Source organism: Eptatretus burgeri, chromosome 6 (assembly GCF_056783735.1).
Source record: "Eptatretus burgeri isolate ZD-2024b chromosome 6, Ebu_testis_v1, whole genome shotgun sequence".
Taxonomy (NCBI): Eukaryota; Metazoa; Chordata; class Myxini; order Myxiniformes; family Myxinidae; genus Eptatretus; species Eptatretus burgeri.
In genome coordinates, this window is record NC_140966.1 from 53,777,294 (window position 1) to 53,849,382 (window position 72,089).

The following is a 72,089-nucleotide window of genomic DNA, read 5'->3' on the forward strand; positions in this document are numbered from 1 at the left end:
TCTGTTTATCTTATGTTGTCTGCTTGCCTCAAACCCTGTCAATAAATATAACAAGGCTCGTTGATTTGGTCTTCATTGCAACTGAATTTATGTGGTGTCATAACGATTGATCGAACAAGATTATATACATGGGGTGCTTCTGTAAAAGGGACGGAATCCAACCTTAAAATAAAAGGTGTTGTTTGTACCCTTGAGAGGACCGTACGACAATGATCGTACTAAAGATTGTATTATTGAAGTGCAGTTCAGTACTTGGTTTGTAGATATAATTTTTCAAGTCTCTTATGCCTCCACTTGGTGTTGGCTTAATGGTTAAGGTAGTGGGCTTGGGATCCTTGGGTCCTGAGTTCAAATCCCACTTGGTTGTTGAATCAATACCAGGTGGGGTTGACTCTGCCTGTCATCCTTCCGAGGTCGGCAAAATCAGTGCCAGCTTGCAGGTATCCTGTGTCGGAGTGGCGACCCATCCAGGATTGTGTCCAATAGCCCAGGAGACTGCTTTGGCAGCACTAACGCTCTGCACAGAGTATGGTCCCAATGGATTGATGGATGCCTCCACTGTCAAAGGCGACGGAGGCATTTTTTTCGGGTTGTCCGTCCATCCGTGCGTGATAATTTTGTTACCGCTGAAGGGATTTTTTGCCAAACTTGGTGGAAAAGGTGTATTATGATTCAAAGATGATGAACCGATTATATTCGAAGGTCAAAGGTCATGTGACCATTTTAAAGTAGCAGAATTTTGTCACCACATAACTTGTGAACTGCTGGAGGGATTTTAATAAAACTTGGTATAACTATGAACTGATTAATTTTTCGTTTCAAAAGGTCAAAGGCCTCTGGTCAAGTGCCCTTAAATTGAAAATCTGTTTCTGCAATAACTTTTGAACCCCTCGAGAGATTTCAACCATACTTTACAAACGAATGGATTGATTCAATTTTGGGTTGAAAAGCTTGAAGGTCACGTGCCCTTTGAAAATCTGTTTGCAGGCTATAACTCATGCGAAGCATCTGATGTTCTCCATTCTCCTTGTCCTTGTCTCTCTATCTCTGTCTCTCTCTCGTGATCTTTGATTTTTAATGTGACCTTTGATTTTTAATGTGACCTTTAATTGAGATGAAACGTAAGTGTGTTGGCATCTAATGTGGTGGAGGTATATCCATTGACACATCACATTCGACTTTCTCATTACCTCTGCCACTGAAGGTGAAGGAGGTTATGTTTTCACCCCTATCTGTCTTTGTTTGTGTGCAGGATATCTCAAAATATTGTCAATGGATCCAGATGAAATTTGGTGGACAGGTTGGGTATGTGACAAGGACAAATTGATTAGATTTTGGTGCAAATCCGGATCCAGATCTTAAAAGTTTTTAAGTCATTCTTCACCATTGAGAGATTGGGTGAAGCCAATATATACACTACATGGCCAAAAGTATGTGGACACCTGCTCGTCCAACATCTCATTCCAAAATCATGGGCATTAATATGGAGTTTTGTCCCCTCTTTGCTGCTATAACAGCCTCTACTCTTCTGGGAAGGGTTTCCACTCGATCCTGGAAAATTGCTGCGGGGATTTGCTTCCATTCAGCCATGAGCATTCGTGAGGTCGAGCACTGATGTTGGGCGATTTGGTCTTACTCGCAGTCTGCATTCCAATTCATCCCAAAGGTGTTCAATGGGGTTGAGGTCAGGGATCTGTGAAGGCCAGTCAAGTTCTTCCACACCGTCCTCGACAAACCATTTCCATATGGACGTCGCTTTGTGCACGGGGGGGGGGGGGGGGGGGGTATTGTCATGCTGTAACAGGAAAGGGCCTTCCCCAAACTGTTGCCACAAAGCTGGAAGCACAGAATCATCTGGAATGCCATTGTATGCTGTAGCGTTAAGATTTCCCTTTACTGGAACTAAGGGGCCTAGTTCGAACCATGAAAAACAGCCCCAGACCATTATTCCTCCTCCACCAAACTTTACAGTTGGCACTATGTATTCTGGCAGGTGGCGTTCTCCTGGCATCCACCAAATCCAGATTCATCCGTCAGATTGCCAGATGGTGAAGCGTGATTTATCACTCCAGAGAACGTGTTTCCACTGTTCCAGAGTCCAATGGCGGTGAGATTTACACCACTCCTTTGTGTGGTGTGCCTGGCATTGGCATTGCGCATGGTGATATTGGCTTGTGTGCGGCTGCTCGGCCATGGAAACACATTTCATGAAGCTCTCGACAAACAGTGCTTGTGCTGACGTTGCTTGCAGAGTCAGTTTGGAACTCGGTCGTGAGTGTTGCAACCGACGACAGACGATTTTTCCTCGTTGCATGCTTCAGCACTCGGCGGTCCCATTCTGTGAGCTTATGTGGCCTACCATTTCGTGGCTGAGCTGTTGTTGCTCCTAGATGTTTCCACTTCACAATAACAGCACTTCCAGTTGACTGGAGCAGCTCCAACAGGGCAGAAATTTGATGAACTGACTTGTTGGAAAGGTGGCATCCTATGACGGTGCCACGTTGAAAGTCACAGCTCTTCAGCGTGGCCCATTTTACTGCCAATGTTTGTCTATGGAGATTGCATGTCTGTGTGCTTGATTTATACACCTGTCAGTAATGGGTGTGGCTGAAATAGCCGAATCCACTAATTATTAGAAGGGGTGTCCACATACTTTTGGCCATGTAGTGTATAACACGATATCTCAAAAAGTTGTGGACGGATTCGGACAAAACTTGGTGGACGCGGGTATATAGCAAGGACGAATTGATTCGATTTTGGTGAAGATCAGAATGCGGGTCTGGATGCGATAATTGTTTAATTTTTAAAGTGATTTCACTATTGAAAGATGGGGCCCAAAACAATACATAGCATGATGTTAAAAAAAAAAATGTATCGGGCCCGATATGTTCTTGTGGATCAGGCATTACGTGGCGGAGGTATGTGCTCGTCTGAGTGCCCTTCTAGTTTTTTCATGTTTCTTATTTGAGGGGAGGGAGAACACTAATGAGTAAATTCCTTGTCCAATTGCTGTAAAAAAAATTTTTTTAAATCAATCAGTGGTGATATAATTTGTTCGTATGGTAATATGATTGTCGTCACAGACATCATGGTTTGACATGCATGTTGGTTGAGACTTCAATGATGGTGCCTGATTTGTTCGCAAAAGTAAAATTGCTTCAGTGATCATATTTTGAATTGGAAGGTTTTTCTGTAAGAAGTGGAAGTGTATTCAGGAGTGATTTCTTGCTCAGTTTGGAAGCAGAAAAGAAGGATTTTGAACCAAAGTTAACAGCACTTTTGCATATTCCGAATTAAATCTTCCAATTACTGGTTTAGGTTCATCATATTGGGCTTTGTTTCTGTTTACAGACTTGGGGTGTGTTTTATTACCAATCAGCTTGAGATCGCTTGTCAAGCCAGCAGTTTTGTTGGAGTGCTTACTTGAGTGCTTAAGCTACTTGCCGATCGCTCGACAAGCTCATTACCTCCACCACCGAAGGTGAAGGAGGTTATGTTTTCACCCCTCTCTGTCTTTGTCTGTTTGCAGGATATCTCAAAAAGTTGTGGAACTTGGTGGACATGTTGGGTGTGTGACAAGGACGAACTGATTAGATTTTGGTGAAGATAAGAGAATTATTTCATTTTTAAAGTGATTCTTCACCATTGAGAGATAGGACCAAAAACGATATAGTACTGCACAGCATGGTATTTCAAAAATGTATTTGGCCTGATTTGGCGAGGAACGACCGCTAGACGGAGCAGTAGGGCCGTCTCCCACTGAACACCGGAATTGGAAGGTCGTCACCCCAGATAACTCCAGAGTCGACGGGTATCTTAAACTTTAAAGGACCGTGGTCACCAATATTTCGACGACGTGAGGTAGGGTCCACTTGTCTAATTCCAATTTACCTAAGTATCCACGCCGTCGAACTACCGGGGAAGCCACACCCTCGGCCGACTTTGTCCGAACCGAGTCGCTGTTACCGACTTGGATCCGGCGTGACCGAGCGGAAGTTACCAAAACCGCGCCGGACCAAATGAACAATTTACGGCACAAACGGCCTTCCAAATTCTCAAGCCCGAACCATACTGGGTCAATGGAAGAAAACACAGACAACAAACTGGAACATTTAACAGGGGGGTTTATTTTACAGTAATCGGGAAGGGAGAGACAGAGCAGACTAGATCACGAATATGCAGGAAATGTACAGCGGGCAAAAGTACTTAAACAATTTCTACTTGTCAGACGGCACCACCACAGACACACACACACACACACACACACACACCAAAAGAAATGGGGCCAGCCGGCCTTTATTCGGATCTCCAGCCCGAGAGGATAGGCGAACTGGAGGGTCAGAGTTCTGCTGGTACCTGGCCGCGTTCGCATGGCTTTCCGACCTGCCCTTGTGGAGCTCGGGATTCTTGTGGAAGGGCTTGGGAAGATCGGACGCTCCAACCACCACGGTGGGACTCGAACCCACACGGACAACCAAGCGCCAAGGAACCAAGACGAAGCGGCAGACGCCAGCCAACACCAAGACTGAATATGGCCAGCAGACCAGACGAGACGACCCAGACGGATCGCACCGACAATTATTCAACCCCTCCTGCGAGGTGGGAGGGATCCGTCCTGAGGTAACTCTGTCTCCCACTGGACGGGTGGCGTGTCGGTGGCCCGCCCCCCGAAGAGGTTCTGTAGTTGTTTCTGGCTTCGCATTGGCTGGAGCACCTCAGCTTTGCTCGCTCTTCGTCCATTGGCTGGAGGAAACACTCCCTGCCCTTCTTCGGAGCGGAGCCTCGATCTGAGGCGATGGAGGCTCCGTCCACGCCTTCAGCCAAAAACACGTGGATAATGGAGTCTGTGTGCGAAGGTTTGGTTGGGTGGTGGAACGAAGCAGGATGTTGTTGGGGAGTATAAAAAAAAACGAACTACAAAATAACTGGCAGCGCACACATGAAATTCCCGTTAGACACAGGGGATGGATTCTAACTATACACATATACTTAACGAAATAACTAAACTTTGGGACTGCTGACTGTGTGTGTGCAAGAGGCTTCCAAATCCATAACAATATGTTTTCATGGATCAGGCATTACGTGGTGCAGGTATGCGCTCTTCCGAGTGCCCTTCTCGTTGGAAATGGAACACAATGAGTACAAGTAGCCAGCCATACACTGAACAGGGAACATAGTAGCTACCATGCCATTAATTGGTTTCAAGGTTGAGTATTTGCTCTGTAACATCACATTCCTGTTGTTATCCTGAAACTCTTCTGGTGGTGTAACCTGGTAGGTATGAGACTACAGCTGAATTATTTTGTTTGTTTGTTTTTCGAATGTTTTGACACCATTGTTCAATGAGGCTTGAAAATAAACAATCCTTTTGTTTGTCCCCACTACCCATATGAAAATACAATTCCCAACACTTGGTTAAAACTGAGCATGCAAATGTGTTCACTTGAATTTATTTTTTTTAATGCAAATGTATTAGCATCCACCTGGGTCAAGGATAGTTAATACTGACCTTGACAGAGAAATAATTGTCTGTAGAAATCGAACTTGCTTGAAACACACTTGTGATTTACTTTGCTGCTGTTCTTCATCAATAATAATTATCGATGCTCATGATAGAACTTGATTAATGAATACTCAGGAGAATGTACCATTGAACTCTTGAGTGGGACGTATGGAAAACTGATGATTCGTGTACGTTCTGCTTTTCCATGAATCCTCAACACTTGTGATGAAACGCTGTCATGGTACGAGTGAGGTTGTGATGAAACGTGAAGTTCAAGGTACGAGAACTTTTGTGATAATTACTTTGTGAATGCTTTCTTATCAAGTCGACTTCCAAATACAAGGTGGGGTCAAAATGATTTCCCCATAAGTCTCATTTGACAAAATTGGACAGGTGTTGGTACTTTTTTATTTTATTTCTTTCTAACATAGTTTCCAACCACTCACATAGTTGTCGGAGGTGGTTGTTTGGTTGTTTCACAATGCTGTTGGAGTATGTCACATTTTTCTGAAACTTTTTCCTTTTCACTTCCCCTTTAATGGACACAGATTTTGTTACTGGTTCCCCACCCTTGTGAGTATTCACTGTTTGAACTGACGATGTGTACAGCACATTATTGGAAAATCATTTTTTTTATTTGATTTTCGATTCCAGCCGATGTTGGTGACTCGTAACGAGTTGCCGATCATTCCAAGCATTTCGATTTGCAAGTCTACATCAAATCAAAATTAATTACTTTTTGCTTCTTTACAGCGCGTGCGCTGTATACAATTGCACCGAGTTTGAAATGTCCCCGGTGTCTACCACGTCCCTGGTGTCCCCCCCCCCCACCACGTGCCTCAAGACAGCCAATGACGGCCGTCCGGTAGATGCAGTGCGTTACCTAGACGGAAATAGCGAGAATTGACGGAAATACCCGAGTATTTCAATGGAAATTTGTGAAACTAATGTGTTATATATGTGAAAACCATTTAATTTATTGCTTGACGGGAAAAAAACCAAGAAACGCTCCCCTCTCATGTACGAACGAACGAAAGACATCATTTCCGCCCACCATCGCATTTCACGCCGAAAGACGTCATTTCCGCCCACCATCGCATTTCGTGCCGATCGCCGAATGCTGAAAGCTGAGTTCTTCTTATGCAATCATTCTTTTGCGGCCCCCTGCCACGCTGTATCGAACGATTTCATTCGTTCTGTTTATATATATATATATATATATATATATATATATATATATATATATATATATATATATATATATATATATATATATATATATATATATTAGGTGCTTATCACAATAATAACAAGATTTTTACATTTCAAATATTAAGTGTGCTTTTTAATTGTTTTTCAACTGAAAAAGCATAAATTGCATATTTTAACATTAGTGTACTCATTTGCTTCACCACACGTGCTGTATTGAAGGATTTCACTTGTTTTTGTTGTTAATTACTGATATGTGATTATTTCATCAAGCTTTATTAACCTCGCCAGAGGACAGGCTACAGTATTGCTTTTGGATCCCTTTGTTTGATTGTATGTTTGTCTGTCTCAGCACACAATGTGCCAACGTTTCCCACAAAAACGCCTCTTGGTGCTAAGTATTACACGTTATCCTTTTTCTAAAAGTATCCATGTACAGGGTGGACACAATGTCTTGTTACCCTTTGTAAAATTGACATTACCTCTTATCATATGAGTTGACAACACTGTAAACGGTTCTACAAGTCTGAGCATGTACATTTGCAGTACTCTTCTACGACAGTACACATGTTGCAGCACATGACACGAGCCTTAAGTGTCTGGTGGATCCGTTTCTGCTCCATCATTGTAGAGAATCATTTCGAGGTGAACCCAGACGGTGACAATCCCTCGTTCGATGGTGTAACTGCTTGTATCACCATGGTTACGTTCACTCGATGTGAGGGGGGGGGGGGAAGGAAACGAATGAACACTGTGCCCACAAAGGCAATGTTAGTTTTTTTAGAGGGAGACTGAGGAGGAGGTTGAGGGGAAAGGGAGAGGGGGGAGGAAGGAAGAGAGAGGCAGAGGGGGAGAGAGAGACAGGGGGGAGAGAGACAGGGGGAGAGAGGGGAGGGGGAGAGGGAGAGAGGGGGAGGGGGGAGGGGGGAGGGGGAGAGGGAGAGAGGGGGGAGGGGGAGAGGGAGAGAGGGGAGGGGGGAGAGGGGGAGAGGGAGAGAGGGGGAGGGGGAGAGGGAGAGAGGGGGAGGGGGGAGAGGGAGAGAGGGGAGGGGGGAGAGGGGGGAGAGGGAGAGAGGGGGAGGAGAGAGAGGGAGAGAGGGGGGGAGGGAGAGGGGAGACCCTTGGAGTGTCCCGAGTTTTTTGGGCGGTGTATAACCACTTACATTTCATTTCCATTTATGGATATAAATGTGAGGAATGCGCAGTGATTTTTGTTTTTTCCCCCCACGATAAAAATCAACGCTACATTAATCAAGCAATCATCAAGACTCGCCGTGTTCGATGAACGTGTGTGGAGCAACATGCTCTTTTAAATGTGGCGAAGGATTCAGGTCATTCAGAAGGACTGATTCGAAGGACGTGTCGTTCTTTCCGCCTGATTGTTGTTCAGCCCCGAAAAGCTTATGGCGGCAGCTGTAGGAGAGGAAGCTAGATAAAGAAAGGAAGAAAAGATAAAAAAAAAAAAAATAGAAAATAACAGAGAAAGTAATCTTCAGAGGAAACATTAAGATTAGGCCCAGAGCTAGCGCCTCGGGCCTTATCTTTCCTTCTGCCCTGTCTGTGTTTTTTTTTTTTTGTTTTGTTTGTTTGTTTTCTTTTTCATGTGTAGATCGCGTTCTCCTCAGCATTGTGGTGTCGTTATTAAAAGGAGAAAAAGGGTGTGACCCAGTTTTATTTCCTTTGTTTGTTTATCCCTTCGTTTCCTGCCTGGTGTCGTCGTCGTGAGGACGAGTCTCCGGGCCGCCTGTGCAGGCCGCGATGTCTCAACACATCCCTGCGGACAAGGTGAGACTCGTGTGCTGTACGAACTTCGCCCACGGGCTCCTGTGCTTGTCGAGACGGGTTTCATGTCATCCTGCCGTTTCCCCCCTCACGCCTCGTGTTTGTACGTAACGTACTGGTTTACGAGTCGTTTTGGTGACGAGCGGCGTCGTCTCGCCTTGTAGTTAGTCCAACCACTACGTGTGGTGTGAAAATGTTGACCTCTTGACTCTGTGTCGATGTCGGTGTTGGTGTCGTTCTTTGAGTAAAAAAAATTCCACCATTCAGAAAGACCACTTGTGAGTTGTGACGAACGGAAACTTTGTCTGTGCGCGTTTTTATGCTCCAATTCGATGTGTGTTTGTGTGTTCTTATTTCCTCGAGCTTGACCACCTCGGTGCACTCACAAATCACACGATGTCCTGTTATTTTATACTCACTAGTGAGTCGGCCCTTGGTCCGTAGGACCAAATTTTCATTGTTCTTCACGGGCTTGGAGCATACCTGCCTGCCACGCTGCTTGAGCATGAGCTTACCTTTTCACAAAGTCCAGGTGTGCTTGGGCCAGGGTGGGGATGATATGTTGATTTTTTTTTTTTTGTCAAATCTTGCTACTGTTGTTATTGTTGTTAATAATATGGAATAGGCAAAGCCTAGAAGCGAACGTAGACTTCTTACATTCGCTTCTGACTTTACCTATAACCTGTTCACAACTATATACTTGCCAACTTTACCGTGGTACGTGTAAGCGCCGCACAGCTGATTATTTTGACGCAATTTCCGGTGACTTCGGCCTGGATTCGGGATCAGCGATCAAATAATGTAAATCACGATTAAAAATTATTTTTTGATGCGGGAGATATCTTTATTAAAATTAACTTTGGGCAAAAAAAAATAATTGAATAAATAAACTATCACTTCTGGTCAAGAATAAAATTAACTTTGGGAAAACAAATAATTGACTAAATAAACGATCACTTCTGGTCAAGAATAAAAGAAAATATAAGTTCTGTAAACAGTTTCAAAATCACTCCCGGTAATGTTAAATACAAAATAAACACTTCCTGTCATGAAAAGAAATCACTTTCGGAAGTATAAAAATTAACTTTGGGAAAAAAAAATAATTGAATAAATAAACAATCACTTCCGGTCATGATCTCCCGGCATGCATCATTCCCCAGGACAAAAACAGGAAAGAAGAAATAAAACCAGAAACAAAAACGGAAGCAAAAGGGTCATAGCCAATGACACGGATTCACAATTTTTTTTTTTTTTTTTTTTTTTTTTTGTATACCTTGGTCGAGGCTCGTATGAGAGCTAACACACAACTCACAGCAATGAGGCATGAGACAAGAGGGGCGGGAGTGGAAGGGACAAAACATTGGGGAACAGACACATTAGGTGAACTGTGGAAGGGAGAGGGATGGGGATGGGACGGGGAACATGGCGAGGGGAAGATGGACATTAAAGGGACTTTCAGGAAGGAAAGCAGGAGAATTGAAGGAAGTGGGCTTGGGTGGATTATCGGGGGTAGAAAAGATCGAGGATTTGGATGGGGGAAGATAAGAGGTGGTGGTGAACAGCTGTTTTGAAAGCCTGGAGGGAAGAATGGGAAAGAATAGAGTGAGGAAGTTTATTCCAAAGGCGGGAAAAAAGAGGAATGAAAGAGTGAAGATGAGCAGTGATTCGTGATTTTGGTAGTTTTACCAGAAGGGGTTGTTGGCGGACCTTGAGCGCCCTGTGGAAATGTGGTGGGGACAAATCGCAGAGAGAGCAGGGGGGGCAAGGCTGGAGAGGAGTCGGTAGAAGACAGAAAGACCACCGACCAACCTGCGGTGATTGAGTGAGAGGCCCAAAGACTCAGCTTCATTGCGGGAGATGCCAATGATCTTAAATGCCCTGGTTTCGACAGCGTGAAGCTGAGAAAGGTGGGAGGCAGGAGCACCAGCCCAGAGGGGAGAGCAGTACTCCATCAGGCTACGGACAAAAGCTTTGTAAGTGGTCAGGAGCTCAAGAGGGCCGAGGAAGGACTTTGCACGATGGAGGATTCCCAGTCGGCGACTGGCTTTTGAGGCAAGGTTGGAAATGTGACTTTCCCAGGAAAGGTCATGGCAGATAGTGAGACCCAGAAGCTTGAAAGAAAAGACTTCTTCCAGAGGATTGTTGAGAAAGTGGATGGGGGGGGTTTGTAAATGGTCCTTTCGAAGAGACATAGTGAGAGTGTGAGATTTGTCTGGATTGAAAGACATGTTCCACGTGTTGGACCAGTTTGTGATTTTATCCAGATCTGCAGTGAGTGAAGAAGCTGCTGCTTGCCGGTCTGAGGGATGACAGATGGTACGGCAGAGGGTGGAGTCATCGGCAAAGAGAAATAGAGGATTTTCCAGAGAGTCCGAGATTATCCGTCCGAGAAATTGGCAGGGTATTGTGTTGTTTTGTTGTTTCCTATTCTCTCATGTGCACGCGTGAAGTAATATTCACAAGATAGAAATAAAACCCAATCGTGTTTATACACCGCTCAGCGTTTTATAACAACCGGAAGCAAAAGGTCATAGCTAACTACACGGATTCCAAATAGCCAGGGGTATTGTGTTGTTGTTGTTTCCTATTCTCTCATGTGCACACGTTAAGTATGAAGCTCACTGCATTCGCTATGATTCGTATTATTTAATTTAATGCTTTATGTTTTTTTTTTTTTAATGAATGTTTTGCCGCAGAAGGTCCTATTGAGCTGCTCTGTGCATCTCAACATGGGAATTCTTCCGGGTTCTTTGTAGTCAATTAGTCTCATCAACTCGTGAGATCATGACATCATTTTGGTGGATCACACTGCACATCAGAACGTTCCAGTGGAACTCCACCAAAAAACGACACATATATATATATATATATATATATATATATATATATATATATATATATATATATATATATATATATATATATATATATATATATATATATATATATATATATATACACGCACACGCACACACACACACGCACACACACTGGCCATTCATAGTGGAAAGAAGGTTTGTTTGGCTTCAAAAGCCCCCACCCCAATGTAGAAGTCGTTTCTGGTTTGGAAAGCATATTAAAGTTTCAAAAAGCATCTCTACAATTGATTCGGCTCATCATGACTGTGCTATACCACCACGAGACCAAGCAGACTCCTCAGGCCACAGAATCGATCTCGATGAGGGAAATTTTGAGGTGCCATAAATGCAAATGTATACTAATAATAAAAGGAAGTGCGTGCGCACTCATGCGTGCTGTGGATTCCAAAAAGTGGAACGGAGCCCTCCCAGGTCTCAAAGTATCCACCTCTGTATTGCTGTATGTATTGTTGATTGGTATTTACATCTGTGGGTTTCAGAGTGTGGAATGGAGTCCTCCCAGGGTGGGCTCAAAGTATCCACCTTCATTTCGGTAAGGGGTCACGATTCATGGACCAAACTGTGAAGTTTTGTGCCGAGGATTCTCTTCAGGATCATCACTGAGCCCTGGATGGCTACCAACTCTCATTTGTTTGTGGTGATATTCCCAGGGATGCTTTTTTCATACCTCTGTGAGGTTCTTTGTCATCACTGGTACAACTTTGGCATTCTTCAGCTTCCAGGATCTTTTCACTTCATTCTTGAGGTCTTTGTATTTGGTCATTTTCTTGATTTCTGCATCGTTTAGTCCAAAATCACTGTTATTAACACCTCATTTAGCAATGCCTTCTTCTGGTTTTGTTTTTTTTTTTTTTTTTCTACCCAAGTATGATATGTGGTCACAATGCTTTGTTTTCGATGTTCATGCCCGATGGGATCATAAGGTCATACGTGAACGGTACTTCAATGTTTTCAGTGATTGCTTTTGGTTCATTTTCCCACATTTTCTGGAACAGGAATATCAAAGTTTTTGCAGATGTGCCAGTGGATTACTTTACAAACTCGTGTGTGTGTGTCTGTGTCTGTGTGTGGTTGCGTCAAAAGCACCGCCCATTGTGCAAGCCACGCTTTTCCCTCCAGCCACCCAGAAATCGTGTAATATTTTTCGCTTCACATTGCTTTGTATGTAGATGGAGGCCTCATGCAGCGTACATTTGAAGACTGAACAACCCGTCTTCTAGTATAAAATAAAGCTACCCTTTTGAGGGAGCAAATGTACAATTTGATTACACCTCAATCGAGGTAATGCATGTTATGTTCTCAACGATCGCGTTAGCAGAAGAAAATACACCACCCAATGAAGGTACGTGCTTGCTTGAGTGCTTACGCCACTTGGTGAGCTCTCTCCAAGAAACGTCAACTGAGGAAGGGGTTGGGTAGGTGTACAGGGGACTCTGGCAGGAGGAGGAAGTGGTGGGGTGACAGGAGGAAGGTGACGACGAATAATTGATGGGTCATTTAATTTGGTGGCTATTATCGGATTGTCGGGGGAAAAAAAATGTTTTCTCTGGGTAAAGAGGACTTTGTTGGTCAGGTGTCGAACCGGAGTGGGGGGGGGGAGTCGTAATGGTAATCACCTGCCATAACTGCTCGCAGTTGTAAAACCTAGCTCCTCTTTATTATACATATATATATATATATATATATATATATATATATATATATATATATATATATATATATATATATATGTGTGTTGGTGTTGCAATCAGATAAGGATCGTTTCCTAAAGTGGTTCACAAAGCTTCTAGAAGAAGCCAAAATACTTTGAAACGTACCTGCTAGAAAGGGATGTGCCTCTGCACAACAAAATAGTTGGAGAACTTTGTCAGTTTGCCCAAAAAGCTGAGATCTTGCAGCTTTCTGTCCTGCAAAGTGCCGACCTACGGGTCAGGTCAGATTTGCTTCAAGTACTATGTAAACCTGTACTATCTGTTCCATGGTTGGATTGTCGATGACTAATCTGACTCCCCCATGAGGTTTCCTGGTGAGGAGGGTGCATGGATATGGGGATACCCATCACGATTAAAAACAAAACCTGTCAAATGGCAGAGGAGCTCCTAGTGAGCCAACCGGCCACGCATATCAGGTGCCAAACTGTCTGTGGCCGTCGTCCTGCAGTTGGGTTATCCATTTCTCAGAGGTTGGTGGCAGGATTTGCACTCCGGCCACCGTAAAACCCTTCATTCCACAACATACACGAAAATCACAACTCTAACCCAAAAGAACCTGCTCCATGGGAGTACCCCCTGTGCAGTTTCTCTTTGCAGGGGAGCTCACCAGATGACTGGAAAGCAAAGCAAAGCCTTTGGGACCACCATTCTTTGACAGTGGGGAAACCCTGCGGAAATGTGGGTTGCGGTAGTGCTGAGGTGCGGTCCAGTTGGCGGTCTCCTTATGTTAACCTCAGGCAGTCTCTTCAAGTGAGTGCTTGGAATGTCCTCGCTGAGAGGATGATCATTCATCTCTGCTGTCATCTGAGCGTGTTCCTACATTTCCGTCAGCTCGGTTTGCATTTAGGAAGAGAGCAATTATGATTAACCATCTCGAAATTGCCTCCCTTTCGTCTAAATGCTGAAAACTATGTTTGAAAGACTATTTGAATCACCGATTTCGCATTAGCAATGACAGCTTAAAAGTGCCCGGCGTGCAGAACTGAGTCGCTCGCTGTAAACATGCAGACAACATGTGCGTAAAAGGCCTCGTTTAGCATTCCTATGTCATTTTGGAAGTCCCTTATTAGCAGAGGATGGTTGGTTAAGGTATTGTAACTCCCGTGGAAAGCAAAAAGTTGACGTTTCGAGCATTAACCCTTCATCAGAGCAAAGGTCTCTTTCGTAAGTTGGGTCAAATACGTGTTTGAATATTATCATGTGTCGAAGTGCTGGTCGCTCTGGTTGATGCTGTGACTACTCCATGAAATACTTGAGCCTGGGGTGGTGGTGGTGGTAGTAGTAGTGGTAGTGCTTTTGTTAGACTGGCTTTCGAGGTTTGCGTGCAGGAAAGCTCAGGCAGACATAGGTTTCCTGTTTAATGTCACTCAACTTCCTCGTCCCTTTAAGTCGATGGTTGGAACTGTAGTGGACAACAATGCAGAGCATTTAAAGAGGAAGCACTACCAAGACATATAACGAGGGAGAGAGATTGAAACAAAATAAAGCACAGTCCTGTATGTACAAAAGTAATAGTAATAGTCAGACAAGTGAAAGCAAAGTACCTCGTTGCGAAACACTGCAACGTGCATCATTTGTGGTCTAAATTTCTTTAAACTTCCCAATAGTTTGGGAATACCGTGCCACCTTGAACTCCTGAGTGATAAGTGAACGTAATAAAGTTTTCAGGCATGCAAGAACGCCATTATTCCCATCCTTCAAGAGTAGTTGTTGTCGTAGTAGTAGTGGTGGTGGTAGTATCAACCAGGTGATGCCACGTCAACAGATGATAGTTATTCCCACCATGTGGCAATGACCAGGGAACATTTTTTTTTTTTTTTTCCAAGTATTTCACAAACCAGCTGGCTTGACGCGACGTGCGACTGGAGCGAGTTTGAGGATAGATTTGTAATTCAGAGTGCTGGTGATAACATGCCTACTCCTTGGGAAATACACGGTGGGGGGACTTAAACATCCGCCAGCTAATGCTAGCAGAATGGACTGCCTCCGTGTGTTCATAGTTGGGCTGGGAATCAAACCGGAGCTCGACAGCTCGAAGGTAAATAGATGCGCTCCATCTGTGCCATCCTGTTCGACTGCATTGTTGTGTTTAATCGTTTAAACCACAGCTTTATCTTTGTGACGGATGACGTGTGTGCCACATTCCTGAGTCGCTTTGTCAAGGTTGAGGAAAAAGTCCTGGTAATTGTCCTGCTCGCTATGGAGGGAAAAACGCACGGAATGAACGAATGTACGCGTTTCATTCCCCTGCTACTGCGAGAAACGGGCACAACGTTTTGTGTCCATATTTCGTTTTCACGAGCACTTCTCTTCTTGATCGATGCTCTTTCACATTAACGTTTTGTATTTTGAGAACGACGGTTTGCTTTCATGTGACCATCATATCTGTGCACATCACATTAATTTTTCTCTTATAATGGCACATTGTTTTGGTAAGATGACGTTGCCAATTGGAATTCACCAAGGAAGCACATTCTCCTATTTTGATGTAGCGTTGACCAATACGTTCTGTCATACTGCAAAGTCATATTCGACGATTCCTGAAAATGTTTCCGACCAGCCAGGGTGATTATGGTGATTATCTACCTGCCCAAGAGCAAAAACACCTGCCTTGGCCACGTGGCTGGGTGTTGATTTACAGAACATGGATATGCTTTGGAAGATGCGGGGGTTTGTCTTCGAGGGCAGTTCAAAAATGTTGCGCCTTGGCTGTGTTCACTTCCAACAAGCGATTCTCACTCCCCTTCCTCTTTGTCACTGATGCTTCTTCATCTTAAACTGTCATCTCTCTTCTGTAATGTCTCCTTGCATTACAATTCTGACCTTTTCAAATATTATACTTGCTGATGTACCTACCACTCAAGAACCGCTAATGGCATTTGCTTGGATTGGAGGGCCATGGAGGAAGAAGAAAATAACACCACCACCACCACAAACAGCAGCAACATCACCACCATGAAAGTGGCAGCACCGCCACAATGAACGGTGGCAGCAGCAGCACCACCACCACCATGAACGGTGGAAACACCACCACAATGAATGGTGGCAACAGCAGCACCACCACCACCATAAACGGTGGCAGCAGCAGCGCCACCACCACCATGAACGGCAGCAGCAGCAGCACCACCACCACCACCATGAACGGCAGCAGCAGCACCACAATGAATGGTGGCAGCAGCACCACCACCATGAATGGCAGCAACACCACCACCACCATGAACGGCGGCAGCAGCAGCACCACAATGAATGGCGGCGGCAGCAGCACCACCACCACCATGAATGGCAGCAGCACCACCACAATGAACGGCGACAGCAGCAGCACCACCACGAACGGCGGCAGCAGCACCACCACCACGAGCAGCAGCAGCAGCACACCACGAATGGCTGTGGCAGCAGCAGCACCACCACGAATGGCTGCGGCAGCAGCACCACCACGAATGGCGGCAGCAGCAGCAGCACCACCACGAATGGCAGCAGCAGCACCACCACGAATGGCAGCAGCAGCACCACCACGAATGGCAGCAGCAGCACCACCACGAATGGCAGCAGCAGCACCACCACGAATGGCGGCGGCAGCAGCAGCACCACCACGAATGGCGGCGGCAGCAGCACCACCACCATGGGGAGAAAAACGATATAGTACTGTACTGTATAGCATGATAGTTCGAAAATGTATTGGGTCCGATATGTTCTCGTGTATCAGGCATTACGTGGCAGAGGTATGTGCTCCATCGAGTGCTCTTCTAGTTTTTGAAGTGATTTTTCACCATTGAGAGATGGTGCCAAAAATGATATTTAGCATGATATTTCAAAAATGTATTGGGTTCGATATGTTCTCGTGTATCAGGCATTACATGGCGGAGGTATGCGCTCCAACGAGTGCTCTTCTAGTTTTTGAAGTGATTCTTCACCATTGAGAAATGGTGCCAAAAATGTATTGGGCCTGATATTATCTCGTGGATCAGGCATTACGTGGTAGAGGTATGCGCTCTCCCGAGTGCCCTTCTCCTTCCTTAAAGTTTACCTATTTGTCAGATTTTGGGATCACCATATTTGGGTATATTCGTATCGCCAAAGGGTTTGAAACATACAAGGTGTCCAGAAAGTCCTTGTGAAATTTTGAATTCTCATAGCATTCGATGTACCACATGAGAGAACCAAACTATTAATGGCATATGAAAGCATAATTCATCAAGTTTTGTTAATGTTAATGTTGTCATTAACATCTCAGCTCAGTTATTGCTGTTAAATCCACAATTCTGCTGGTTTTCTTGACATGTTGACATTTTCTGATGAGGAAACTTCTTCATCAGTGATAAAGTCAACCACCATAATTAACACTTGGTTCCTGAACTCTGACAATTAAATCTTTCACAGATGACCTTGTACCAGCAAGACAAGGCTGCCTGCAACTATGCTTCAGATGCTCTCTTCTGGGTGGAATGTCTCTCAGTATGACAATGCTCCAGTCCACAGGGTGCATGTTGTCACCGGGTGGGTTGAGGAATACGATGGTGGAGTCGCCCATTTTCCACGGCCCTCCCAATCACCAGACCTCAATCTCATGGGACTGTATGACAAGGCGCCTCAGACAGCAATTTTCGCTTCCATCAAACCGACTTGAATTGGAGGACTCACTTCATTGTGGAAGAGTGATGCTACATTCCTGCAGAACAGTTCCAGACTCCTGTTGATTCAATGCCACGTCGTATTCATGCCATCCTGGATACATGTGGTGGTTCAACATCCTACTCGGTGACATTCTGTTGGTGTTTCCATCTTTCAATCCACTACCTGTACATCTGGATGCTGAAAAAGGGATCTCTTGCAGACAGCTCAGCTTGAAAGTTTTATTTTTGTATATGCTTTGTTGAATGCCTTAATTTGCAGGAATATCAGTGCTGTATGTAGCCACTTGGACTTGCACACCACCACTATGCCTCTCTTCACTTTATTTCAAAGTGAATTTTTGGTTTGAGTAGGAATACGACACAAGAAAAGGAGCAGCAACATGCCGTGTATACACAATAAATAAAAAATAACCGGGTTTTATTGACCTTGATTTATGGCAATAAACCTCTTTGGCAGGTATAAGTTCTAATTCTAATACCCCATGTGCCAACATTAATGGTTGTTTGTTGCTTTTGCCAATTGATGTCAAGCATACTGTGATTTAATACGAGATCACATTTGGCTGGTATCGCAGATCTCCTTGAGATAACTTAATCACTCTGTCTACAAATTAGCGTTACTACTTCGACACGGTTAAATTTGTCACTGGTGTGTAATTTTTTTTGTTTGTTTTTTTCCACCACCAATACTACTAATAGCCCAATAGCGTGTTTCCAGTTACACAGGGTCACTATTACTTTATAAAAAGTTTAACTTTTATAACCCCATACTGACTCAAAGTTATGCATTCCATAAACAGCACTACTTTTGGAATTGTATGAGATTAGCATCATAAGATAAGATCAAACGCAATAGATCATACTCCTCAGCAAAATTAGCTAATGTATCAGATAAAACTGAATTTAAAATGAACTCGAAGGTCACAATAAAGCAATAGCTCTAATACAATATTACAAGCACAAAGAAATATTAAATTTACAAAATAAAAAATTTGTTAGCCCCCTTTGTTGGCAAAGCAAGTCGTTTGTTGGAACCCTGCTACTGCCCCATTTATGACTTATTCCAACCAAAACGATCCTGTCCATGATGCCAAATGTAGCCACTTGGAATTGCACACCAACATGATTTCTCTGAAAGATGAAAGTGAGTTCTGTATTGGCAAGAACATCTTTGAGCGTGAACAGACCAACATTAGTGTCCCCGTTCACTCTCCATTTTTGCGTCTCACAGTTCAGCTGACAGCTGTGTTTCACGAAGCATGAACAGTTGCCTTTTTGCCCAGTACCAATTATTCTGGCCTTGTCAATGGTGTAAGCATGTAGAACTTGATGTTGTTCAAGTGCATATATTATGCCTTTTCAGCATAAGTCATTGGCTACAAGGTCTCCCACATCCTCGTTTCCAAATTTACCGTGTTATTTGAGCTTTGGTATGGAGGCCCCAACTCTTGGACTCAGAACGGAAGACATCAGTCTTGCGGTACAGGCACTTGCTGAAGCATTGATTCTGACAACGTGCTCCGGCTGGGCATATTGACGGGTGGCACTTTTGGAGCCGTATCCGATTCAAACGTTTGCAGTCCATGAAACGGGGTGACTCGTCTTGTTGACTTTCATTTGCAGCACAGAATCTCTGACGGTTGCAAACTGCACTTTGCCAACTGGCTTATTCGTCTTGATGTGTTTGAAGGGTTGAGGTTTCTGTTGGTTCTTCTAATTCTCCATCGCTTCCCTCAAGGCTTGGTGCATCTTCTGCTTTTAGAAGCAATTGACAGTTTCTTAAGGCCTCATCAATGGTGAGCACGTGTCAGTTGATGATGTGATTGATGTGCACATGTTTTGCGTCTTCGGCATTCTTCATTATCCACATGCTCTCCCACATACTCATTTACAAATTTACCCTCCTTTAGGTCAGCTTTGGTATGGAGGCCCTATCTTTTGGAATTGTATGCCATCTTTACTGCAAATCATTCAACACTAAAATAAACCTATGTGCAGCTCCAACATGCACCGGCCGAATTATTGAATTTGACACAAAAAGGCACATCCAAGCAACAAAAGCAAATTTAACACTATCAATTCTGAGGCAAACAGGAAAGAGTGTGGTCAGCCTCAGACAATTAACCAAAAAAACAAAACAACTTGTGATGCACAAGCTTTGTTGTGATGTCTGTTGTTTTCTTCAAACTAAAACACAGAGAATTGGCATATTTTAGCATGAGTTGGGACCTGTAGTATACTCACACTGGGAGTGGTGCTACACGATACACATTTGCATGGAGAATTTGCTTTGCCATCCCTTCCTCCCACCCCCGCCTGTTTTATTTCCTGGGCACACACCAAGTACTTGCAAATTTGAACTCATTCAGTCCAATGGTTTAAGGAGTGCACCCGAGTCGATGTGACGCATGCACACATTTTTCACTTCTCTGGAATATTAATTCCAGAGAAGGTATTGTCATCGCGCACCGTCCGTCCGTCTGTCCCCTTTTTTGACTGATCCGGCCAAATCGCTGGGCCGATCCAGCTGAAATTTGGCAGCAGCGTTCCTCTCCTGACTGCTAACAGGAATTGCAAAGCTCGTTCTGGTCACATGACTGTAATTACGTCAAAATGGCAGGCTTTGTAAATTTCTTTGAAAACCTTCTTCTCCAGACACACCAGTCAGAATGCTTCCAAATTTGGGTTGCAGCATTAGGCCAGGGTAGGGATATTAAATCGCCAGTCATGCCGATCACGTGACCGGAAGTGTATCAAAATGGCTGACTTGGTAAACTTTTGGGAAAATTGCATTAATTCCTTTTTAAAATCTTCTTCTCCAGACCCACCAGTCAGAATGCTACCAAATTTGGGTTACAACATTGGGACAGGGTCGTGATAAGTTGTGGAGGTCATGTCGATTACACGACCAGGAAGTGTGTCAAAATGGTGGACTTGTTAAATGTTGGGAAAATAGTGTAAATTCCTTCAAAAACCTTCTTCTCCAGACCCACCAGTCAGAATGCTACCAAATTTGGCTTACAACATTCGGCTGCTTACACACGCACACTCAAACACGTCCAGTGCTGCAGATGAGCTACAGGTCCAGTGGTCCTTTTTGTTTATCTTGCCAAAACGAAGTTTTTGCAAGATATGTTAGTCAGCTTGTATGTGTTTTTTTATTTTTTTATTTTTGTCTAATCAAGTATCGATCACTCTGCAGAGCACAGTTATCATTGGAAATTTTTGTAACTTCGCATATCAGAGGCCTATAGAGGTCCCTTTCAGCGCATAAAATTTTGAAGGTCAAGGTCACTTTGTCGCAAATCAGGGGAGTCGACGAAACCCTTATTTTTTGAGTAATTTTGATCGGATCGTCTTCAAACTTCATGGGAATATAGTTCATGGTCTGGCGCTCAGCTGATTAATTTTTGGTAGCGATCGGCCTTGACCTTCATGGTTAGCGCTGGAGGTCGAAAGTTTTTGACCCCAAGGTCAAATTTTGAAATCTTAGGTACCATATCGTGTAATACCTCAAATTGAACACCTCGATGAGTGCTTTCTAGATATGTCAAGCTTGAGACATTATGATGTCATTTGGTGACGTTATGAGGCAAACGCATATTTTTCATGGTTACTCTGCAGAACGATTCTCATCGGAATCTCTCGTAGGCAGATATTCCTCAAGGAGTCACTCCTGGTGGATAGCAGCTCTGTTCATCTCAGTGTGACCTTAAAGAAGTCACACGTGGTCACCTTTTGGCAAGAGCAGGGTGACTGGTTTTTTATATATTTTTTGTTGGATAATACCATACTCTTTACAGAGCGTTGATGCTACTGAAGTAATTTCTTGCAACTATTCTGTTGGGTGGTTTGTCATTGTCTTTCCAGCATTGTTTGTCTATGTTATACAGACTATCCTTTTAAATCTAATCCACTGGGAGCATACTCTGTGCAGATTGTTGGTGCTTCCTAAGCAGTCTCCTTGGCTCTTGGGCACAATCCTGCTGGACAGGTCACCACTCTGGCACAGGATACCAGCAAGCTGGCACTCATTTTGCCAACCTCAGAAGGATGACAGGCAGAGTCAAACCCACCTGGTATTAATTCAACAGCAAGTGGGATTTGAATTCAGAGGATCCTAGGATCCCAAGCCCACCAACATAACCATCAAGCCAATACAAGGCATATCCTTTTAAATGCTGAGCGCCAAACAAGGAAGCAGCACGTACCATTTGAAAAATATAAAGTCTTTGAAATGACTCAGCTGGGGTTCGAACTGCCGATCTCCCAGACTCGGAGCAGACACTTCGACCATTACATTGCTGAGTCAAGTGCAAATATATATATATATATATATATATATATATATATATATATATATATATATATATATATATATATTTGCACCGGGTGGGTTGAGGAATACGAGGGTGGAGTCGCCCATTTTCCACGGCCCTCCCAATCACCAGACCTCAATCTCATGGGACTGTATGACAAGGCGCCTCAGACAGCAATTTCCGCTTCCATCAAACCGACTTGAATTGGAGGACTCACTTCATTGTGGAAGAGTGATGCTACATTCCTGCAGAACAGTTCCAGACTCCTGTTGATTCAATGCCACGTCGTATTCATGCCATCCTGGATACATGTGGTGGTTCAACATCCTACTCGGTGACATTCTGTTGGTGTTTCCATCTTTCAATCCACTACCTGTACATCTGGATGCTGAAAAAGGGATCTCTTGCAGACAGCTCAGCTTGAAAGTTTTATTTTTGTATATGCTTTGTTGAATGCCTTAATTTGCAGGAATATCAGTGCTGTATGTAGCCACTTGGACTTGCACACCACCACTATGCCTCTCTTCACTTTATTTCAAAGTGAATTTTTGGTTTGAGTAGGAATACGACACAAGAAAAGGAGCAGCAACATGCCGTGTATACACAATAAATAAAAAATAACCGGGTTTTATTAACCTTGATTTATGGCAATAAACCTCTTTGGCAGGTACAAGTTCTAATTCTAATACCCCATGTGCCAACATTAATGGTTGTTTGTTGCTTTTGCCAATTGATGTCAAGCATACTGTGATTTAATACGAGATCACATTTGGCTGGTATCGCAGATCTCCTTGAGATAACTTAATCACTCTGTCTACAAATTAGCGTTACTACTTCGACACGGTTAAATTTGTCACTGGTGTGTAATTTTTTTTGTTTGTTTTTTTCCACCACCAATACTACTAATAGCCCAATAGCGTGTTTCCAGTTACACAGGGTCACTATTACTTTATAAAAAGTTTAACTTTTATAACCCCATACTGACTCAAAGTTATGCATTCCATAAACAGCACTACTTTTGGAATTGTATGAGATTAGCATCATAAGATAAGATCAAACGCAATAGATCATACTCCTCAGCAAAATTAGCTAATGTATCAGATAAAACTGAATTTAAAATGAACTCGAAGGTCACAATAAAGCAATAGCTCTAATACAATATTACAAGCACAAAGAAATATTAAATTTACAAAATAAAAAATTTGTTAGCCCCCTTTGTTGGCAAAGCAAGTCGTTTGTTGGAACCCTGCTACTGCCCCATTTATGACTTATTCCAACCAAAACGATCCTGTTCATGATGCCAAATGTAGCCACTTGGAATTGCACACCAACATGATTTCTCTGAAAGATGAAAGTGAGTTCTGTATTGGCAAGAACATCTTTGAGCGTAAACAGACCAACATTAGTGTCCCCGTTCTCTCTCCATTTTTGCGTCTCACAGTTCAGCTGACAGCTGTGTTTCACGAAGCATGAACAGTTGCCTTTTTGCCCAGTACCAATTATTCTGGCCTTGTCAATGGTGTAAGCATGTAGAACTTGATGTTGTTCAAGTGCATATATTATGCCTTTTCAGCATAAGTCATTGGCTACAAGGTCTCCCACATCCTCGTTTCCAAATTTACCGTGTTATTTGAGCTTTGGTATGGAGGCCCCAACTCTTGGACTCAGAACGGAAGACATCAGTCTTGCGGTACAGGCACTTGCTGAAGCATTGATTCTGACAACGTGCTCCGGCTGGGCATATTGACGGGTGGCACTTTTGGAGCCGTATCCGATTCAAACGTTTGCAGTCCATGAAACGGGGTGACTCGTCTTGTTGACTTTCATTTGCAGCACAGAATCTCTGACGGTTGCAAACTGCACTTTGCCAACTGGCTTATTCGTCTTGATGTGTTTGAAGGGTTGAGGTTTCTGTTGGTTCTTCTAATTCTCCATCGCTTCCCTCAAGGCTTGGTGCATCTTCTGCTTTTAGAAGCAATTGACAGTTTCTTAAGGCCTCATCAATGGTGAGCACGTGTCAGTTGATGATGTGATTGATGTGCACATGTTTTGCGTCTTCGGCATTCTTCATTATCCACATGCTCTCCCACGTACTCATTTACAAATTTACCCTCCTTTAGGTCAGCTTTGGTATGGAGGCCCTATCTTTTGGAATTGTATGCCATCTTTACTGCAAATCATTCAACACTAAAATAAACCTATGTGCAGCTCCAACATGCACCGGCCGAATTATTGAATTTGACACAAAAAGGCACATCCAAGCAACAAAAGCAAATTTAACACTATCAATTCTGAGGCAAACAGGAAAGAGTGTGGTCAGCCTCAGACAATTAACCAAAAAAACAAAACAACTTGTGATGCACAAGCTTTGTTGTGATGTCTGTTGTTTTCTTCAAACTAAAACACAGAGAATTGGCATATTTTAGCATGAGTTGGGACCTGTAGTATACTCACACTGGGAGTGGTGCTACACGATACACATTTGCATGGAGAATTTGCTTTGCCATCCCTTCCTCCCACCCCCGCCTGTTTTATTTCCTGGGCACACACCAAGTACTTGCAAATTTGAACTCATTCAGTCCAATGGTTTAAGGAGTGCACCCGAGTCGATGTGACGCATGCACACATTTTTTCACTTCTCTGGAATATTAATTCCAGAGAAGGTATTGTCATCGCGCACCGTCCGTCCGTCTGTCCCCTTTTTTGACTGATCCGGCCAAATCGCTGGGCCGATCCAGCTGAAATTTGGCAGCAGCGTTCCTCTCCTGACTGCTAACAGGAATTGCAAAGCTCGTTCTGGTCACATGACTGTAATTACGTCAAAATGGCAGGCTTTGTAAATTTCTTTGAAAACCTTCTTCTCCAGACACACCAGTCAGAATGCTTCCAAATTTGGGTTGCAGCATTAGGCCAGGGTAGGGATATTAAATCGCCAGTCATGCCGATCACGTGACCGGAAGTGTATCAAAATGGCTGACTTGGTAAACTTTTGGGAAAATTGCATTAATTCCTTTTTTAAAATCTTCTTCTCCAGACCCACCAGTCAGAATGCTACCAAATTTGGGTTACAACATTGGGACAGGGTCGTGATAAGTTGTGGAGGTCATGTCGATTACACGACCAGGAAGTGTGTCAAAATGGTGGACTTGTTAAATGTTGGGAAAATAGTGTAAATTCCTTCAAAAACCTTCTTCTCCAGACCCACCAGTCAGAATGCTACCAAATTTGGCTTACAACATTCGGCTGCTTACACACGCACACTCAAACACGTCCAGTGCTGCAGATGAGCTACAGGTCCAGTGGTCCTTTTTGTTTATCTTGCCAAAACGAAGTTTTTGCAAGATATGTTAGTCAGCTTGTATGTTTTTTTTTATTTTTTTATTTTTGTCTAATCAAGTATCGATCACTCTGCAGAGCACAGTTATCATTGGAAATTTTTGTAACTTCGCATATCAGAGGCCTATAGAGGTCCCTTTCAGCGCATAAAATTTTGAAGGTCAAGGTCACTTTGTCGCAAATCAGGGGAGTCGACGAAACCCTTATTTTTTGAGTAATTTTGATCGGATCGTCTTCAAACTTCATGGGAATATAGTTCATGGTCTGGCGCTCAGCTGATTAATTTTTGGTAGCGATCGGCCTTGACCTTCATGGTTAGCGCTGGAGGTCGAAAGTTTTTGACCCCAAGGTCAAATTTTGAAATCTTAGGTACCATATCGTGTAATACCTCAAATTGAACACCTCGATGAGTGCTTTCTAGATATGTCAAGCTTGAGACATTATGATGTCATTTGGTGACGTTATGAGGCAAACGCATATTTTTCATGGTTACTCTGCAGAACGATTCTCATCGGAATCTCTCGTAGGCAGATATTCCTCAAGGAGTCACTCCTGGTGGATAGCAGCTCTGTTCATCTCAGTGTGACCTTAAAGAAGTCACACGTGGTCACCTTTTGGCAAGAGCAGGGTGACTGGTTTTTATATATTTTTTGTTGGATAATACCATACTCTTTACAGAGCGTTGATGCTACTGAAGTAATTTCTTGCAACTATTCTGTTGGGTGGTTTGTCATTGTCTTTCCAGCATTGTTTGTCTATGTTATACAGACTATCCTTTTAAATCTAATCCACTGGGAGCATACTCTGTGCAGATTGTTGGTGCTTCCTAAGCAGTCTCCTTGGCTCTTGGGCACAATCCTGCTGGACAGGTCACCACTCTGGCACAGGATACCAGCAAGCTGGCACTCATTTTGCCAACCTCAGAAGGATGACAGGCAGAGTCAAACCCACCTGGTATTAATTCAACAGCAAGTGGGATTTGAATTCAGAGGATCCTAGGATCCCAAGCCCACCAACATAACCATCAAGCCAATACAAGGCATATCCTTTTAAATGCTGAGCGCCAAACAAGGAAGCAGCACGTACCATTTGAAAAATATAAAGTCTTTGAAATGACTCAGCTGGGGTTCGAACTGCCGATCTCCCAGACTCGGAGCAGACACTTCGACCATTACATTGCTGAGTCAAGTGCAAATATATATATATATATATATATATATATATATATATATATATATATATATATATATATATATATATATATATATATATATATATATATATATATATATATATATATACACACACACACACATATATATTGTGGGGGGAGTTACATCGTCTCCTACCAGACTACCGGAATTGTTGGCCGTCGCTCACGGATAACTCAGTGAGGCGGCGGGTCGCTTAACCGACCGTAGACGCCAATACCTCCACCGCGTAGCGTAGGGTCTTTTTGTCTAGAACCAATTTACCTAATTAACCATGCGGTGTCGTCTACCGGGGGACCACGCCCTCGGCATGTCTTGCTCGAACCAGGTCACTCGACTGACTGCGGTAGAGTTCCAACTACCGACTACTAACTCCGGTTCGGGTGCAGTCGAGCGGAACTGCTAAAGCCGTGCAGGCTAGGATGAGCAGATTAACGGGAACAAAGACCCGGCTAAAACTCAGATCCGAACCATGCTGGACCAATCAAGGAAAAGACAAAAATGAACTGGGAACATTTCTACCATAATTTATTTATAATAAACGAGGAAATTTATGTAGCACAGAAACAGGTTTATTGGTATGTTATGCAAGGGAAAGAAAGAAGATGTAGTGCGACAATTTACAGCAACTTACAAAGCAGACACAGAGCAGACTTACGTGGGAATTATACAGGCAAGATTTACAATGATCGAAAACACTTACACAGTTTCTACTTATAAGACTGCGCCACACACTCAGACACTCACTCAGGCCAAAATAAACCCAGTTGAAGGCAAAGGACTTTTGCAGCCAGGGAGGGAGGCGGGCTGAGGTCACAGTTCTTTTGAGTACCTGAGTCTCTGAGAAAGGAATGCTCCGTGGTGTGGCACCTGCCAACGGTCGTGCATTCAGGTCCACAGCCGCTTGTTTGGAGTTCTGGTCCGTGGAGGAGCTCGAGTGGGCCGGGACCAGTTGTCGGGGCGAGACGTGAGCGGAACCAAGCAGCGGGAACCCCTTCGTTTTCCAACCAACTCCGGCCTCCAAGCACAGAATGAACGACCCCCAAAGAACTGAACGAACGACCCCCAAAGAACTCAAGACTGAGGATGTCGTGGTTTATAGACCTCCCTCAGCGGGACGGGGTCTTGGTCAAAACTGACGTCGCTGTCCTCCCTGATTGGACGGGGCTCCCATGGGTCCACCCTTTCTTGGCGGGGCCTCGGCCAGGCACCGGCGAGGCCCGCCTACTCCATGCTTGTGGACTCGTCAAGAAAGAGTTGGAGCGTTTGGAGAAGCCGAATAGGAACTGCGACAGCGAAGATTCTGTCTCGGAAAAACGAGCCTCCAGAGACAACAGGTGGACCGTGGTACGTTGTTGCCAGTGAACCGAAGGCTGCAAGCGTTCGGGTACCGTGGATCGCAATGGAGGATGGGATATAAATATTTATTACCCTAACTTAAAAAAAACATCGCAACGCACCCCTTCGATATACCCACTACACACAAGGAGGGGTTCCTGTCTACACATATACTTAACGGCATAACTGACTTGGGACACCTGTATGTTGTATGCGTACGGTTCCTAGAACTGTAACAATATACACGCACGCACACGCACACACACACACTGTTGTGTGATTATTTTTCTTTGAGGTGGAATTGAAGACTCTCCTTTTTCGTGTGAGCTCCAGCCAGGAGGTGAACCTATACCCCACACTTTGCCCCCTGAGAGCTTGGTGAGCCTCACTGTTTTTAGGCCAGCGGTTATAGGTCAGATTTTTTTGGTACTTGATCGGTACCAAAAAAAAAGAAAATCAGAAAAGTGGAAGCTTGACACAAAGCTCCAAGAGGTCTCGTATGAAAGATGGGGATCTCAGTAACTCATTTTGCCCTGTTGTCTCATTTTTTTGTGTGCGGCCCATGAAATATTCACACCTGAAGGATACCCCCCATTAGAAAATTTTGACCATTTCCAAAAATCCGTGAATTAGCCATAACTACAAAGCAATGCGCCCTATTTTTACATGATTGGTATTGAAATGTGCAGAATGAACAGGGGAATACTACTAGTTCCTTAATGGAATACTTCTCGATAAATATATGTACATTTGAGTGCTTTTAATAGAAAAAAAGACATAATTTCCGGACCGCTAACTTCGAAAATCATCAACTACAGAAACAAACATCTGCCAATTGTCATATTTTTTTATTTTTTATTTTATATGTGTTCAGTTTACCACATCAATATGAGAATATTTTGTAACAAATTTCTACTAGCAAATTATACGATATAGTGACTGAAGTTTGCACAAGTGATGTGATAACTATATGTTGCACCAATACACATTGTTCTATGAGAAATGAGCTAAAACATATATTTTGAGTGAGCGTCCTCTATGTTCAACCATCACTGTCTGTGTCATTTTAGTCACCCTGTGACAGTTCGTTGCCACACTGCCTGTCACTGGTGGCACACATGCACTCGTTAGTGCAAGGCAAACTGTCTTGTGAGCAGCTGCAGCTGTTGGTACATGGTTCACTACCACAGCATGAACACACAAGACCATCTCACATCTCCGCTGATGTGGGTCCATCAAACAATGTGGGATGCAGCACACCTTCTCCTCTGTACCATCCACGACCCTCTGGTGTGGGAATTTCTGGATTGGCCACACGTGGTCGTTCAGGACGTTGTCGTGGTTTGTTGTAATGCAGTGTTTTCCTTAGAACCATGGCATTTTCTTGTGACAAAGTTAGTGACGTGTCCTTACCGAGCTTAATTATTCCGACAGAGCCATGATCAACCCCAGACACATTAGTGTCTTGTTCCTGGAAAATCACAAGCCATGGAAAGTCCCTTTGCCATCAACTGTCTCACAGTTAATATCCACATTGTCATCACCTTCTTGAAGCAATGTACCTCCTTGGTGTCTTGCTATCAAGCTGTGGGGAATATACGCTGCGTCTTGACTTTTCATGAGCTCATCATTGCTGACTGCTGTCATGAACCGCCGGAGGTCATCGTAGGGAATGCAGAAACCATGGGAGCTCAGTACGTCGATAATATCTCGCTTGCCGTATGCATGGTGAAATTGTGCAGCTCGGTCTAATTGCAGAGGCATGATCAGATCTCGTCGAACACAATGAATGGTAGTTTCAACCAATGAAAGAACTTTACGTCGTTTGTTGTCGTTCAGTTGGTACGTCTCGTCAGTTGTATCAAATGCCTCTTTTCTAATCAGCCATACAAAGAATGGTTTCAACATCGCAGGCAGAGCATTTTCCGATGAATCCATACTGATATCACCAGGTGTTGGGTATTCGGTTGTTGCCATCATCTGACTAATTTCATTACGAATATCTCCAACTACTTTGTGGGAAGCTGACTTACTGGACTCCAACTGGTTATCGTCCTCTGGCAGCATGGCGTCTGTTTCCATATGGCTTTGACTGAAGTCTTTTTTGAGCTGTGCAAACGCTCGAACTGCGTCACCCAATGACACGTGGCTGCTCATGATGATACTTGACTTTGATTGCCCACGTTGTGAATGAACAACGATAGCATCTCCGTAGTGTTGTTTTAGTTTCCGCTGTAGTTTTTGTGTCGTGTATGAATGAGGTTTCTTCATTGTCCCCTAAGATAGTTTTGAATCGATGTAATAGATTCTTCATTTTGAAGGCTTTCCCTCCTCTAAGGTCAGTATCTATCTCATCAACAAGATGGGAGAAGGCTTTTTGATGTTCATAAGATTCAGGTACATCTTGCTGGTATTGCCCAGAGCTCATGTTGTGGGTACCGATGTATGAAGCCATGCAAGTACTATGATATAGCATTTTTTGCAAACAGGTCCTCGCCTTCAAGAAGACCAAGCACGTCCTGATCGTTACGTGCTTCTGCTGCTTTGCGAACTGTTGCTTGTCTAGGTCCTGTTCGGACACGGTGAAGTTTATCACGTTTTCTGGAATGGCAGATGAAACAGGTTGACCAATCAGTCATCTTGTGGGTATTTGCTCGCGTGTGTTTAGGCTCCACAATCTTTGGTTTCTCCTGTGATGCATGTTCTGAGAAGAAGGATAAGTTCCTCTTACTGGTGTACGACTGATAGCAACTGTGGTGGTAGAATATAGACATATCCGTTCCTCCCTTATGTGATTCCAAATACTGGCCAATTTCATCGTTCCGTATTTGTGAAGATGACTTCAAAGCTTCCAAACCCGTGCTCACAGCTTTGCTGACCTTCTCCTTTGACGAATTCTGACATATGATGCATGTATCCCATTCTGTCGACAACCTTCGCTTCTTTTTTGGCAACTGTAACTTCAATGGACTCGATTCCGGTTCATCTGGACCCCGTTCAGCCATGTTGGAGTCCTATAATAAAGAGAAATTGAAAATTCCGTTAAATGATTAACGAAAGACCACTTTTAAGCATTATTGCATAATGGGTAGAGCATTTATGATGTGTCCACACAATTGGCATTGGCGTTCTACAACCCTGGAAGAGAAGGAATTGAATAAAAAAATAGATATATTAGGTTTAACTAATTGCTTAGCTATATATAGCCTTTCAGTAGTGTCCATTTTTGCACAACCATGCAGGACAACCTCGATGCATGGATGAGAGCGATGGTGAGGATGATAATTATGTCATCACGTTTTATCATATCTTCTTTAATATTGTAAAGGATGACTACTGAACATAGCAATGTCAACATCGGTTTTGAAAAATCGCCTTCTCTGATATTTTCCTTATGGGGGTCCTAAAAATTTAGAAAATTATTGTATTTTGTCATAAAGGCATATAAATTTACATATAATGATATGGTTGTGATACTACATTATTCTCCTGTCCAATCGACACATTTCAATACCAAACGTGTAGGAAAAGGGCTCATTGTCTTGTAGTTTATGGGAAATTATGTGATTTTCTGAAATGGTCCAAATATTCAGACGGGTGTATCCTTCAAATGTGAATATTTCATGGACCGCACACCAAAATATGAGGACAACAGGGCTAAATGTGTTACTGAGATCACCATCTTTCATATGAGACATGTTGTAGCTTTGTGTCAAGCCTGTTGATTAAACTCCTAAAATATAGCCCTTTATCGAGGTTTACCGCTGGCCTATTTTAGGAGCTCCAAAGTGTCCCAAATTAACATTAAAACAAACAGCAGTTTCACTGTTTTGGCTCTTTTTCAAAATGGCTACCAGAGACATCATTTAACCACTATAGAGCTGTAACAGAAGTGTGATTCCAAAATTCACCACACCAATGTTACAGTACAGAAGATATACAGTATAGTAGACAAAATACACCAATGATGCAGGTCAGACGGAGGAGATTGAAGCACTCAAATCATCTCGTGAGGAAACTTGCTGCAGAACACTCATCGACCTATTTCATGCCAAAGACAACGGATTCAAATTCACTGCGGTTCAAAGTCCTGACAGTGACTTTTTCTTTATCACTCCACACTATACTCACAGGTTGGAGCCTCGAATTGTGCTGCTTTTGATATAGGGGTTGGTGAGCAACATCACAAGTTTGCGAACCATCTCAGTCCTGTGTACTGCAAGGTCCTCCTCGGGATGTATGTGTATACTGGAGAAGATTGCAATCGTGCTTTTAGAGGGAAATGGAAAGTGAATCCCGTGAAGAAATTGCAAAAGATGCCATGATATTAAGAGGCGTTCATGTTGCTGAGAGACATGGACCGTCTACAAGGCATTGGTGGATGAACTGGAGGCCTTCACTTGTGTCATATACAGATACTCAAGGTGAGAACAGGTTATATATTGTAAATGTAGCTTTAATAAATGTGCATTGCATAAAAAGTTAAATATAGTAATTCCAATTAATCATATAAACAAAATTATAACTGCTTACTTGCAGTTATAATTTTGTCCCTGTTATCTGATTGAATATGGTGTATAATTGATAGAATCATCATGCATTCTACAGTGCCGAGATTAACTGTCGTGTTTGTTATTTCAGAATTGAGGAGGTGATCAAAGTACTGGAGCTCATGCTGCACAAGATTGTGGGACACAAAACTGACAAGGTCTTGGAGATGGCTAAAGTGGATCTCAGTAAACTACCGCCATGCCAGAAGTCATTAATTCCCCAAAATAAATGGGTCACTTACCGTGTGGCACAGTGGAAGCTTGTACATGTGAATGACCCCAATATTCTTTCTATCCAGGAGCACTGCTGGAAAGAGGACAAAGACACTAATCTTCTTGAGCCAGTCTGGTCTGAAGGTGCCATCCTTCAGACCAGAAGCCATAGATATTGTAGCTGATATTCAAAGTGATAGTGATGGAGAAGATTTAGAAGAAATGGATCAAGATGAGTTGTCTGATTCTTCTAATGATGATGATGAGATTTGTTTGCTGTTGTATTTTTGGTAGAGAGTAGGTACTAAAGCAAGCTAAGGAGTAAGAGACCCATCCATGAATAGCATTGTGTTAGACTTAGAAGTTGATGTCTGATGTATATGTGGAGGAAAATTCCTGTGTACATTTACCTTAATTCCTCAAAACATGTTGGCTTGGTTTTTATTTCGACTTTGCACTTTTATAGTTTTATGCACGAAGAGGGTGATGTATTTTGGACCCACACTTCTGTTGCAGCTCGATAGTGGTTAAATGATGTCTCCGGTGGCATTTTGCTAAGAGGCCAAAACAATGAAAGTGCTCAGTTTGTTTCAATCTTAACAATTGAACATGTTTTGGGGAATTTTAGAGCTTCTAAAAAGGTTAATCTCACCAAGTCCTGGGTTACCCCCCCTCCCTTATCTCGGTACCCTACTATTTTATTTATCACATCCTGAACAAGTGATACCAAGCTTCCTTCACCGATTTCACATTGGCTTCACTATAGAAACAGAAAATGAATTCTTGCAGTGACTCAATAACTGCAGGACATACCTTGAATGAATCACTCGGTGTTGTGAATGCCAAGGAGAATTTCCAATTGTTCATAGCAAGTTTCAGGATGATTACTTTCCCCTTGCCAAAGAAAGCACTTGTTAATCTCATCCATTGAAAGTCTGCACTCCAACCAGAGCATAACTGATGGCTTTTCCAATCCCTTCTTGCACTACATTAGGATTGATTGTATGTTTCTCACATTGTCCTGTGTGGAAGTACTGTACAGAGATCCTGATGTCGGGGATTTCATTCCACTCCAAAGAGCAACACCATGCCAAAAAAAAAAATCTATCTGGGCTGATCACTCCATCAAGTGGTGCATACATTCTTCCTGGTTGGGATTGCGAGAGAGAAATTTGTTCTACTGTTGTGATGTACTTGCAATGTTGAACTGCTTTTTTCGTCAAATGTGCAACAATTCAAAAAATAAAAATCTGATTCAGATTTTGCATAACATATGGTTTGACATGATGGCCTAGCGGTACGTACGATCTGCTCTAAGCCATCCAGCTTGGCTTTGAATCTCAACCCACCTATAAACTGTAATCTCTGTGTTTCACACGTTAAACTGGGCGTCCCGTCTGCTGGCATTAGTTGGTGGGCGTTAAAGGTCCCACGGTGTCTTCCGCGAAGAGCAGGCAGTTATCACCGGCACCATAATAAGAGTGGCTGTTAAAGAAAAGGAAGGATATTTACACACCGCCGGTCGCATTATATGCACATACACATGAAATCCACCTGCTTGCTGTCAGGAGAGGGTGTTTCTCAAGTCTTATTAAATATCAAATTGTTTGTATGTTTGACTTTTTTGACTGAACTGCTGGGTAGAATGAGTTGAATACTTGTGGTTGTACTTTCCAGATATGCAAGGTTTGGGGGGGGGGGGTTTCTGGGATAAAGAGTTCATACTTCTCTGGGTTCAGTCGGGGAGCACCCCAATGTTTTTCCTTTTTTTTTTTTTTCTTTTCTTGTGGTGCCACCTGGTCATACTGTAATTTGAGAAGTGTGTTTGTTTGTGTGTTACTCTTCCAACTCGACTTTGCATGAAAATGAAAAATAAAATTATTGCAGAATTGTTGACCATTGTATAAGTTTTTTTTTTCGTCAAGCATGTAAAGCATCTTGGGCTAGTTTGACACACATTTTGTGTACAAAAGAAATGCTTTTCAAAGCTGGTAGAACTGATATTTGTGGCTGTTTTGGGTGTGGATTTATTAATTTAATAATAATTTATTGGCTCATTCCTAATTTCACTTGGGCTGGGACTTACAGTTTCAATATCAAAATGTTGCTATTTGTCGTCCTTTTATTTATTTATTTATTTATTTTCCCTCCTTGCCTTGCCAGATAAATGTGCGACTTATTCTGGTGAGTGGAAAGACGAAGGAGTTTGTGTTTGCTCCGAGCGACTCGGCATCGGATATTGCGAAGCATGTTTACGAAAATTGGCCCATGGGTATGTCGCCCCTTCCTTTCTTCTTCAATATTTGCTTTTATTTGGGATCTTCCTTGCATATCTCTGTTCGCTACTACCATGTGCATTCAAAATAATAGCTGAATATTTCCAGTGGAGCACTTGCTCTCTTTTTGGTGCCCCGTATCGAGCGCCCGCTTCGCCGCCCTTTTCTTGTGATGTTACATTTGCTACAAGTAGTTGAGTGCTGTGGAAACTCATCAAAAAACAAGCCCAGTGCTGTTGAAGCTCACTTAAGCTGGTCCACCTGATTAATTCTATTTTTCACTTGAAAATTCTCCACAAGAGTTAAACTGGGAAGCTGTCCCTTGAGTGATTGTTTCCTGCAAGTAATTTCAACTTTCATGCACTTGGACCTTATTTACACTCGAGATGCGTTCCTAAAAACCCCGATTGTAAATCAATAGTTTTCCCATATGAATAATGTTCAAAATTAAGGATGTATTTATGGGTGGTAATTTTCACTCATCCTAACAAACTAAATACAGGATGTACTTAAGACCGACTAAAATTAATTAATACAACAGTTATCTGATGATTCATATCTGGTTTCACGCATTGCTGGTAGGGTTTCTTTGCTTGCTGATGGAGTTTCCTGGATATCTGTTGAGGTTGAAGAAGGTACAAAGAGAAGCATTGACCACCTGGATCATGAGAAACTCGTGGGAATATTTCGTTAACTTGATCCTCAATCTAAATATTTAAGTTTCTCCATATTCTCATTCTAGTGTGTCTGTGCTTCACAATTCCAACAGCACTTCCTGAGGTCACACTTTCTTCTTCTTCTTATTTTTGTATACCATGTCAAGCCTCGTGTTAGAGCTAATACACAGAGCATAAAACAAGGCAGGAGACGGGTTGGAGAGGGAAGCACAAAATAGTGGGGAACAGACAATAGGATATCTGTGGAAGGTAGAGTGATGGGGCGGCGGGGTATACAAGATGATACTATAGGAACTTTCAGGAAGGAAAACAAGGAATTTGTAGGACGTGTGTTTTGGGTGGATTCATGGGTAGAAAAGATCAACATTTTGGATGGGGAAGATAGATGGTGGTGAACAGCTGTTTTGAAGACCTGGAGGGAGGAGTGGGATTGAAGAGAGTGTGGGAGTTTGTTCCAAAAGTGGGGGGAAAAGAGGGATGAAAGAGTGAAGGTGAGCAGTGATTCTTGATTTTTTTTCAGTTTCACCAGAAGGGTGTTTTTGGTAGAGCTTGAGTGCTCTATGGAAATATAGGGGGGACAGATCACAGACAGAGTGGGGGGGGGGGGCAAGGCTGGAAAGTAGATGGCAGAAGACAGAAAGACCACGACCTGCTTCTGGTGAGAGAGTGAGACCCCCAAAGACTCCGCTTCATCGTGGGAGATACCAATAATCCTAAAAGCCTTGGTTTCCACTGCATGAAGTCGAGATAGGTGTGAGGCAGGAGCACCACCCCAGAGAGGAGAGCAGTAATCCATCACAATGCGGTTGAAAGCTTTGATTGGTTCGAAGCTCAGGTGTGCCAGGGAAGGACTTTGCACGACGGAGGATGCCCAGTCGGCGACTAGCTTTGGAGGCCAGCTTAGAGATGTGGCTTTTCCAGGAAAGATGGCAGATAGTGAGGCCCAAACGCTTGAATGAAAGGACTTCTTAAAGGGAATTGTTGAGAAAGTAGATTTGGGGTGGGGGGGGGTCCAGATGGTCTTTTCTGAGAAACATAGGAGAGTGTGAGATTTGTCAGGATTGAATGACGTATTGCAAGTGTTTGACCAGCTTATGATTTTATCCAGGTCTGCAGAGAGTGAAGAGGCTGCTGCCTGCCGATCAGAGGGTGGAGTCATCAAGAGAGGGATGGAGAGGATTTTCCAGAGAGTCTGAGAGATCACTGATGAAAAGCAGAAAAAGCACAGGGCCAAGAACACTGCCTTGAACTCTCTTCTGGACGGGAAGAAATGAGATAATTCCATTAAGAAGCCACATTTTGACTGCGACAGGAAGCCACATTTCTCATGGGGGTTAAGGGGTCTGAAAGGCAACAAGCAGGCATGATCATGAAGAGTTCCAGAGTTTGAAAGGCAACGGATGGGTAGCTGGAATTAAAGAAGGGTTAAAATATTGATTGATAAACGGAGGGATTAAAGAGGGATTGAAAGATGGATTGTTGGACGAAGAGTTGGAAAGTTGGAGGACATTACTCTGGAAATGAACATGCTCATTCACAACGCATTTCCCTCCCAAAATCTCTCGAAACAATCGGTGGGAAATCTATCGAAGTCCAAACTGAAGTAATATTTCTCTGGGGAAAATCCTACGTGTCTGAATGCTTGGAGGTCTTTTCCCTAACCGGAACAATATATAATACCTGGTGTGGTAAAGTTCGGAACGCCACGTGTGCCATTATTTCTTATGAGAACAATTGCTTTAATTTTCGTCGTTTTGGTATTTTTTGCAGTTTTCAAGAATCCCTCCCCCCAAATGTAAACCGGGATCTTACAGTCGTTTATCGATATTCGCCTTCTACTGAAAATCAACTTCTGTGAACGAAGGAAAGATAAATTGGGAAATTGGCCAATTCCACGTCCACTGCACATCTTGTCGGTCAAAAAATATGGTATACAAGTTTTATTTCATGATTGAGACAAACATATGATTACAGTTGTAAATCTGGCTCCATTTCAGTGTAATGTAATCTCTCGAATCTACCATACAAAACACAAAGTGTGTTGTGTGATTGTTTGTGTGATGTCTGTCCCCTTTCAAAATGACTATTTAAGAAGGGTTTTAAAGGCCAATGTTTTAACACGACCGTGTGGTCAGTACGGTCTCTCTTTTTTTTCTTTTTTTTTCAGGATAAAAAAAAACTCAAACACTTTCCATTGGAGTAATTATGTCTTCTTTTGGAAATGTAGATGGTGACTTGCAACTGGGCCTCAATGGTGGTGTACAGAAGCGTTAAAAAACAAAAAAAACAAATACAAGGCGCAGGAAGGTAAAATTCGCTGCACCTGATGTGTAATGTGCGCAGAGTAAAACGAGTGTTCATTTACATACGTGCGATGTCCAATAAATAAAGAATATGTAAGCACACCTGATGCTAGGCTGAGATTTCAGGCTTTGGCACGCTCACAAGGCTGTACCCTCAAAATGAAAGGTCCCAGAAGATAAAGACGATCGGGTAATGCAGTACTTTTAAAATAACGCCGCTTCTTGATACAAAACATCATATCTTCCAATCTGAATATTTCAAATAAAATGATTCCAACCTGTCATTTTTGACTGGCTTTTATACGAGTGGTGTATAAAGTGGAAGGTCACATGGTAGGCTCTTTCTTGAAATTCACAAGTTTGTGCACTTGTCATGAGGTTGTTTTTACACCTGTCACCAAAGGTGGACGGAGGCACGTTTTTCACCCTTGTTTGTGAGCAGAATATCTCAAAGTTGTGGACAGGTTGGGTGTGTGACGAGGACTATTGATTCGATTTTGGTGAAGATCCGAATCTGGTTCCAGGTCTGAGAATTTTGTAAGTGATTCCTCACCATGGAGTGATGTGACTATAAACGATATACTGTTACGAATTTGGAAGCCTTGTGCACACAGACAAACAGCCGTCCCCGTAGCTTAGTTATTTCGATAAGTATGTGTTTCTGGTTAGAATCCATCCCCTATGTCTAATGGGAATTAAGTGTGCATGCGCTGTGAAGTTATTTTATAGATAGCATTTTTACACCTACTACAACTTTCAACGACGACATCTGCCTTCGCTTCCTTCCACCATCCTCCACCGGCACCATTGCACACGTGCGTGTCAGCACGAACATGGGCGGAGTTCACGAGCACCTGACGTCTCTCTCGCCCAATCCGGGGGATGCGAGCGAGGTTGCCGACGGTCGACCAATAAGCGTAGCCCATGCAGGACCATATTACTCTCCTTGTTTGAGGGGCGGTCGGCCGTCACGCCCCCCCCCCCCCGGTCCAATCAGCGGGCTTGGCCCCCCTTTCAGCCATTCACGAGGGCGACGAGCGAATCGCGCGACGGAACCGTCCAATGAAGGGGCGAGTGGTGACGAAAGAAATCCCTCCCTCCTGAAGAGGACGAAGTGGTGATCTGGACCAGCGAGTGGAGAGACTGTGTGCTCGTGGCGGGAGCGTTGGCCAGTTGGTGAGATCGTGGCGTTTTGCCAAGCAACGAGGATCATGTGCGAGACCTTCCTGGTGCGAGAGGACATTCTCAGTCCAGGCATTTTCCAACCTGGCATCCAAAGCCAGTGAGTGGTTGGCGACGAGGGCCCTGCAGACAGTCGTGGATTCAAGTCCCACCATGGTGATTCGAGTCGGTGTGACCCCACGAGACGGGGCAGATACCCCGGGCCGGCTCTACCGACTGAAGACCCATCGGGTCCATTTTCTTTTTGGGTGTGTGTCTGTGTGTGGGCCTGTCTGTAATTAGGAATCGTTCAGTGCTCTTCGCTTGTACATTATTTGCATTTCTTCTTATAGTCGGATAGCTCTGCTCCTTGTGTGTTCCCTTCTCCCCATTATAAATAAATCCCCTATTAAATGTTTCAGCTCGTTTCTGTTTCTTTTATTGGTTTAGCACCGTGCGTATTGTGAATTAGTAAGGCCGTTGCTGCCGTAGTTGTACATTTGGACTGACGGACCTCGGTAACCATCCGCTCGGGTTACGCATGGTTCGAGCACGCTCACGACTCGTTCCGCTCGAGCGCTGCAGAGGGTGAATTTCCCCGGTAGTTTGGACGACGTGGGTATTTAGGTAAATTGAAATTGGCAATCGACCCTATCCCACGCAGTCGACTTATTGGTGATCTTCGGTCCAAATAAGGGACCCGTCGGCTCCGGAGTTATCTGGGGTGACGACCTATAAATTCCGGGTGTTCGGTGGAGCGGACTCTGATGCTCCGTCTAGCGGTCGTGCTTGTCACCGATACCCGGCCCACAACAATACGACACAATATAACACGATATCTCAAAAAGTTATGGATGGGTTTAGTCAAAACCTGGTGGGCAGGTTGGGTTTGTGACAAGAACAAGCTGATTAGATATTGGTGTGTGACGAGGACGAAAGGCCAGATCTGGATCCGGACCAATCAGTCGAATACAAAACATAAACTGTTCTGCCTGGCGAAGGTATGCACTCTACTGAGTGCCATTCTAGTTCTTACACTTTTCACATTCGTGATGATGTGGTCCACATAAAATTTACCATCTCTTTCTCCCTTATTTTTCAAACAGCATAATTTTACACTAGGATTTTGTTTGTTAAAATATTGTGGAATACTTTGTAAAATATCTTAGCTGTCATGTTGTCATATGCTTATTTTCCTCTCCTTAATTCCTCGCTGATGCATCTTGTGCTTGTGCCAAGTTTTGTTTCACTTTTATTTCACAGATTGGGAGGAGGAACATGTATCCAGCCCAAACATTTTACGGCTTATCTATCAAGGACGGTTCTTGCATGGAAATGTCACGTTGGCAGGTACCGTTATCTACGTTGATTTTTGTTGTTGTTGAGAAGCACCATTTAAAAGAAAAGTGAAAAGTGAAAAAAGGGTGGGGAGAGAGATGTCAATGCTGAAATTTAACTTTGGCATTTGAATTTTCCCACAGTATTTTGAGGTTGTATTTTTTTCTTTTAAAAGGGTCGAGGCTTTATTTTATTTTTATTCATATTCGAGGCTCATGTAAGAGCTAGTACACTGAACGGATCAGGATGAAGCGGACAAAAACAAGATGCAAAACGAGACACAAAAGTAACAAATGCACGCAAAAGGAGCAGTGGAGAGAAGGTAAACACCAACACCAACAGCAGAGTTGAAGGGGGTTGAAAAGATGGATACAAAAGGAAACTCCAGGGAGGGAAAACTGGAAATTTGGAAGGAGGAAGGATTGGGGTGTGGTGACCGAGGATTAAAAAAAAGATCATGGTTTTGTATCGAGGATGATCTGAGATGGTGGTGAACAGCTCTCTTGAAGACCTGGATCGAGGAAAGAGATTGAAGAGGATGTGGAAGTTTGTTCCACAGGTGGGGAAAAGAAAAAGAAGACCAAATGAGTGAAGGTGAGCAGTGTTTCTGGATTTAGGTAGTTTCACCAGAAGGAGGTTGGTGGACTGAGAGTCCAGCAGAAACCTGGGGGCTGTGGGGGGAGGGTGGCACATAGCATGGAAAAAGCAGAGGTTGCAAGACCAACAAAGAGGCGGTAGAAGACAGAGACTACTGCCTTGTCTTCAATGGTAGGTATATAGACTCAGCTTTCATCACGAGAGATTCCAATAATCTTAAAGGCCTTGGTTTCCACGGTGTGAAGCTGATCAAGATGTGATGCAGGGGAGCCAGCCCAGAGAGGAGAGCAATATTCCATCAAGCTGCAGATGAAGGCCTTGTCGGTGGATTGGAGTTCAGGAGTGCCATGGAAGGACTTTGTATGACAGAGGATGCCCAGTCAGCAGCTGGCTTTGGAGGCCAACTTTGAAATGTGGCTTGCCCAAGGAAGATCATGACTGATTGTGAGACCCAGGAGCTTGAATGACTGAACTTCCTCGAGAGGATAGGAGGGTTTGCCAAACGGTCCTTTCAGAAAGAGATGGTAAGCGTGATATTTGTGCAGATTGAAAGACGTATTTCAAGTGTTTGGTCAGAAGATAGGGAAGAGGCTGCAGCCAGTCTGTCGGAAGAATGAGTGATGTCATGGCAGAGGGTGGAGTCATCAGCAAATCGAGTATTTTCCAGAGTCAGATCATTGATGAACATCAGGAATAGGAATGGGTCCAGAACACTGCCTTGGGGTACTCCAGTCTTGACAGTGAGATGAGATGAAAGGATTCCGTTGAGTTGGCTCCGATAGTAGAGGAAGTCAGTAAGCCATGTGTAGAGTTGGCCTTGAATGCCATAAGCAGAGTTTGGAGAGTAAGGCAGGAAGCCAGACTGTATCAAAAGCACGAGATATGTCCAGAGAAATGGCCCTGATCTCATGTCTGACATTGAGGGCCTCCATCCATTGTTTCTGTGAGAAGCAACACGTCCAAGGTTGTGTGGCCTTGTCTGAAAGCAAATTGGTAATCTGAGATGAGGTTGTTGAGAAAAGGAAAGATTTCATATCAACTGTGATGATGGTTTCCATGACCTTGTTAATGATTGGAAGTGAGCTGATTGGTCTGTTGTTAAGGGCATCGGTTTTTGCACCTTTTTATGTAATGTGATGTTGGCAAATGTCGAGGCTCATGGGGTAGTTAAATGACAAAGGGCAGCAGGTTTAGAGATGACCAAAGGATAAGGGTGTTTGAAGAGGTGGTGGAATGATGGAAATGCACAAGGTGGAAAGGAGCAATGCTTTAGCTCTCCGGAGAATACCCATGTGGAATGTAGTCTTTGATGCAAGTTTGGTGATGTGACCCTCCCACGATTAGTTTTGGCAGATAGTGGAGCCAAGAAGCTCAAATGACACCTCTTCCAACGGCTGGTTTGAGAAGTGATTTGATGTGACTTACCAGCATTGAACTTCATGTTACAAGAACTCATTTCATTTTGTTTCCTATGCAGCACAATGCTGCTGGTTTGCATCATTGCTGGTGGGCATGGCTGTGCCCGTCGCTAATGTACTGCTCCCTGTAGATTCGACCAGAAATTTGGAATTTGTTCAGGGTGCCGCCGATAGCTCTCCTACACTTTGCAAACCACACCGTGGGATCTTTAGTCTCCATCGATGAATGCTGGCAGTGACTAACACGCCCATTTTAACGTCAGCCCGAGAGATGGCACACACGCGTTGATGAGACACCAGGATGACAGTTTAGTTTATAGCTTGGTCAGGATTCAAACCCAGGCTTGACAGCTTCAAAGCGAGTGTGCATACCTCTCGGGCCGAGGCCATCTTGTTCAGCCTTACTAACAGTCAAGTGACTCGTGATGTATCTTGTCCGTTGTCAAATGAAAGGGATTCACAGTAGCTGGACTTTTGAGTGATGTTATGTTGTGCAGATGGTGCATTGTCAAAATATTAGTTGTTTTTCAAGATAATCGGACAGATCAGTGAGATAGATCAAGAATAATGTAGGTCCTAAAATGCTACATTGTGGTACCCCAGCCTGAAGGAGGATATCATAGGAAAGGACGCCATCGATGACCATCCGCCATTTTTGAGGCATACTGCAGCTGTGTAATTATTTGCTTATATATGTTGAATTTATTAGATGTTGGTCTGATAAATTGAACATATTCTTCAATCCTAGAAAATCTCACTGTCTTACCCTGTTGCTCCAGAAGGATTGTCAAGCTAACCCCCCACCTGTCTATCTCCATGTCCAGCCACTGGAAAAGGTTCAATCTATGGAATTTCTAGGCCTCGTCATTAACCATGACCTCTCCTGACACAACCACATGGCAAAGCTATCCTCTAAATCCAGCCACAGACTGGCCATCCTCTGTTGATCCAAGTCTTTCCTTGTAAAATCATGACACTGTACAAGGTCTTTGTAGCTCAATGGAGTATTGCTCTCTTACTTGGCTGCTGCCTCAGCATCACTTCTGTCTCTCCTGGATTCTGTAGAATCTAAAGCTCTCAACATTTGAATCTCCAGCGATGAGGCCGAAGCACAAGGTCAGTTGCTTTCACATTACAGATAGGTCGGTCGTCTCTTCTGTTTTGTGCGGCCTCTTTTTCAATATTGCTCCCTCTGCTCTGTCCACACCCCTCTCTCCACATTTCCGAGTTAAACTTCCACAATTCAGGCTGACTGCACACCTCAACTCCTTTGCTGCTTCTCCAGTCTACGGAACTGCCTTCCAGAAGCTGTTCTTTCTCACTCTTCCCTCCAGAGCTTCCTTCAGGCATTGCACTGCCACCTCATGTTACCCTCTATCCTGACCCATGATCTTTATTGCCCCCATTAACCATTCCTGACCCAACCCTCTTACCTATTGGTTTCATTGTTTCCTCCCCAGTCTCTTCTCTTGCTCATTCATTCCTTTGCTAATTGTGCACCATTATTGCCCCACTACTCCACTGCCAGTTCAACCTTGCTCTACAATGAACCTCAGTCTTGCAGAGAAATAAAAAATATACAACAATCACTTGAGCATAGGGACCCGGAATACCAAAGGAAGACAACTTGGAAATCAAGGTTTGTTTCCGTACAGTAACAAAGGTTCGAGAGAGATCCAGAAATGTCCCTAACCTCTTGCTTATGATTCAGAGCATCCATTCACTGCTGTTTCAGAAGAAGTAACATATCAATGGTTAAATAGCCAGTATGGAAGCCAAACTGATTGACAGTGATTGGTGAGTTAAAGAAGATGTGATGCCTGAGGGTAGACTTCATTACTTTGGTTATGTTGTGGGGTGAAGGCTGATGGGTCTGTCGTTGAGAGGATCAGTTTTGGAACTTTTTCTTATGGATACATGTGAGGTTTGCAACTTACCAAAATTGAGGAAGTTACACATACAAGAAGGATTTGTGAAAGTGATGAGAGAGGGAAAGATTGGACTGAAGCACGGTTCCTGAGGATTGGAGCAATTGTGCCTTGAGGACTGATTCTGAAATAGCTGTTGAGCTGGGTAAAAAACTTCCACTGTGGCCAAGAAGAAGTCCAAATGCAGAAGGGAATGTTCTGTGATGGGAGGGAGGTTTGGGGGGGGGAAGAGTGGGGGTTGGGTGCAGTAAGGGATGGATTTGGGCCCTTATTCTTTCTATGTGAAGATAAGAACTCTACTTTCACTTGAGCCACATCCAGCATGGCTTGAGCCACATCTTGAGGGAAGTAATTGAGTGGAGCGGTGTTGACTAGAGACGGACTTGACCAGCTCCCACCAGGCTTTAGAGGATGGTAAGAGCCTGGAGAATTTGGATTGCAGGTGAGCGAGATATTTGGCCCTTGCTCTTCATACGACAGATGCACAGTAGTTATGAGGTTTGGATTCCATGTTACCATCAGTCGGAGTTGCCTTCGAGGAGGAGAGTTGGCAAAGCAAAGTTAGGCGAGCTATCGCCGGGACCCTGGCAAAATTCCAAATTCCTGCCATAACCTACAGAGGGCGTTGCATCAGTGGCACAGCCATGCCCTCAGCCAATGATGCCACTTGTAGCCATGTGCTGCATACGAAAAACACATTTTCTTGCAATGACTTCACTAAATGCATCAATGTACTGAAATGTAGATGATGGACAGAAGAGTTGAATGCATGGAAAATGGGGCCTTTGAAGATGGGATGTGATGAAGTTGTAGAAGTCAATCCAGGAGAAGTCAGTGTTGGAAGTTGATGTGATGACATACCAATCTTGACTGGAGAGTGTGGATTTTCAGCAAGACCAATCAGCTTTACCAAATTGCAATACACATCTGTACCTTTGGGTTTTTTTTAATGACTGGTTAAGCCTAATTATTACTTCATTCATTGCAGCTCTCAAGCTTCCCCTTGCCAAAACTACCGTGATGCATCTGGTGGCCAGAGAGACGCTTCCAGAACCAAACTCACAAGGTGTTTATCTCGTTCTATTTCTTGCAATCACTTTTTTGTCATAATTGCCATCTTTTATCACTCAGAATATCTGCTGGTAATTGTGCTAATATCTGAAAGTTTGAGTCTTACAGATTCCAAATTAATTATTTTGTCTCCTTCAAAACCAAAATCATTGTCCTTTGTTTATTGCTGGTGTATATTTTAACTACAGATTGGTTGATGGTTTTGGTAGTAGGCCGGGGGCCAGTGGGACCGACCTTGCACCCCCCCCCTGCGACAATTTTTTCACTGATACCACAGTGTTACTATATATCCCAAGTATCAAAAAAGATGTTCCCAGAAAAATAATTCATTTGCACCATGCTTTATTTAGCTGTTTCCATTTTTGCATGTAATTAAGCTATCCAAACATTATTCTACATCTGACAACAAAGGAAATATGTTCACCTTATTCCTTGACCCTCCAAACATATGTGTAGATTCCTCATTTACAAATTTCCATGTACCAGAAGTTGAGATATTTACGAAAATGAGAATTTCCATAATGGCGGATCCTAATTATCATATCAATGCATTTAAAATTATTTCCACTACTTTTACTCAAACAGAAAATAGTTATGCTTCCCTTTAACACCAACAGACATCATAAGTCGCAGTTATGTATTATATCAGGCCCAGGTAATTAATTATATTGATTAATCTGATTTCGCATGATTTTCAAACGATTCATTGTCCTTTGTATTTTATGTTAATTAGCTGACTTAAAAAAATTCAAAACTTTTAATATATTTTTTGCCAACCTGGCTTGTATCTGGCAACACTTAAGTAATGTTTTTTTGACAAAAAAAATGACATGTGAGAATTACAAGGAAAAAAAAAATGGAAATTATTTTACTTTTGTGGGAATTATTGTCTTTAAGTCAAATTTAAATAATATGCAAATGAGCTAATTAGCATAAAATATATTTTAATACGTAAATGTATAAGCTTTAATTTGACACCAATTTTGTGATTTTATGTTTATATTTGACAGAGATATTGACATTTTGCCGATCTTTGTGAGATTCGTCTATTTTAGATTGGTTGCCATGGAAACAGCTTAATAAAGCATGGTGCAAATGAGTTATTTTTCTGGGAACATCTTTTTTCTGATTCTTGGGATATATATGAACACTGTGGTATCAGTGAAAAATTTCGGGGGGGGGGGTGCAAGGTAGGTCCCACTGGCCCCCGGCCTCGAGGCTGTTGCCCATAATTTGCAATATAATCGTTCTTCCATTTTATTTTATTTTTCCCTGTCAACCTCTAATAGTTTTTTGGATAAGTGTGGCGGTCATCACATTTTATGTCTAGATTCGTCAGAGGTTACTAGACGTGTCTTGGTTTCAAAAGCGTGTCTTTAATTCAGGTAAAAACTGAAAAAGAAAAAACAAGCCAGTAGGCGACGATGGATTCGCTAGGATCGAAGCGCTGGATACGATGCTTTTCATTCTGACCGATCCACCGAGGAAGATTCATTGCCAAGATGTATTGGTTCACATACAATTGTTCCTCTGCCTGGAAAGATTTTTCCTAAAATTGCGTATTTTGCCAACTGGCACTCCTCATAAAAAATGACAGTAAATAGACACCCTATTTTTGAAGGACTACCATTTGAAAAATAATCAGTTTGCTGGTTTGTGCTGTGGAGCCTCGCATTGCAGACACACACACACACACACACACACACACACACACACACACACACACACACACACACACACACACACACGGAAAACCCGACAATAAGGGATATGTAGCATATATAGCGAATCCAATAAACCCATTCACTGCATGCTGTTATTTATCGTATACTAATGCTTTACACAATACAAGGATTTGCCTCAAATTACTTCAAGAGGTTCAACAATACATTGAGATTCAGCTTACCTGTATCCTAGTGTCGGGTATTATAGAGAAAACATCGATGATAGAGTCAAAGTTTCTTTGTTCGTTGTGATCAAGTAGTTTGGTGGGAAGAATGTGATTACAGTGCCCCCAAGTGGCACAGGAAGTCACAACAGAACTTGCACATATAACTGTTAAAATAAGTGCATTGACGAAAAGCAAGCAGCATATCAAATTGGTGCATGAACGGTATGGCATGTGCAAATTTCCGTTACTGCTACCACTGTACAACTGATAGCCCCAGCATAGTGGAATTGAAACTGCATCTGAAAATATTAAGTCTCACGTTTTGTCACAGTTCCTTCTTTTGCAATGGATCGATGGCAGAAGAAAAAAAAACGTCTCCACATTAACCGATTAATGGTTTTGATCACAGAAATGATGGTGGTGACTAGCGGGAGGCGACGATGGTTCGCGGGCATTATTGAACAATGCCACGATAGGTACAATTGAGTTAGTGGAAGCTTTTGAGGAAGCCCTACTGTACAAGCCTACCTCTTCCGTCAAAATTGACCAAATCAAATCGGATTTTTTTATATGTTGTACTTATGGACATTACGCACAGCTTCTAGGAAATGAAATTGTGAGAAAAAAATCGAGAAAAAAAAACGTTCAAGGGGGCGTGGAACACCCCTCATACAAAAAGATACAACGAGACCATGATATCTAGCTTGTGTCCAAGTTTCAACAAGATCGCATCAAATGTCGCACGCAGAGACGCACACCCGCGCAGAGACGCACACCCGCGCAGAGACGCACACACAGACACAGACACAACAAAAACAGTGGTCACTGCTGGCGCCTGCGAACCAATAATACAACACAACAATTGAAATGGGCAATGATTGCATAATCCACGTCTGAGCCCCAACGAGACAGCACAGAACACACACTTAAATTATTCTCTAACTCCTGCCTTAAGCTTTTACAGCTAAGGGTTTGTTAGGATGATGAGGTATGCAAAGAAACGATATGACCCTTCAAGCTGGGACAGATAAAATACAGTGCAGGTCGTCCCTGGCTTCCGAAAATCCTTTCATATGAACATTATACCTTAAGACCATGTTTTGGTCTTTTGAGCATTCGATCCAGTCATATGAACACGACTTTTTCGAATATACCACACCGAAGGCTAAATACAGGAAATCGGATGCTGGAGAGTTAATGACCCATTCACACCTCATTCAAAGGGCTTTGCCCCAACATTCTTCTGCCATTTCACGTGCCATTCTCTACATGGAGTTCTTTACTAGCTCGTTATCCTTAATCTTCCCTTGCACTACATGTGTTCCATTTACTCTCATTTATTCATTTTTTTATTTGAAAAGTACATTTAATAATGTTTTTATGCTTTAAAAAAAAAAAAGGTTTAATTTGTGTTTGGGAACCAGTTGATCACTTATTACACGCATTTAAAGCGGATTTCTTGTCCTGGCTTCGTGACATCGAGCTTCCGAACACATTTTCAAGAACATATTGTGTTCGGAAACTGGGGACTGCCTGTATAAGCGAGGTAACTGGGAGTATGGTGTGTCTCCTTGTGGCTGGCGAACTGGTGCAACAGTCACAAAAAAGGCACCACGGAAGCGAATCGCACAGCACAGCTGCCTCATGATGACTGCATCACTCTCCTGTACATCTCGAATACGAAGCTCATTCTCTTCTCGTGATTGCACCACCTCCACTGAGTGAACAAATGCGAGGAGAAACATAAATCAATTCCAAATTCCTGCCCCAAATACTACTGGGAAGGAAAGGGCAAACCACCCAGTGTAATCCTTGCCAATAAACTGCTTCGGCAGAACCGATGCTCTGTAACAGTGTACAAAAACATGGAACCTCCAACAGAATGTCACTTAGAAGGGTGTTGGACCACCATGTGCATCCAAGATGCCATGGATACAACCCCAGGCATGGAGTCGAGAAAGGTCTAGAACTGTTCTGCAGGAATGTGGCATCATCCTTTCACAATGCAGTCCTCCAATTCATGTCGGTTTGATAGAGGCAGAAACCGCTGTCTTCAGCACCTCTCCAGACAATCCAACAAATGCTCTGTGATTGAGCTCTGGTGATTGGGAGGGCCATGGAAGATGGGAAACTTCGTCCTCGTGCTCCTGGAGCATTGTCATCCTGAAAGACACCCCTCCCAGCAGAGAAGAAATGCTGTGTCATGGGATGCAGATGATCACTCAGGATGGTAAAGTAGCATGCTGCATCAACCCTACCTTCTCATGGCAGAGTGAAACCAGGCCATACCATGAAAATGTGCCCTACACCTTAGGCCAAAAAAAAAAAAATGTTGCATTGGCGTAACGGGTCACTGAAAAATAGGGTAGGTCGGTCGGGATCTTTTTTTTTTTTTTCCTAATAAATCCCTCCCAAAATCTCCCCCGGCTCGAGTACCACCCTTTTTGTCGGCGGGTTCTGTCCGAAACACTTCCGGGTTTTTGCGATCGCGATCGCAATCAACAAGATACTTGAAAACGATAGCAAAACAACAAAAATAGCAATAAAATAGGGTCGGCAAAATTTTTCGATAGCAAAAAAACAAAAAAAAAAACGTAGGGTCGGGCGGGTTACGCCAATGCAACATTTTTTTTTTTGGCCTTATGGAACCGCTAGAACCTTTTACTGTTAGAACCAGGCACTTGGGGCTGTAGAGCTCCCTAGACTATTGCCACATGTGCATACGTCCACTCATCGGGAACATTATAAAAACCAGAGAGTTGGTGTCAAAGCCACCCAATGTTCGCCTGTTTATACATTTATCGTTTTTAAAAGACTAGTCTCATAATATTTTTTATAAAGTATTGCAGTAAAGTCTGATCCAAATAATTTTAAGGCAATATATACTGAAATGCAAAAGAAACTTACCACTTGTTTGAAATGTAATAAAATTGTAACAGTTCAAAATAAAACAAACCAACAATTGCTAATTGAAACTTTGGCATTTTATTGATGACATGTCAAGTTTTTGACCAAGATACACCACCTCATAAGTTTGTTCTACAGTACAGAACAGCACAGGGTGCAATGTCAGTCCCCTTTCAATAGCGTGTGGCCACCATTGTTTTGGATACAGGCAGTGCATCGTCGGCGCATACTGCCTACCAGTCTTTGGATGGATTGCTGCTGGATTCTGTCCCACTCAGTCCTCAATGTCTGAAGCTATCTGACTTAGGACCGTCTGCCTGTCCTGCCTTGCAGTGGTGACTCTTGGCCTCCCTGATTGAGGTCTGTCATCTGCAGAGTTGTGGAGGGTGTCTCTGTCCACCAGAGCCGATATCGTCTGGTGTGAACAGCCAAGGCAACGTGCCACCTCACGGTAGCTCAATCCGCCTTGCAGTATGCCCAAGGCACACTGCCGTTGATCCCTTGACAATCGTGGCATGTTGATTGAAATGCCCCTTTTGCACTGGCCTTTTTAAAGCCAATATCAAGACATCACGTGAAGCTCATTAAAATCATCCCATACCCCTTGGCTAATCACTGACAGTCAAACCGGCTGTTCAACAGCTGTGCTATGAAGTGAACATTGAAGGTTCAAGTGACCATCCGTGACCGTTTTGTCTGACAGTGAGGACACTATTGTCCACAAATAAGTTCACACATTTACAACACGCAGTGTTATTGTTGATATTTGAAGGTTTAAAAGGTGGTAAGTTTCTTTTGCGTTTCAATATATGTATTTATATATTGTAATCAGTAAAAAATAGTGTGGTGGATAAAAACATTAGAAAGGAAAAAACTTTAACGTTGATGTGCTTCAAAAAAGTTAAGTTCAAAACAGCTCAAAAATTTAAAACATTTGAAATTATTTTTTTAATTTCAACTTCACTACCTCAATAATATACCCCAAAGGAACCTCCATGCCAAATATCAGCATCCTAGTACACATATTAAATGAATGGCAAGCTTCTAAATAACTTGCACCAAAAACTTTAACATTTTCACACTCATGCTGACGCTCACGCCGGGGGTATCGCTTTTGCTCTCTGTTCTTTGAACAGGTGAGCTAAAAACCATCCCTGGGAATATTACTACAAACGAACTACAGTTGGAAACTGTCCGGGGATTAGCGACGATCCTGAAGAGAGCCCTCGACACAAAACGTTGAGAACAGAAAACTTCACAGCTTGGTCCATGAATCGTGACTCCCTAACCGTAATGAAGGTGAATACTGCGAGCCCACCCTTGGAGAACTCCATTCCACATTCTGAAATCTGCATATGCAGATACCAATCAACGACACCACACACACACACACACACACACACACACACACACACACACACACACACACACACACACACACACACACACACACACACACACACACACACACCGGTGCCAAATATCATTGTGGTAATACAGTTTATGTACATACACACGTGCAAATATACACATGCATGCATCAAGTAAATAACTCGTCTAATAATATTTTTTATAAAGCATTGCAGTGAAGTCTGATCCAAATAATTTTAAAGCAATTTATGTATTTGTATATTGTAATCAGTAAAAAATAGTGTGGTGGATAAAAATATTAGAAAGGAAATAACTTGCACCAAAAACTTTAACATTTTCACGCTGACACTGACGCTCACGCCGAAGGTATCGCTATAGCTCTCTGTCTTCAAACAGGCGAGCTAAAAATGGCTCCTGAGACCATATCACATTCCACTGCTCGTCAGTCCATTGCCTATGCTCCTTGCACCACTGTACCCGCAAATGGCGTTGCCAGGTGTTATGAGCGATTTGTGCACACCATCGTGGCTATGGTATGCTGCCCCTGCAAAATTTCCTTCTGACCATTTTCAATGATGAAGGATGCTTACGACCCACATTAAACTCTGCACACAGCTTGTCTACCATTGCTCTCCTGTTTCACCTCACAATCCGGACTAATACATTACGCTTGTCAAGTATGCGCTCCCACCCACCGTTTCCCTTTGATGATGATGATGTATGTCCTTTTTCCCAGGCTGACATCACCTTCAAGACAGTTCCTCATCACACAGCAATTTTCAATGCCTTTATCACTGAAGCACCTGCCAAATGCACACCAACAATTATACCCCATTCCAAGTCACTGAGGTCTCTTCTTGCGGCCGTGTTGGCTCTTCATACCAGACACGATATACAGCCTGCTAATATATACATGAGGATTGCTGGGAAGAGATTTGCATATTTCACACACCGGTCACATACTTGTGGCGGCCCCATATTTTGCATGCATGTTGTATGGCCCATGTACCCTGGTGTTTCTATTTTGTTGTCCTCTGTATACGTCAGAGTTAGAATCAAAATTTTTAGTGCAGACCTCTCCTTTTCCTGCCTTTTGGCTAACTTAGAGACTGAAGCCATTAGAAAATTGACTTTCCTTTCCTGTGCTCTCCTTTGTACAATGATTCACAAGGAATTTTAACATGGGAGGTGGCTATTTGGCCTATCAAGGTTGTACTATATCAACATTGATTCAATCTATCAGTTTATCCACTAAAACGAACTTGGCGTGGGAAGAGAAATGATGAGGGGTGTGTGTGTGTGTGTGTGTGTGTGTGTGTGTGTGTGTGTGTGTGTGTGTGTGTGTGTGTGTGTGTGTGTGTGTGTGTGTGTGTGTGTGTGTGTGTGTGTGTTTTTTTCATTTTTGGGTTTGGCTCACAGGGCCCATTTTACTTGCCATTACGAGTGCAACCTCTGTGATTCAAATCGTCTTTTTTGATACATTTTCAGCATTTAGACGAAAGAGTGGAAATCGCAAAATGGTTTGCCACAGTTGTTCTGTTCCTGAATGTAAATCTTACTCACGAGAATATAAGAACACGATAAATATCTACAAACCTTCGGCCTTTCACGGGCCCATATCGTTGGTCGTTTTTCGCAATACAGACTGCAACATAACTTTTTGGACAAGTTGATCAGGAAGGTCTCCAACTGTGTTGTTGTGCAGAGGCACACCCCTTTCTCGCAGATACACTGTTGAGTGCTTTTGGCTTCTTTAAAAAAAAATTTGGTCATTTAATTTTGCAGTCCTTATCTGGGAGGCATGAAATATGTCCAAGCCCCCTGAGATTTACTTCATTAATGGAGGTTTCTGTGCATCGGTGCCAAGCAATCTGGGGCAGAAATACATCATTTTGAAAGTCTCGTATAATTATCATACGTGCCATTCAAACAGAAGCCAAAATACTGCATTGGACTCATCAGAAGGAACCCGAATAAGTAAAGAGCAAAGGTGGAGTCATCAGGAGGAATCTGGATAGGATTTGGGTTTCATTCAGGACTGGACAGAATAATTTAAAAACTGGATGTTATTGCGAAAAGTAAAATTGAACTCCCGAAAGTTGCACAAATCATTCCAAAATGTGCTAATTATCAGTTATTGTACAATGAAAATTACAGTCATCATCGCAAAGCTTTGGGATCACATAACTCACAAGTTATGTGTTGCCTGAGGGTTCTCCACACTTTTTCTGTTTTTTTTTTTTTTCAGAACTGGGAGTGTTTAATTGCCTTTTCTACTTTGATGTGCCTTTTTTATGTCAAAATTTATAATCCCATTCACATCAATGTAATTCCAAGAGTAAATGTATATAATATTGAATTACAGTATATCACAACATACAGCCCCCCCCCCCCATTTCCACTCTCATTGGGATTGGGTGTTTCTCATGGAAGTGATCAATACAAATCGTTCTTTTTATGACTATTCAATGTGATTTCAATTTTTTTAATATACAGTATATGTTTTTTTTTTTTTTAGTAACAACCCATGAATGGTGCAACATGTCTTGATTTGCTCACTTTAATACTGATACAGATGTTGACCACCCAAACTGACAATCCAGTTGGTTTGGTTTGAGAGGAGTGTGCTTTTCTTTGTATTTTGATGTACTCTTGTCTGTCTTGTGTTTAGGACAGAGGAACAGAGGTAAAAGTGAGGAAAACCACTGCTGCGTCATCCTGTAATTTCATCTTGGGACCTCAACTCTCTTAAAATCCTGAGCATGTGGTGACTCTCTCTCTCTCTCTCTCTCTCTTCTCTCTCTCTCTCTCTCTCTGTCTCTGTCTCTGTCTCTGTCTCTGTCTCTGTCTCTGTCTCTGTCTCTGTCTCTGTCTCTGTCTCTGTCTCTGTCTCTGTCTCTGTCTCTGTCTCTGTCTCTGTCTCTGTCTCTGTCTCTGTCTCTCTCTGTCTCAGTCTCAGTCTCAGTCTCTGTCTCTCTCTCTGTCTCTGTCTCTGTCTCTGTCTCTGTGTCTCTCTGTCTCTCTGTCTCTGTGTCTCTGTGTCTCTCTGTCTCTCTGTCTCTCTGTCTCTCTGTCTCTCTGTCTCTCTGTCTCTCTGTCTCTCTGTCTCTCTGTCTCTCTGTCTCTCTGTCTCTCAGTCTCTCAGTCTCTGTCTCTCAGTCTCTCTCTCAGTCTCTCTCTCAGTCTCTCTCTCAGTCTCTCTCTCAGTCTCTCTCTCAGTCTCTGTCTCAGTCTCTCTCTCAGTCTCTGTCTCTGCGTCTCAGTCTCGGTCTCTCTCTGCGTCTCAGTCTCGGTCTCTCTCTCAGTCTCTCTCTCTCTGTCTCTCTCTCAGTCTCTCTCAGTCTCTCTCTCTCTCAGTCTCTCTCAGTCTCTCAGTCTCTCTCACTCTCTCTCTCTCTCTCTCTCACTCTCTCTCTCTCTCTCTCTCAGTCTCTCTCTCTCTCTCTCACTCTCTCTCTCTCTCTCAGTCTCTCTCTCTCTCTCAGTCTCTCTCTCTCTCTCTCAGTCTCTCTCTCTCTCTCAGTCTCTCTCTCTCTCTCAGTCTCTCTCTCTCTCTCAGTCTCTCTCTCTCTCTCAGTCTCTCTCTCTCTCTCTCAGTCTCTCTCTCTCTCTCAGTCTCTCTCTCTCTCTCAGTCTCTCTCTCTCTCTCTCTCTCAGTCTCTCTCTCTCTCAGTCTCTCTCTCTCTCTGTCTCTCTCTCTCTCGCTCTCTCTCTCTCCCTCTGTCTCTCTCCCCCTCCCTCTCTCTCTCTCTCTCTCTCCCGCTGTCTCTCTCTCTCTCTCTCTCTCTCTCTCTCTCTCTCTCTCTCTCTCTCTCTCTCTCTCAGTCTCTCTCTCTCTCTCTCTCTCAGTCTCTCTCTCTCTCTCTCAGTCTCTCTCTCTCTCTCTCAGTCTCTCTCTCTCTCTCTCAGTCTCTCTCTGTGTCTGTCTGTCTTACACACCTTACCCTTCTTCTCTTGTCTTAAATTTTTTTTTTTTTTGCTCTTTCACTCCCACAAATAATAATCTTTATCCTTTGATCTCCCTATTCTACTGGACTGTGTCCACCCCATGATTTATTTCTACACTACACTTCCTCACCCATATGCACTTGAAGCAGTTGCAGAGGAAGAATACAGGTTTTGTAGATTTTGTTGTATCTTGAAAGTTAAAATATCACAGTTTCTATAAGTTAGAGCTGGGGCCCTAAGTACAATGGTTTTTTGGATTAAAGGGTGAAGGTTTGGGTTTGGGGGGGGGGTGGTGTTAGCACAAGGTTTGCCAGGCATGATGACCATTCCAACCAGTGCAGAGCCTTCTTTGTGCTGTGGGCATTTTCAGCTTTACCTTCAACACTGTAAACAGAGAGCATGGATCATGCTCTAAAATTGCAATCAATTATTTTTGGGGCATTTTATAATCCCTCTCATCTCCCTGCTTTCTCAGTCTTTCCTCTGCTGTTTAAGTAGATATTGATACTGCTGGACCTGCACTTGTGCATGTGTTACAACAGGTGCTCAGAAGCCATCTTGTCTTACTGATGGCTTCTGATTAATTATCACTTCATCCAACTTTCTGTGATATGTTTAAATATTGAATATTATTTAAGATCCAGCAAATATTCCAGCAAGCTCATTAAAATGACATTGCAAAGCTTGTACTTGTTATGATCGGCTATTCCAACTCACCAACATATCTGCATTATGTGACTTTTTGGATTTTCTGACTTGCTTCATGATGTGGTGGATGAATTTTTGTTATTTTATTTAAAAAGTGTTAGGGTATATTATGATAATATAATGTGGGATTTTGATATTGGAAATGTCTTGGAATATGCAGTTGCAGGAAGATAAAGTTATTCATTTTCCTCCTTTTGAGAGTACATATTGGTTGGCATGACGTCCTTTTTGCCAGCTGGCAATCTTGGGACTGCCCTGCGACAGATATTTTGCATGTGAATTGAAGAAGGTTACAAAAGTTGGGTTTTTGTATAAAACTTACGAAGGATTCAGCGGCATGTATAAATATGCTCATGTACAGCACCAGTCACACTAACGTCTGTATCTCTCAGGTTTGGCATCATTCAAAATCATGCCATTCAAATGCTACTGGAATAAGTGAGATAGTTTTGGTTCCAAATGACACATGATCAATTATTTGAACAGGTAAACCTGTATACTCTCGTCTTGGCTGACTTGGCCAGAGCTACTTGCAATACATTTGTAACACATTGCACTTTTTGTGAATTTTTTTTCTCTTATGTTTCTGCTCTTATGATTCTTATTTCTGCTTTTCTTTATTACTCTTAAATTGCTTTTGGCAAGCTGATCCAGTGATCGGTTGGTTGGGCTGATTTAAAATGAGCACAACCATGCAAAATTATTTGTACCCATGAAAGTGGCAACAAAGCTGAAGCGTCGGTGACCAGCATGCAGTGTGCAGAGAAAAGGTATGTCACACTGTGTATACATATATATATATATATATATATATATATATATATATATATATATATATATATATATATATATATATATATATATATTTCATTATTTAGTTTCCCATGTCAGAGTTGCATTGGAATTGCATTTCTTTGCAGTGAATTTGATTCTGGATCCTCAGAGTTTACAAACACGTTCCGGACAACACGCATTGCAGTTTGTTCAATGGTTGTCCTGTCGTGCTTACAAATTCTATTCAAACCAGCCTCTGTTATCCTGCAGTGTTATGGCTGTTTTGAAAATACGGAAAGTCGTGTTGACTGCTCATCTAAAAAATGTTCCAGCTTGAGCCGGCCCCGTTATTAGGGGTGACGTGCTCATGTGCTGTTATCCATTTATGTTATTGATAAGAAGTGTAGGCTTATCATATTGGTATGTAATATCTACTTTTGCTATTAGAAACCTTTGGATTTGTAGTTTATTATTCTTTGCACAGAAAAGTGTTGTAGATACTTCTGGCATGTAAGATACAAAAGTTATCGTTGTCTAACTTCTCTCTTTCCTGTTTCTTGCATTAACCTGTTTTCCTCATTACCTGCATTGCCTGTTCTTCAAATCTCACATTTCCCTTTCTCTTTTCTTTCAAAATATCTTTGAGCACCCTATGGAGAATATTGTACCCAATTCCCATGATACATGCTGTATATGGAATCTTTGCATTCTCCTCCTCCTCCTTTTTACACGTATGTCCAAGTCCAAATCCTTTTTCAGTCATTTGTGCAAATTGTGAAATGCACGAAATCTTGCATTACATCTTGGGTTTTTATTTTTTTTAAACACCTGCTGCTTTTGAAGCGAACCACCCTGGTTATCTTACTGCTTCCAATAAAGTCGTAACACAAATTGTTTGTTTCTTCTTTTTTGTGTGATTGCGTAACTTTACCTTCACCTAAAAATAGAAGTAGCAGAAGGTTCATTGATTTTGCTCGATTGCTCTATTGTTCTTTTTACTCTTTCCATTCTTTCCAGTCCTTTCAAAGGGAAATGTTTTTGAATTGGTAGATGCTTATTTATAGTATCTGGAAATAATTCCAATGTTGGACATTACTACCACTAACATTATTCAAAGCCTTCGTCATGGTTTTTGTTTATGGTCTACCGAAGCTCCTCATAACCAACAGTGGCAGACAATTTACCAGCGCTGAGCTCGAGGAGTTTCTCATGGCAGATGACATCAAACGTACCATGACTGCCCTAGGGTACCCTGCCACCAACGGTTTGACAGAACCTTGTCGTTCATTTTCATAAAAAGGCGACCAAAATCGGGAAGTCCGTACAAACCAAGTCGAACAGGGGAAATCTCATTCAGAATGTTAATGAAGAGACGACCTAGAATACGATTGTGTGCTCAGTCAGAGGTATCAAACCAAAAGGGCAAGTGAAGGTGTTCCAATATATCCTTGACCATGCCTCAAAGTTCCATCAAGGTAAAACCATGTTTGCCCGGAATTTTAAAAAGGGTTCACGCTGAGTTCCTCGGACTATCATTCAGATCATTAGTCCTTGGATATATCATGTGCGAGTGAGCAGCTTTGTGTGGAAGAGACATAAAGGGTAACTACGACTACGGTTTGTGATTACTGACTTTGTATTCGCAACCTGTTAGTGGATCAGGTCCGTTGGACAATCATGTCAGATGATTTACCACCATCGCTTTGTTGATCCCTGTCTCCAACTTGTTCTGCTAAAAGTGGGGGACAAGCTATATACCTATAAACTGAATACATTGCTGAATTTGAGTGTATTATTAGTATTATTAATAATCATGGTTCAAAGGGGAGAGTTTACGATCATAAATTTCTACAATCCTTGCCAACGGTTGGTGTAAAAGGCACTACAGGAGGTTCTTAGAAGGAACGGTGGGGTGATCCTTCTGTGTGGTGACTTTAATAGTCATAACATTATTTGAGGGTCTGGAACCATGGATAGTAATGGAGGGTGTATCAAGGAATTAATGGATGAATTTGATTTGGTGTTATAAAATGGTGGAGGGGGGACTTGTCTATTAATCCATCTACGGGGAAGATGTTATCCCCTTTGGATCTCACCTTCATTTCATCCACGGGAGCAGCGAAATGTGAATGGAGAGTTCATGGTGACAATCTGGGTTGTGATCACTTTCGAGTGATCACAAATCTTGAATTACAAAGGGATTCAGTGGAGTCGGAAGGAATATCTAAGAATTTTTTCAAGGCAAACTGGGGTCTTTTTAGGTCATCTCTAACGAGATGACCTAATAAAACCAGTCTCGATGTCCATCAGTACGTACGTCCCCATTTTTTTCTTCCGATTTTCTTGATATTTGGTATGTTTGTAGATGTTGATGAGGGATGCACGACGGTATGACTTTGACCCGATTGAAGGTCAACGTCAAGGTCACTCAAGTTGCGAAATCGACCATTTTCAAAATCTATCTATCTCTGCCGTTTATGATCCGATCTTCGAAATTCCTTCGGATTCTGATAATATGGAACAATATCTAATTTTGATCAGGCCGGTTTTTTTGAAATTCGTCCTGGTTATCGAGTCACGTGTCTTCAAAGTTGGAAAAATCGTCGATGTAATATGGTCAAAAAAAAATTTGCCCAATCTTGATGAAACTTGGTATGTAGGTAGGGGTCGATGAGTGATGCACGACGGTATGACTTTTGACACGATTGAAGGTCAAGGTCAAGGCCACTCCAAAGTTGCGAAATCGTCCATTTTCAAAATCTATCTCCTCCGCCGTTTGTGATCCGATCTTCGAAATTTCTTCAGATTCTGATAATATGGAAAAATATATAAATTTGGTCGGGCCGGTTTTTAAAAATTCGTCCTGGTTATCGAGTCACGTGTCTTCAAAGTTGGAAAAATCGTCAATGTGATACGGTCAAAAAAAATTCGCCCGATCTTGATGAAACTTGGTATGTAGGTCGGGGTCAATGAGTGATGCACGACGGTATGACTTCAGACCTGATTGAAGGTCAATGTCAAGGTCACCCACCGATGCTGTAAACTTGTGAAATCATCCATTGTCAAAATATCATCCGCCATTTATGACTCAGAAATGCGGTTTGATTTCTGAGTTCTGGTTTCTATCCTTTTGAAGACGCATTGATCATAAATGTTCCAAATCAACCATTTTCAAAATCTATCTCTGGATATCTCAGAAATGTAGTTTAATTTCTGAGGTTTTCTATCCTTTTTACTCCCGGGCTTTCGTTTGTACTTTGAACCAAAAGACAAGACGACATCGAAGCCATTCTAAGCCGATCAGAGATTCACATCTACAGAGCTTCAGAGATGACCGTCACCCCCAACCAGGGGTAATTTTTTCAGGTCGTCGTTCCAAGGGGGTAAAGGAAGAGTCGTCGTCTGTAAATATTGATAAACTCAATCGGAATAGAGTCCAAATTATAAATAATATTGCAAGGGATATGAACATTTTCGGATATCGGCGAACTAATATTGCGGGTGATATGAACTTTTCTGGATATCAGTTAACTATGGTTGTTGAGCAAGGCCGCATACTATCCCAATCGCCAGAAGTCATGTCGGCAAAATAAAGTCCCTTGGTGTAACGCGGTTTGCAAACAGGTGATCCAGGAACAGAGAGCCACTCTTAAAATTTTTTTTAAGAACAACCCTTAAGATAAAGGATGCCATAGAATATAAAAGGAAAAGGATGTGCGCTCATCGGTGTGTAAAACGAGCCATGACAGCCTCTTTGGCATTCATTTTGTACATCCGTCAATCCAGATTACTACTCTTAAGATTGTGTGGAAGAGTTCCTTTTATCCTTTTATCAGTTAAAAGTATGCAGGGAATCCAATCCAGATGGAAGTCTGTTCTGGCACTTATCTTTCAGAAAAAAACTGTTCAAATTTAGACAAAGCTGAGGCCCTGGGCCATCTTTTTTTTCTGGTGATTTTGGTGATGCAAATGGGGATAATGAGTTTAAAGCCCACGAGCTCCGATTTGCAGAACAATACAATATAATCAATGATAATCGGCCTCTAAACTCCCCTCTTAAACTGAATTTTACTCTGTGGGAACTTAAGCAGGTCTTTGAGAAGGCTAACAATAGTGCCCCAGGTCCTGATCGGGTAACCTACCTCATGGTCAAGCACTTGGAAGATTCAGGGTGTTGAGTATTCCTTCCAGTAAAGAGTTGGGAATGAGGGAAACTCCCCAGGAACTGGAAAGACAGTACAACCTCACCTCATATCGTCTGATTTCCCTCACTTCAGTCGTTTGTAAACTAATAAAGAGGATGGTAATCATTTGGTCTACTTCCTAGGAAAAAAACAACCTCCTGTATAAATTTCAGTGTGAATGTTCTATGTTGACTATATCACTTTTCTGGCAAATGAGGCCAGGAAATCTTTAGTCATGAGTCTCTTTTGGTGGTTCGAAGTACTTGAAAGTAATTCCAGGGGGCTGAGACTAACTGCCCAGTCCTCTCTGTTCCAATGTTGACTCTCAGTGAAGCACTCAAATCACTCAAGGTACACGTCCAGCTCATCACGTTTCTCATCAAATGTGTGGAGCTTCGGCTTGTTTGCCATTACTCTTACATCACCAGTGTCAGGTGCGGTGTGAGCCCGTGTTGGTGCTTTAATCTCTAACTATGTTCTTACCAATTCAATCTTCATTCGCATTTCTTCCTTCATTCATTCGGCTTCCCGAGCGCGTTCACCACATTTCGCCTCTGCTTTGCGATCCTCATGCTCTGCCTCCTCTTTCCATGCATGTTCATCGTGTACCGCTTGTCTTTCCTCACATTCCTGAGCCTTCTCTTCTTTTGCAGCCACTTGCTGTTCTTTAACACATGCCATTAGTGTCTCTCCCTTCAGTCCAAGCCGCTCGCCTCGCTCAATCCACTTGTCAAACTTTATAGCAGATGTATGAGTGGTCAATTTGAACTCTGATCACAACCGCAGCACCGTGGCTTATGCATAGTCTTCCTCGTCTGCTGTTTCTGTGACATCATAAAGCCTTTTATCACTGACAGATCCTGTCACGGTCGGCAATATGTTAGAGGTGGGAGTGATGCACACATCATGGGGGTTTCCTACCCTTTAGTACTCGTTTGTTGTTCGTGGTGCCAAATTGCAAGCTGTATTCCTTCCTCCTTGTATTGCAAACTGTAGTTATAGGTGTTAATTTGTTGATAATGCCGCTGTCACACCTTGACGATTTAGCCAGCGTATGCCGACGAATGAAAAATTTGTCTAAAACGCTGGCACACGTCGAATATGTTATGGGTAAGTTTGGTATACGTTAAGAGCACGTTGAAGCACGCTGACATACGTCGTAGTACACCGAGCTCGTCTACAAATTTTAACATGCTCAAAATTTTTCGACCTATGCCAGCGTATGACTCACACGTTCCGCATACGCTGGCCATAAGTTGTAGGCACGTTACGCGATCGTTGACACACGTCGACCCACGTTACTTGTAAGTTACTCATAAGTCGAAACACGTCGAGGTAATGTTTAGCATCAGTGTTTGAGACTCCATCTTTTTTTTCTTTTTTTTTTTTTCTTTCTTCGGCATGACGGTGATGTTGACACTTCAATGTCTCGTGCGGTTATGATTTGAATCGTCGAGTAGCAGCCTTTTAATAGGCTACGCCACGTGATCGTCGGCGATACGCTGCCGCGCGCTATGCATACGTTGGACTATCGTTGGGCATAGGTTGTGAACGCCGACAACACGCTAAGCATTCGTTGGTATAAGTTATCTATATGTTATCGAAACGTTCTGTGTACGTTACTAATACATTATGCATACGTCCAACTCGTTATGAATACGCCAAAAACTGAAGAAAAAAAACATCAATAGTTCAGCGTACGCCAACGTTTTACATACATTTTGATACGTTGCCAGAAGCTGGCGAAAACGTCAATGTGTGACAGCGGCTTAAGGGAGAGCCAGATATCACTAATCGGTATCAGGTTTTCTTGAGGGACCATGTGATGTAAATATATCTCCATAGCTTCTCTGATTTGCCTTGTGTGCCAGTGACTGATGGATGTGATAAGTCTGCTATCTGACCATAGTATGCGATGATTATTGATCTGTGTGAATTTTGTGAATCTGTGTGATCTGTGTGAATATTTAACTTTGAGTGAATGAGGTGTTAATCTCCAGAGCAGTTGCTAATGGGTGGAGACGATCGTAATCAGGTTGTTTAAAACTCATTGAGATTGTGTATCGGGAAATAATTCCTTTGAGCTCTTTAAATCGTCCTTGTGGATGGGCCAGCGTACGAGAGGACACCACTACTGTGGTGGAATCACCACGACGCTACCCTCTGGTGGAAAGCAAGTAGAATTGCATGATGTTTCTGCCCGTAGATCGTTGAACAAGAAGAAAAAAAAATCGCAAAAAAGAAAGAACTTTGGCAATTATGTGGAATTTGCTTCGAAAGCCATTAATTAGATGTATTTTCTGATGTATATTCCAAGTTTCAGCTCGTTTCAATCTATGGCCTTTGAGATATGAGTGCCAACACCTTTCAGACAGACATACACCAATGTGAATTTCGAGGGTTTTCGTTAAAAAACTCAAGAATGCCGAAATGGACGTTGCTGGAATTTGGAACATATTACCTCGACGTACAAAGCATTTACTTCTGAAACTTGCAGCCAGTTTCGTCCAGTAGAAGCTGAGAAACAAATTTTCGCTCACTGTGTTAAAGTTGAATTCAGAGAAACCGTCCCATATAAAGAGATGGACGCTTTGCGCCTCCCTTGATAGTCGAGTAAGGCTGCAAACAGTATGGCATAGTGGAGTAAGGCCACAAACAGTATGGCGTAGTCCAGTAAGGCCGCAAACAGTATGGCGTAGCAGAGTAAGGCCGCAAACAGTATGGTGTAGCAGAGTAAGGCCGCAAACAGTATGGTGTAGCAGAGTAAGGCCGCAAACAGTATGGCGTAGCAGAGTAAGGCTGCAAACAGTATGGCGTAGTCCAGTAAGGCCGCAAACAGTATGGCGTAGCAGAGTAAGGCCGCAAACAGTATGGCGTAGCAGAGTAAGGCCGCAAACAGTATGGCGTAGCAGAGTAAGGCTGCAAACAGTATGGTGTAGCAGAGTAAGGCCGCAAACAGTATGGCGTAGCAGAGTAAGGCTGCAAACAGTATGGCGTAGTCCAGTAAGGCCGCAAACAGTATGGCGTAGCAGAGTAAGGCCGCAAACAGTATGGCGTAGTCCAGTAAGGCCGCAAACAGTATGGCGTAGCAGAGTAAGGCCGCAAACAGTATGGCGTAGTCCAGTAAGGCCGCAAACAGTATGGCGTAGCAGAGTAAGGCCGCAAACAGTATGGCGTAGCAGAGTAAGGCCGCAAACAGTATGGTGTAGCAGAGTAAGGCCGCAAACAGTATGGCGTAGCAGAGTATTGCCGCAAACAGTATGGCGTAGTCGAATTAGGCCGCAAACAGTATGGCGTAGCAGAGTAAGGCCGCAAACAGTATGGCGTAGCAGAGTAAGGCCGCAAACAGTATGGCGTAGCAGAGTAAGGCCGCAAACAGTATGGCGTAGTCGAATAAGGCTGCAAACAGTATGGCGTAGTCGAATAAGGCTGCAAACAGTATGGCGTAGTTGAGTAAAGCTGCAAACAGTATGGCGTAGTAGAGTACATACGCAAACAGTGTGGCGTAGTAGAGCAAGGCCGCAAACAGTATGGCGTAGTAGAGTACATACGCAAACAGTGTGGCGTAGTAGAGCAAGGCCGCAAACAGTGTGGTGTAGTAGAGCAAGGCCACAGGCATGGCGTCGCCGTCGAGCAAGGCCGCAGGCATGGCGTCGCCGTCGAGCAAGGCGAGGATAGAATGGCCAGTTTTAATTTACATTAAAACAAAAACTCTTCCTCCATCTTTTTCTTCACTGGTAATAATGGTGAATGTCATTCAATCCCGTTTCTCATGTCGATTAGAATAATAAAACGCTTGGTATATTCAATACTTTTTCTTTCTTCATCATTTCCATTTTATTCATGTCTTAAGATATCACCCTCTCAAACAGACAACACTTGGATGAGTTGGGTCGGTGCCAACAATAAACCGATTTGATTTTGTTTCAGATCCGGCCTATTGGAGGGATCCAAAATGTAAACTCATTAGCTTGGCGGAGGTATGCATTCTGCCGAGTGCCGTTTTAAAGAACTAATCTTGGAAAGGTAGTGACGGCAGAAAGAGTTGAAAGGTTTAAATTGGAATTAGATATGTACAATTGTACATGGAATGATGGAAACATTGGAGACACTCGAATATTGACAGGATTTGTCGGTAGCATGCGTGTGGATGGGTGATCATATGTTGTTATACTAAGTACATGGCGTTGGTGTAGAGCATTGGTCCCCAAGCTGTAGCCCGCAGAGCCCTATACTGCGGCCTGTGAGGACTTTCCAATCAAAACACATTTCCATGAAGCAATTTTAAAGGGGTTTACACAATGCCACTGCCGGCCGGCACCGTGACCTGAAAAGCCTTACACAATGCCGCTGCCGGCCACTGCCGCTTACCCCCGGGAGGAATCACATCAATTTGCATCAATAAAATGCATCAATTTTTTTTTTTGGCTCCCAACATCCTTGGGAGTAGTGAATGTGGCCTGTGGGATCAAAAGGTTGGGGACCACTGGTGTAGAGCAAGCATGCTGGGCCGAATGGCCTGGCCAAAGCGCCAGAGTTATCTCTTGTTACGAGAGAGTATAGTTTGCTCGCAGAGATCCCACATCCGATGCCGTGAATCTGATTTTCGTGACTTTTGAACCATTTACAGCTTTATCGTTTAAACGTTATTTGATCTTTATTTGCTCTTTCGCTTTTATTTTTTAGATTTATTTTGTTATTTATTTATTTTAAAAGTCCCTTCGTTAAAATGGTTTGCAGCCCTTCTAAATTTAAGCTTTGAACAGTTGGGTGGTGTATGTTGTGTTGAGATTGTATGTATAACAAGCTAATGGTAAAAGTTGTGTAACCCTACAGTGTCAATGTATGTTTGTTCTGTGATTAGCAATTCCCTGGTAATATGCGAAGTTCTCACGCATGCGCAATGAAAAGGAGGCCTTCAAGTTGGGCCCGCATTGGAACATGGCGTGCTGTTAGACTCTGTCCGGATCGCGTGAGCAATCCAGTCGATAAGTACGTGAATTACGGCCATCGGTGTGCAACACCGACACATGGTGTCAGAAGTGGGATCTGAGATATTAATGCAGTTCCGTACAAGAAGATTGTCGTGAAGTACATAGTACGTTTCTGAAAGATGACTTTAAAACCACCGAAAGACTCTTTTCCTTCTCCACGCTTACGGCATGGCCAGAATGGCGCCAGAGATTTATCCGCCACAGAATAGCGACAAAGCTTGACAAGGAAGAAGGGAATTGACAGGTTAGTACTTTTTTGTATGCAATGGGTGTGGAGGCTGAGCAGATATTCAGCCAATTCACGTTTTCTGGAGGTGAAAATGCCGACGATTTCAATACATTGCTGGGTAAATTAAATGATAATTTCATGCCAAAAAGAAACGTGATTCATGAGAAAGCTACCTTCTATCAAAGAAACCAAAAGGATGGGGAAAGTGTTGAAGAATATGTGAGAAGTTTATATGAACTCTCAGGGCGCTGAGTTTGCAAACAAAGAAGAGAACATTAGAGATTGGCTTGTGCTTGGATTAAATGACAAAGAGCTTTCAGAAAAACTTCAATTGCAAAGTGACTTGACTTTGACCATGGCAGTGACTCTGGCTGGGCAGTATGAACAGGTCAAATCACACATTCAGCAACAGAGAGGGTTGTCCGTAGAAGCAGCACGCGTTCAGCATGAGCCGCATCGAAGTGACACAGACAGGTAGAAGGGTGAAGGCAGAGGTTCAACCTGTGGCAGATGTGGTTACGTGCACAAGAGAGACTCTTCTCCGACAGAAGGAAAGAAGCGCATGAAATGTGGAAGTTTTCACATTTTGCGTGAGTCTGCAGGACAAAGAGTGTAAATGAAGTTGATGCATCTGAACCGCGAACACGTACACCAGTTTTTCGTTGGGTCAGTTCAAGCCAATGAGGAACCACCATGGAGGGTAAATCTTGAGATATGTGACAGAAGAGTGAACTTCAAGATCGACACGGGAGCTGACTAATGTAAATAGCAAGAAAACGTGGACGTTCCTTGGAAAACCCGACCTGCATCCTGCCAACTCAGTTATGCTCCTGAGTCCAGGAGGAAGAATGGACATGGAAGGAAGATTTGACACATCGGTGGGACAAGAGCTATCAGCCACCATTTACGTAATTGATAATGACACTGATAGTCTCGTCTGTAGAACAACAGCCACTACCTTGGGGCTTGTCCAACGCATCAATTCAGTCAGCCTTGGTGAAGTTAAGTGCCAGCCAGTCAAATTATGCTTAAAGATGGGGCAACGCCATACAGTGTGACCACTTCCAGGTGCGTGCCTATTCCACTACTCAAAGTGGAGCAGGAGATAAAGAGGATGAAGGATGGAGAGGTGATTGAAGAAATCACTAAAGCAACAGAGTGGGTCTCACCGATGGTTCCTGTTAAACCTTCAGGAGAGATCAGAATTTCTGTCAACCTGAAGAATCTCAATCTAGCGGTAAAAGGTGAGAATTGCATCATTCATACAGTTGATGATGTAATCCACCAGCTACGTGGGTCATCGGTATTGTCTAAGCTGGATGCTACATCAGGATTCTGGCAGATTCCCCTCGACCTGACAACCGCAAAGCTAACCACATTTATAACACCATTTGGATGGTTCTTCTTCAAGCGAGTTCCTTTTGGAATATCATCTGCACCAGAGATTTTCCAGAGGACAATGATTATAATCCTAGTAAGGATTGATGGAGTTATATGTTACTTCGATGACATTCTCTATCATACGTCCACCACTGAAGAATATGAACGACTCTTGATCAGAGTGAAAAAGAGACAAAGTGAAGTAGGTCTCCAACTCAACAACAAAAAATGTGAATATCTGAGGTCTGAGATCAACTTCTTGGGACACATAATCAGTGAAAAGGGCGTGCGTCCAGATTCGTCCAAAGTTGAGGCGATAGCAAAGATGACTGAACCAGCAGACGTTACAGAGCTGAGGAGATACCTCGGCATGATCAACTACCTGGGCAGGTATTTGCCTCACTTGTCAATGGCCTTGACACCACTGAACCAACTGCTGAAAAAAGAAACTGCATGGACTTGGGGACCAGAACAGGTGGAGGCTTTCTCCAAAATAAGACATGCTTACAAAAGCACCAACCTTGGAGTATTTTGACCCAGCCATACCAACAACAGTAAGTGCCGATGTTAGCAGCTATGGCCTTGGTGGAGTTTTGCTGCAAGAACATGACGACGGACTTTGATCAGTTGCTTTCTGTTCAAAAACACTTACGGAAGCTGAACGGTGGTATGTGCAAATTGAAAAAGAGTGTTTGGCAGCAGTGTGGGCTTGTGAACGATTTGAACTTTATTTGGTATGACTTGAGACGTTCACCTTGTGTACAGATCATAAGCCACTAGTTCCTCCAGTCAACACCAAAGACTTGTCAGAGACACCTTTGAGATGCCAACGCATGCTTATGAGACTCGTGCGATTCAAGCCCAAGGCTATTCACACCCCAGGCAAGGACATGATTGTTGCCGACACATTGCCACAAAGTCCTGTGTCTACTCGTGACAGCATCGATCTTCAAGAAGACGTCCATGTCTTTGTCAGTGAAGTCATATCCTCAGGCCAAGCTCAACGAGATCCGTAAAATAAACACAAAAGGACGTCAATCTGAAGACGGCTCTGGAATACACCATCTTGGGGTGGCCTGTTTACAAAGAGAAGGTTCAGTTGGCTTGACGAGGGGTGGTAGGATTGTCTTTCCTTATCCCCTTCGACGTGAAATCCTCAATCGCATTCATGATACGCACTTGGGGGTTCCAAAGCGTTGTGAGCATGCAAACCAGTGTGTGGTGGCCAGGCATCAGCAAACACATTCAAGAGTGGGTGGCGAAATGCCAACATTGTCTTGAGAAACAGCCATCACACCCAAGCGAGCCACTTCTTCCATCGATGTTTCCCGATCGCCCGTTCCAGAAGATAGGAGTGGACATTTGTGAGTTTATAGGGCACCCATACCTTGTGTCAGTGGATTACTATTCCAGATACATCGACATATCATATCTTTCAGAAATGATAATCATTCGCAGTGGTATGCAAAATGAAGTATATTTTTGCACAACATGGAATACCTGAGATTATCAAATCAGATCGTCAGATTATATATCAGATCAGAGATTATCAAATTGCTTCGGCAGAGTTTGGGAAATTTGCTACAAATTGGAATTTCATCCATGTTACAAGTTGTCCATGCCACAGGCGAAGAGAGACACAGAGAGAGACAGAGAGAGAGAGAGACAGAGAGAGAGAGAGACAGAGAGAGAGAGAGACAGAGAGAGAGACAGAGAGAGAGACAGAGAGAGAGAGAGACAGAGAGAGAGAGAGACACAGAGAGAGAGACACAGAGAGAGAGACACAGAGAGAGAGAGAGAGACACAGAGAGAGAGAGAGACACAGAGAGAGAGACAAACATAGAGATAGATCCTCGAGCAGGAAGAACTTTTCCTTGCTCTATTGATCTTCCGCTCAACTCTTATCCCATCTCTGGGAGCAAGTCCAGCTGAGCTCATGTATAATCAGAAACGAGGGATAACACTACCGACCACACCATCTATGCTCAGGTCTGGTGTTGTCAACCATGACGCAGTGCTGGAGCGTGACTGCTGGAAAGTATCGACAAAAGAAGTACTTTCATCGCAGAGCACACGCCCTCTACCGGAGCAGCACCCTGATACGATGATCACTGTCCTTGTTAAAAGTGATGGAGATGAGGGTTGGAAGCAGCCGGCTGAGGTGGTTCAGCAATGTGTTCCCCGGTCATTACATCGTGCAGATTGGAGGAGGAGGAGGAGGGGAGCTGAGGCGAAACCACAAACACCTCAGACTACGTCCAGCTTCCCACGGTTCGAACAATCCGTTTGACAATTGTACGACAAAGCGTCGCAAGTTGGTTAATTGATTTGCATCGATGTGAAAGGGGAAGATGTGTTGACATTGTATGTATGACAAGCTCATGGTAAGTTATGTAACCCTGTCAGTGTCGATGTACGTATTGTCCTGTGACGAGCAGCTCCATGGTGACGTGTAAGTGCTCGCGCATGCGCAGTGAAGAGGAGGCCTTCAAGTCGAGTCCGCGTTGGAACGTGGCGCGTGGCGCGCGTCACGTGGTGCGCTGTCAGACTCGGTCCGGATCGCGTGGGCAATCCAGTCGATAAGTCCGTACATCGCGGCCATCGGGGTGCCACACATATTGTGAGGTAACTAAAGTTATGGTTGTTTTGTCTTGTATCGTAATTGTTGTACTCTACTGTGTATGGATTTGAGAAAGATTAAAAAAAAATTTTTTTTGAAGAAATGTGACGAGTTAATTGGCGCTCTCACCTCCACGTTGTGTGTTTGGTGTGTGTGTGTGTGTGGTGTTTGGGTGTGGTGTTTGTTTGTGTGTTTGAATACGATCGGTTGCATCATCTTTAGTATCCCGACTCTTCATGCGATCAAGTTCGTCTGAGGAATCTCGTTGATAAATTCAAATATACCTCGTTGTAGTTTGTCGATACATTTTAAAATCGATCGTGTATCGTTTCCAGTGAGAGTGAAAGTGAAGATAAATACTACACGTTTTACGGCTGCCAATACAAGGAGTTTTCCCGCCTTTTTTTTTTACCTCACGAAAATACCTCACCTCATCCCCCCCCCCTTCATTTTGAGTTAATTAACGCTATTAAATGATTATGAAACTCCATTTGGTAATGGTTCGTCCCGATGTTCTTCGTCATTAGGTTTAACATACGTGGTGGTGGTGATGATGATGCTTTTTTTGGAATAAGTAGTTAAAATGTAATTGTCAGGTTTTTAAATATTTTCGCTTTGTTCCTGGTAAGAAGACTGTGTGTGTGTGTGTGTGTGTGTGTGTGTGTGTGTGTGTGTGTGTGTGTGTGTGTGTGTGTGTGTGTGTGTGTGTGTGTGTGTGTGTGTCTGTGTCTGTCTGTCTCAGTGTGTGTGTGTCTGTGTCTGTCTGTCTCAGTGTGTGTGTGTCTGTGTCTGTGTCTGTGTCTGTGTCTGTGTCTGTGTCTGTGTCTGTGTCTGTGTCTGTCTCAGTGTGTGTGTGTGTCTGTGTCTGTCTCAGTGTGTGTGTGTGTCTGTGTCTGTCTCAGTGTGTGTGTGTGTCTGTGTCTGTCTCATTGTGTGTGTGTGTGTGTGTGTGTGTGTGTGTGTGTGTGTGTGTGTCTGTGTCTGTCTGTCTCAGTGTGTGTGTGTCTGTGTCTGTCTGTCTCAGTGTGTGTGTGTCTGTGTCTGTCTGTCTCAGTGTGTGTGTGTGTGTGTGTGTATGTGTGTGTGTGTGTGTGTGTCTGTGTCTGTCTCCGTGTGTGTGTGTGTGTGTGTCTGTCTCAGTGTGTGTGTGTGTGTGTCTGCCTCAGTGTGTGTGTGTCTGTGTCTGTGTCTGTGTCTGTCTCAGTGTGTGTGTGTGTCTGTGTCTGTCTCATTGTGTGTGTGTGTGTGTGTGTGTGTGTGTGTGTGTGTGTGTGTGTGTGTGTGTGTGTGTGTTTGTCTGTGTCTGCGTCGTGGTACTTTCCTTTCTGTATGAGCCACGTGGCAGGCGTTCACCATTACTGTAATAACTTCCCACCACAGAACCAGTGAAATGGTGTTCTCAATGCAATGAAAACATCCCTACAGGTAATTGATCATTTTGCCTGATCACGCAGTTTGAGTCCATTGAGGTTTGAATGTACTGTGCACAGTCTCGATGTAATCTGGAATGCACAGCTGCGCCGTGTTACGAGGAGTGGTCCATACACATACATGGCAAGTGAGCCAGATCTTACGGGTTTGACCCGTTTTGTTTGTGAAAACCCGTATTTCATGGAAAGTGGGATCAATTA

The 72,089-nt window shown here is 43.1% G+C and overlaps 3 protein-coding genes across 18 annotated transcripts in view; all 3 read left to right on the forward strand.

Moving 5' to 3' along the window:
• Positions 1–64, forward strand: part of LOC147024802 (protein Jade-1-like) — an 89,730-nt gene extending 89,666 nt beyond the window's left edge. For all 10 annotated transcript variants that reach the window (XM_085885082.1, XM_085885079.1, XM_085885077.1 and 7 more), the window contains one exon: positions 1–64. This exon is cut by the window's left edge and continues 2,950 nt beyond it. The gene's annotated coding sequence lies outside the window, so the exon portion shown is untranslated.
• A 7,978-nt stretch (positions 65–8,042) lies between these two features.
• On the forward strand, positions 8,043–54,541 carry UBL3 (ubiquitin like 3). Of its 4 annotated transcripts, XM_085885071.1 has the most exons (6): positions 8,043–8,497; positions 32,562–32,628; positions 34,847–34,955; positions 40,364–40,450; positions 45,370–45,447; positions 54,293–54,538. In XM_085885071.1, the coding sequence occupies exons 2-6, from the start codon at positions 32,593–32,595 to the stop codon at positions 54,343–54,345; spliced, it is 363 nt and encodes a 120-aa protein (XP_085741197.1). In that variant the 5' UTR covers positions 8,043–8,497; positions 32,562–32,592; the 3' UTR covers positions 54,346–54,538. The 4 variants fall into 4 exon arrangements, with proteins under 4 accessions (XP_085741197.1, XP_085741198.1, XP_085741195.1 ...); XM_085885072.1 differs by lacking the exon at positions 32,562–32,628 and having other exon boundaries at positions 8,050–8,497; positions 54,293–54,522; XM_085885069.1 differs by lacking the exons at positions 8,043–8,497; positions 32,562–32,628 and adding an exon at positions 8,985–9,026 and having other exon boundaries at positions 54,293–54,537.
• Positions 54,542–69,984: 15,443 nt separating this feature from the next.
• The window catches only part of LOC147024804 (cationic amino acid transporter 2-like), a 48,106-nt gene continuing 46,001 nt past the window's right edge, over positions 69,985–72,089 (forward strand). For 2 of the 4 annotated variants that reach the window (XM_085885087.1, XM_085885089.1), the window contains exon 1: positions 71,866–71,883. In XM_085885087.1, coding sequence (XP_085741213.1) covers positions 71,866–71,883 — 18 coding nt within the window. Of the gene's footprint in view, positions 70,464–71,865; positions 71,884–72,089 lie in introns of those variants that run through there. The other 2 variants (XM_085885085.1, XM_085885084.1) reach the window with 2 other exon arrangements.

What these genes read in the sequence shown, in the direction of transcription:
- UBL3 (XM_085885070.1), top strand. Translation starts at nt 15,061, where the DNA reads ATGGACTGCCTCCGTGTGTTCATAGTTGGGCTGGGAATCAAACCGGAG. An exon ending in CGGAGCTCGACAGCTCGAAG is followed by an intron (nt 15,124 to 34,846) that starts GTAAATAGATGC and finishes TTGCCTTGCCAG; the next exon opens with ATAAATGTGCGACTTATTCT. An exon ending in TCCAGAACCAAACTCACAAG is followed by an intron (nt 45,448 to 54,292) that starts GTGTTTATCTCG and finishes TCTTGTGTTTAG; the next exon opens with GACAGAGGAACAGAGGTAAA.